At 59.6% G+C, this 71,536-nt stretch overlaps 1 protein-coding gene across 1 annotated transcript; it reads left to right on the forward strand.

Moving 5' to 3' along the window:
- Positions 1 to 9,991: 9,991 nt before the first annotated feature.
- LOC139256755 (WD repeat-containing protein 54-like) lies at positions 9,992 to 31,328 on the forward strand. Its single transcript, XM_070874288.1, has 7 exons — positions 9,992 to 10,058; positions 14,557 to 14,613; positions 17,507 to 17,634; positions 19,288 to 19,388; positions 25,706 to 25,868; positions 26,010 to 26,084; positions 27,636 to 31,328. The coding sequence occupies exons 1-7, from the start codon at positions 9,992 to 9,994 to the stop codon at positions 27,765 to 27,767; spliced, it is 723 nt and encodes a 240-aa protein (XP_070730389.1). The 3' UTR covers positions 27,768 to 31,328.
- The last annotated feature ends 40,208 nt before the right edge of the window (positions 31,329 to 71,536 follow it).

The following is a 71,536-nucleotide window of genomic DNA, read 5'->3' on the forward strand; positions in this document are numbered from 1 at the left end:
GGTTAGAGTGTGTGTTCAATGGGACAGGGTGTGATCGGGGGGAGGGGTTAGAGTGTGTGTTCAATGGGACAGGGTGTGATCGGGGGGAGGGGTTAGAGTGTGTGTTCAATGGGACAGGGTGTGATCGGGGGGAGGGGTTAGAGTGTGTGTTCAATGGGACAGGGTGTGATCGGGGGGAGGGGTTAGAGTGTGTGTTCAATGGGACAGGGTGTGATCGGGGGGAGGGGTTAGAGTGTGTGTTCAATGGGACAGGGTGTGATCGGGGGGAGGGGTTAGAGTGTGTGTTCAATGGGACAGGGTGTGATCGGGGGGAGGGGTTAGAGTGTGTGTTCAATGGGACAGGGTGTGATCGGGGGGAGGGGTTAGAGTGTGTGTTCAATGGGACAGGGTGTGATCGGGGGGAGGGGTTAGAGTGTGTGTTCAATGGGACAGGGTGTGATCGGGGGGAGGGGTTAGAGTGTGTGTTCAATGGGACAGGGTGTGATCGGGGGTTCAATGGGACAGGGTGTGATCGGGGGGAGGGGTTAGAGTGTGTGTTCAATGGGACAGGGTGTGATCGGGGGGAGGGGTTAGAGTGTGTGTTCAATGGGACGGGGTGTGATCGGGGGGAGGGGTTAGAGTGTGTGTTCAATGGGACAGGGTGTGATCGGGGGGAGGGGTTAGAGTGTGTGTTCAATGGGACAGGGTGTGATCGGGGGGAGGGGTTAGAGTGTGTGTTCAATGGGACGGGGTGTGATCGGGGGGAGGGGTTAGAGTGTGTGTTCAATGGGACAGGGTGTGATCGGGGGGAGGGGTTAGAGTGTGTTTTCAATGGGACAGGGTGTGATCGGGGGGAGGGGTTAGAGTGTGTGTTCAATGGGACAGGGTGTGATCGGGGGGAGGGGTTAGAGTGTGTGTTCAATGGGACAGGGTGTGATCGGGGGAGGGGTTGGAGTGTGTGTTCAATGGGACAGGGTGTGATCGGGGGAGGGGTTAGAGTGTGTGTTCAATGGGACAGGGTGTGATCGGGGGAGGGGTTACAGTGTGTGTTCAATGGGACGGTGTGATCGGGGGAGGGGTTAGAGTGTGTGTTCAATGGGACAGGGTGTGATCGGGGGGAGGGGTTAGAGTGTGTGTTCAATGGGACAGGGTGTGATCGGGGGAGGGGTTAGTGTGTGTGTTCAATGGGACAGGGTGTGATCGGGGGGAGGGGTTAGAGTGTGTGTTCAATGGGACAGGGTGTGATCGGGGGGAGGGGTTAGAGTGTGTGTTCAATGGGACAGGGTGTGATCGGGGAAGGGGTCAGAGTGTGTGTTCAATGGGACAGGGTGTGATCGGGGGGAGGGGTTAGAGTGTGTGTTCAATGGGACAGGGTGTGATCGGGGGGAGGGGTTCGAGTGTGTGTTCAATGGGACAGGGTGTGATCGGGGGGAGGGGTTAGAGTGTGTGTTCAATGGGACAGGGTGTGATCGGGGGAGGGGTTAGAGTGTGTGTTCAATGGGACAGGGTGTGATCGGGGGGAGGGGTTAGAGTGTGTGTTCAATGGGACAGCGTGTGATCGGGGGAGGGGTTAGAGTGTGTGTTCAATGGGACAGGGTGTGCTCGGGGGGGGGGGGGGGTTAGAGTGTGTGTTCAATGGGACAGGGTGTGATGGGGGGAGGGGTTAGAGTGTGTGTTCAATGGGACAGGGTGTGATCGGGGGAGGGGTTAGAGTGTGTGTTCAATGGGACAGGGTGTGATCGGGGGGAGGGGTTAGAGTGTGTGTTCAATGGGACACGGTATGATCGGGGGGGAGGGGTTAGAGTGTGTGTTCAATGGGACAGGGTGTGATCGGGGGGAGGGGTTAGAGTATGTGTTCAATGGGACAGGGTGTGATCGGGGGGAGGGGTTAGAGTGTGTGTTCAATGGGACACGGTGTGATCGGGGGGGAGGGGTTAGAGTGTGTGTTCAATGGGACAGGGTGTGATCGGGGGAGGGGTTAGAGTGTGTGTTCAATGGGACAGGTGTGATCGGGGGGAGGGGTTAGAGTGTGTGTTCAATGGGACAGGGTGTGATCGTGGGAGGGGTTAGAGTGTGTGTTCAATGGGACAGGGTGTGATCGGGGGGAGGGGTTAGACTGTGTGTTCAATGGGACAGGGTGTGATCGGGGGAGGGGTTAGAGTGTGTGTTCAATGGGACAGGGTGTGATCGGGGGGAGGGGTTAGAGTGTGTGTTCAATGGGACAGGGTGTGATCGGGGGGAGGGGTTAGAGTGTGTGTTCAATGGGACAGGGTGTGATCGGGGGAGGGGTTAGAGTGTGTTCAATGGGACAGGGTGTGATTGGGGGGAGGGGTTAGAGTGTGTTCAATGGGACAGGGTGTGATTGGGGGGAGGGGTTAGAGTGTGTGTTCAATGGGACAGAGTGTGATCGGGGGGAGGGGTTAGAGTGTGTTCAATGGGACAGGGTGTGATCGGGGGGAGGGGTTAGAGTGTGTGTTCAATGGGACAGGGTGTGATCGGGGGGGGGGTTAGAGTGTGTGTTCAATGGGACAGGGTGTGATCGGGGGAGGGGTTAGAGTGTGTGTTCAATGGGACAGGGTGTGATCGGGGGGGGGGGGTTAGAGTGTGTGTTCAATGGGACAGAGTGTGATCGGGGGAGGGGTTGGAGTGTGTGTTCAATGGGACAGGGTGTGATCGGGGGAGGGGGTTGGAGTGTGCGTTCAATGGGACAGGGTGTGATAAGGGGGGGGGTTAGAGTGTGCGTTCAATGGGACAGGGTGTGATCGGGGGAGGGGTTAGAGTGTGTGTTCAATGGGACAGGGTGTGATCGGGGGGTGGTGGGTTAGAGTGTGTGTTCAATGGGACAGGGTGTGATCGGGGGGAGGGGTTAGAGTGTGTGTTCAATGGGACAGGGTGTGATCGGGGGGAGGGGTTAGAGTGTGTGTTCAATGGGACAGGGTGTGATCGGGGGGGGTGGTTAGAGTGTGTGTTCAATGGGACAGGGTGTGATCGGGGGGAGGGGTTAGAATGTGTTCAATGGGACAGGGTGTGATCGGGGGGGGGGGGGGGGGTTAGAGTGTGTGTTCAATGCGACAGGGTGTGATCGGGGGGAGGGGTTAGAGTGTGTGTTCAAAGGGACAGGATGTGATCGGGGGAGGGGTTAGAGTGTGTGTTCAATGGGACAGGATGTGATCGGGGGGAGGGGTTAGAGTGTGTGTTCAATGGGACAGGGTGTGATCGGGGGGAGGGGTTAGAGTGTGTGTTCAATGGGACAGGATGTGATCGGGGGAGGGGTTAGAGTGTGTGTTCAATGGGACTGGATGTGATCGGGGGGAGGGGTTAGAGTGTGTGTTCAATGGGACAGGGTGTGATCGGGGGGAGGGGTTAGAGTGTGTGTTCAATGGGACAGGGTGTGATCGGGGGAGGGGTTAGAGTGTGTGTTCAATGGGACAGGGTGTGATCGGGGGGAGGGGTTAGAGTGTGTGTTCAATGGGACAGGGTGTGATCGGGGGAGGGGTTAGAGTGTGTGTTCAATGGGACAGGGTGTGATCGGGGGGAGGGGTTAGAGTGTGTGTTCAATGGGACAGCGTGTGATCGGGGGAGGGGTTAGAGTGTGTGTTCAATGGGACAGCGTGTGATCGGGGGAGGGGTTAGAGTGTGTGTTCAATGGGACAGGGTGTGATCGGGGGGAGGGGTTAGAGTGTGTGTTCAATGGGACACGGTGTGATCGGGGGGGAGGGGTTAGAGTGTGTGTTCAATGGGACAGGGTGTGATCGGGGGAGGGGTTAGAGTGTGTGTTCAATGGGACAGGTGGGATCGTGGGGAGGGGTTAGAGTGTGTGTTCAATGGGACAGGGTGTGATCGGGGGGAGGGGGTTAGACTGTGTGTTCAATGGGACAGGGTGTGATCGGGGGAGGGGTTAGAGTGTGTGTTCAATGGGACAGGGTGTGATCGGGGGGAGGGGTTAGAGTGTGTGTTCAATGGGACAGGGTGTGATCGGGGGGAGGGGTTAGAGTGTGTGTTCAATGGGACAGGGTGTGATCGGGGGAGGGGTTAGAGTGTGTGTTCAATGGGACAGGGTGTGATCGGGGGGAGGGGTTAGAGTGTGTGTTCAATGGGACAGGGTATGATCGGGGGGGGGGGGGTTAGAGTGTGTGTTCAATCGGACAGGGTGTGATCGGGGGGGGGGGGGTGTTAGAGTGTGTGTTCAATGGGACAGGGTGTGATCGGGGGGAGGGGTTAGAGTGTGTGTTCAATGGGACAGGGTGTGATCGGGGGAGGGGTTAGAGTGTGTGTTCAATGGGACAGGGTGTGATCGGGGGGAGGGGTTAGAGTGTGTGTTCAATGGGACAGGGTGTGATCGGGGGAGGGGTTAGAGTGTGTGTTCAATGGGACAGGGTGTGATCGGGGGAGGGGTTAGAGTGTGTGTTCAGTGGGACAGGGTGTGATCGGGGGGAGGGGTTAGAGTGTGTTCAATGGGACAGGGTGTGATTGGGGGGAGGGGTTAGAGTGTGTTCAATGGGACAGGGTGTGATTGGGTTGAGGGGTTAGAGTGTGTGTTCAATGGGACAGAGTGTGATCGGGGGGAGGGGTTAGAGTGTGTTCAATGGGACAGGGTGTGATCGGGGGGAGGGGTTAGAGTGTGTGTTCAATGGGACAGGGTGTGATCGGGGGGGGGGTTAGAGTGTGTGTTCAATGGGACAGGGTGTGATCGGGGGAGGGGTTACAGTGTGTGTTCAATGGGACGGTGTGATCGGGGGAGGGGTTAGAGTGTGTGTTCAATGGGACAGGGTGTGATCGGGGGGAGGGGTTAGAGTGTGTGTTCAATGGGACGGGGTGTGATCGGGGGGAGGGGTTAGAGTGTGTGTTCAATGGGACAGGGTGTGATCGGGGGAGGGGTTAGAGTGTGTGTTCAATGGGACGGGGTGTGATCGGGGGGAGGGGTTAGAGTGTGTTTTCAATGGGACAGGGTGTGATCGGGGGGAGGGGTTAGAGTGTGTGTTCAATGGGACAGGGTGTGATCGGGGGGAGGGGTTAGAGTGTGTGTTCAATGGGACAGGGTGTGATCGGGGGAGGGGTTGGAGTGTGTGTTCAATGGGACAGGGTGTGATCGGGGGAGGGGTTAGAGTGTGTGTTCAATGGGACAGGGTGTGATCGGGGGAGGGGTTACAGTGTGTGTTCAATGGGACGGTGTGATCGGGGGAGGGGTTAGAGTGTGTGTTCAATGGGACAGGGTGTGATCGGGGGGAGGGGTTAGAGTGTGTGTTCAATGGGACAGGGTGTGATCGGGGGAGGGGTTAGTGTGTGTGTTCAATGGGACAGGGTGTGATCGGGGGGAGGGGTTAGAGTGTGTGTTCAATGGGACAGGGTGTGATCGGGGGGAGGGGTTAGAGTGTGTGTTCAATGGGACAGGGTGTGATCGGGGAAGGGGTCAGAGTGTGTGTTCAATGGGACAGGGTGTGATCGGGGGGAGGGGTTAGAGTGTGTGTTCAATGGGACAGGGTGTGATCGGGGGGAGGGGTTAGAGTGTGTGTTCAATGGGACAGGGTGTGATCGGGGGGGGGGGGGTTAGAGTGTGTGTTCAATGGGACAGGGTGTGATCGGGGGGGGGGGGGTTAGAGTGTGTGTTCAATGGGACAGGGTGTGATCGGCGAGGGAGGGGTTAGAGTGTGTGTTCAATGGGACAGGGTGTGATCGGGGGAGGGGTTAGAGTGTGTGTTCAATGGGACAGGGTGTGATCGGGGGTGGGGTTAGAGTGTGTGTTCAATGGGACAGGGTGTGATCGGGGGAGGGGTTAGAGTGTGTTCAATGGGACAGGGTGTGATTGGGGGGAGGGGTTAGAGTGTGTGTTCAATGGGACAGGGTGTGATCGGGGGGAGGGGTTAGAGTGTGTGTTCAATGGGACAGGGTGTGATCGGGGGGAGGGGGGTTAGAGTGTGTGTTCAATGGGACAGGGTGTGATCGGGGGGAGGGGTTAGAGTGTGTGTTCAATGGGACAGGGTGTGATCGGGGGGAGGGGTTAGAGTGTGTGTTCAATGGGACAGGGTGTGATCGGGGGGAGGGGTTAGAGTGTGTGTTCAATGGGACAGGGTGTGATCGGGGGGAGGGGTTCGAGTGTGTGTTCAATGGGACAGGGTGTGATCGGGGGGAGGGGTTAGAGTGTGTGTTCAATGGGACAGGGTGTGATCGGGGGAGGGGTTAGAGTGTGTGTTCAATGGGACAGGGTGTGATCGGGGGGAGGGGTTAGAGTGTGTGTTCAATGGGACAGCGTGTGATCGGGGGAGGGGTTAGAGTGTGTGTTCAATGGGACAGGGTGTGCTCGGGGAGGGGGGGGGGGTTAGAGTGTGTGTTCAATGGGACAGGGTGTGATGGGGGGAGGGGTTAGAGTGTGTGTTCAATGGGACAGGGTGTGATCGGGGGAGGGGTTAGAGTGTGTGTTCAATGGGACAGGGTGTGATCGGGGGGAGGGGTTAGAGTGTGTGTTCAATGGGACACGGTGTGATCGGGGGGGAGGGGTTAGAGTGTGTGTTCAATGGGACAGGGTGTGATCGGGGGGAGGGGTTAGAGTGTGTGTTCAATGGGACAGGGTGTGATCGGGGGGAGGGGTTAGAGTGTGTGTTCAATGGGACACGGTGTGATCGGGGGGGAGGGGTTAGAGTGTGTGTTCAATGGGACAGGGTGTGATCGGGGGAGGGGTTAGAGTGTGTGTTCAATGGGACAGGTGTGATCGGGGGGAGGGGTTAGAGTGTGTGTTCAATGGGACAGGGTGTGATCGTGGGAGGGGTTAGAGTGTGTGTTCAATGGGACAGGGTGTGATCGGGGGGAGGGGTTAGACTGTGTGTTCAATGGGACAGGGTGTGATCGGGGGAGGGGTTAGAGTGTGTGTTCAATGGGACAGGGTGTGATCGGGGGGAGGGGTTAGAGTGTGTGTTCAATGGGACAGGGTGTGATCGGGGGGAGGGGTTAGAGTGTGTGTTCAATGGGACAGGGTGTGATCGGGGGAGGGGTTAGAGTGTGTTCAATGGGACAGGGTGTGATCGGGGGGTGGTGGGTTAGAGTGTGTGTTCAATGGGACAGGGTGTGATCGGGGGGAGGGGTTAGAGTGTGTGTTCAATGGGACAGGGTGTGATTGGGGGGAGGGGTTAGAGTGTGTTCAATGGGACAGGGTGTGATTGGGGGGAGGGGTTAGAGTGTGTGTTCAATGGGACAGAGTGTGATCGGGGGGAGGGGTTAGAGTGTGTTCAATGGGACAGGGTGTGATCGGGGGGAGGGGTTAGAGTGTGTGTTCAATGGGACAGGGTGTGATCGGGGGGGGGGTTAGAGTGTGTGTTCAATGGGACAGGGTGTGATCGGGGGAGGGGTTAGAGTGTGTGTTCAATGGGACAGGGTGTGATCGGGGGGGGGGGGGTTAGAGTGTGTGTTCAATGGGACAGAGTGTGATCGGGGGAGGGGTTGGAGTGTGTGTTCAATGGGACAGGGTGTGATCGGGGGAGGGGGTTGGAGTGTGCGTTCAATGGGACAGGGTGTGATAAGGGGGGGGGGTTAGAGTGTGCGTTCAATGGGACAGGGTGTGATCGGGGGAGGGGTTAGAGTGTGTGTTCAATGGGACAGGGTGTGATCGGGGGGTGGTGGGTTAGAGTGTGTGTTCAATGGGACAGGGTGTGATCGGGGGGAGGGGTTAGAGTGTGTGTTCAATGGGACAGGGTGTGATCGGGGGGAGGGGTTAGAGTGTGTGTTCAATGGGACAGGGTGTGATCGGGGGGGGGTGGTTAGAGTGTGTGTTCAATGGGACAGGGTGTGATCGGGGGGAGGGGTTAGAATGTGTTCAATGGGACAGGGTGTGATCGGGGGGGGGGGGGTTTAGAGTGTGTGTTCAATGCGACAGGGTGTGATCGGGGGGAGGGGTTAGAGTGTGTGTTCAAAGGGACAGGATGTGATCGGGGGAGGGGTTAGAGTGTGTGTTCAATGGGACAGGATGTGATCGGGGGGAGGGGTTAGAGTGTGTGTTCAATGGGACAGGGTGTGATCGGGGGGAGGGGTTAGAGTGTGTGTTCAATGGGACAGGATGTGATCGGGGGAGGGGTTAGAGTGTGTGTTCAATGGGACAGGGTGTGATCGGGGGGAGGGGTTAGAGTGTGTGTTCAATGGGACAGGGTGTGATCGGGGGGGAGGGGTTAGAGTGTGTGTTCAATGGGACAGGGTGTGATCGGGGGAGGGGTTAGAGTGTGTGTTCAATGGGACAGGGTGTGATCGGGGGGAGGGGTTAGAGTGTGTGTTCAATGGGACAGGGTGTGATCGGGGGAGGGGTTAGAGTGTGTGTTCAATGGGACAGGGTGTGATCGGGGGGAGGGGTTAGAGTGTGTGTTCAATGGGACAGGATGTGATCGGGGGAGGGGTTAGAGTGTGTGTTCAATGGGACAGGGTGTGATCGGGGGAGGGGTTAGAGTGTGTGTTCAATGGGACAGGGTGTGATCGGGGGGAGGGGTTAGAGTGTGTGTTCAATGGGACAGGGTGTGATCGGGGGAGGGGTTAGAGTGTGTGTTCAATGGGACAGGGTGTGATCGGGGGGAGGGGTTAGAGTGTGTGTTCAATGGGACAGGGTGTGATCGGGGGGAGGGGTTAGAGTGTGTGTTCAATGGGACAGGGTATGATCGGGGGGAGGGGTTAGAGTGTGTGTTCAATGGGAAAGGGTGTGATCGGGGGGAGGGGTTAGAGTGTGTGTTCAATGGGACAGGGTGTGATCGGGGGGAGGGGGTTAGAGTGTGTGTTCAATGGGACAGGGTGTGATCGGGGGGAGGGGTTAGAGTGTGTGTTAAATGGGACAGGGTGTGATCGGGGGGGAGGGGTTAGAGTGTGTGTTCAATGGGACAGGGTGTGATCGGGGGAGGGGTTAGAGTGTGTGTTCAATGGGACAGGGTGTGATCGGGGGGAGGGGTTAGAGCGTGTGTTCAATGGGACAGGGTGTGATCGGGGGAGGGGTTAGAGTGTGTGTTCAATGGGACAGGGTGTGATCGGGGGGAGGGGTTAGAGTGTGTGTTGAATGGGACAGGGTGTGATCGGGGGGAGGGGTTAGAGTGTGTGTTCAATGGGATAGGGTGTGATCGGGGGAGGGGTTAGAGTGTGTGTTCAATGGGACAGGGTGTGATCGGGGGGAGGGGTTAGAGTGTGTGTTCAATGGGACAGGGTGTGATCGGGGGAGGGGTTAGAGTGTGTGTTCAATGGGACAGGGTGTGATCGGGGGGAGGGGTTAGAGTGTGTGTTCAATGGGACAGGGTGTGATCGGGGGAGGGGTTAGAGTGTGTGTTCAATGGGACAGGGTGTGATCGGGGGGAGGGGTTAGAGTGTGTGTTCAATGGGACAGGGTGTGATCGGGGGAGGGGTTAGAGTGTGTGTTCAATGGGACAGGGTGTGATCGGGGAGGGCGGTTAGAGTGTGTGTTCAATGGGACAGATTGTGATCGGGGGGGGGGGGGGTTAGAGTGTGTGTTCAATGGGACAGGGTGTGATCGGGGGGAGGGGTTAGAGTGTGTGTTCAATGGGACAGGGTGTGATCGGGGGGAGGGGTTAGAGTGTGTGTTGAATGGGACAGGGTGTGATCGGGGGGGAGGGGTTAGAGTGTGTGTTCAATGGGACAGGGTGTGATCGGGGGGAGGGGTTAGAGTGTGTGTTCAATGGGACAGGGTGTGATCGGGGGAGGGGTTAGAGTGTGTGTTCAATGGGACAGGGTGTGATCGGGGGAGGGGTTAGAGTGTGTGTTCAATGGGACAGGGTGTGATCGGGGGGAGGGGTTAGAGTGTGTGTTCAATGGGACAGAGTGTGATCGGGGGGAGTGTTTTGGTGAGGAGGGACTGAAGAATTTGATGAGGAGGTGAGCAGGCTTTTCCTCGTTACCATTAAATTGTTGCACCCTAATTTGTTGCTGTTATTTGTTCGCTCTGGGACTGCCACGGCCCATGTGATGATGCAAGTGTTTGATGGTTAACTAAATGGGTGTGTAACTGTCTCCAGCATTCTCACCGTGTGTGTCCTTGCAGATGTATGAATCGGACGGCTCCATCATGGTGTACTGGCACGCTGTACATACCCCAGAAGGAGCGACAGGTACCAGTGGAAAGCTTGATTCTGAGATACTTTGTTGGCACTGTGGCTGCTGCAGGGATACAATTCTCACACATGGGCAGGAGGAGACCCCTCGGTCTCAGCTCTCGTTCTTTTCAAACTCACTAAAAATGTTCGTGTGGCACTTGAAGGGTGCTCGTTAGGACCATGGCAGAACGGTAAACCCCGCCCCCCCGTAAATCCCTCCCCCCCCCCCCCAGCTCCCCGCAAACCCCCCCCCCCACCCCCCTTGAATCCCCCCCTGGGCCCGCCCGCGCTCCTGTCAGTGTCAGCCCTGGCTCAGTGGGTAGCTTTCTCGATTCTGAGTCAGAAGGTTGTGGATTTAAGCTAATTATGGAAACATGAGCACAAATCTAGGATGACATGCCCAGTGCAGTGCAGTGCTGTCGGAGGGGCAGTGCTGAGGGAGCACCGCACTGTCGGAGGGGCAGTGCTGAGGGAGCGCAGTACTGAGGGAGTGCCGCACTGTCGGAGGGGCAGTACTGAGGGAGCACCGCACTGTCGGAGGGGCAGTGCTGAGGGAGCGCCGCACTGTCGGAGGGGCAGTGCTGAGGGAGCACCGCACTGTCGGAGGGGCAGTGCTGAGGGAGCACCGCACTGTCGGAGGGGCAGTGCTGAGGGAGCGCCGCACTGTCGGAGGGGCAGTACTGAGGGAGCGCAGTACTGAGGGAGTGCCGCACTGTCGCAGGGGCAGTACTGAGGGAGCACCGCACTGTCGGAGGGGCAGTGCTGAGGGAGCACCGCACTGTCGGAGGGGCAGTGCTGAGGGAGCACCGCACTGTCGGAGGGGCAGTGCTGAGGGAGCACCGCACTGTCGGAGGGGCAGTGCTGAGGGAGCACCGCACTGTCGGAGGGGCAGTGCTGAGGGAGCGCCGCACTGTCGGAGGGGCAGTACTGAGGGAGCGCAGTACTGAGGGAGTGCCGCACTGTCGGAGGGGCAGTGCTGAGGGAGCACCGCACTGTCGGAGGGGCAGTGCTGAGGGAGCGCCGCACTGTCGGAGGGGGAGTACTGAGGGAGCGCCGCACTGTCGGAGGGGGAGTACTGAGGGAGTGCCGCACTGTCGGAGGGGCGGTACTGAGGGAGCGCCGCACTGTCTGAGGGGCAGTACTGAGGGAGTGCCGCACTGTTGGAGGTGTTGCCTCTCAGCTGGATGTAAAAGATCCCCTGGCACTATTGAAAGAAGAGCAGGAGAGTTCTCCCCGGGGTCCTGGCCAATATTTATCCCTCCACTAACATCAGTGAAACAGAAGATCTGGTTATTATGACATTGCTGTGTGTGGGAGCTTGCTGTGCATACATAGTGTAGCGTTTCCTAAACTGCCACAGTAACCACACTCCAAAAGAACTTCAGTGGCTGTGAAGCGCTTTGGGACGTCCTGAGGTTGTGAAAGGCACTATAGAAATGCAAGTCTTTTGTTTTATGTTCCTTCACTGGCTGTAGTTGTGGTTGTTGCTTGGTGGCATCGTTCAGCAATTGATGGCGTCTTTAAAGTTAGGCTGTAAAAAGTGTCAGCTCGTTTTTCAGTGATGGGGTTTGAGATGTAGTGATCACATGGGGACAGGCTTGTAGGTCTGGGTTTGAGATGTAGTGATCACATGGGGACAGACTTGTGGGGCTGGGTTTGAGATGGAGTGATCACATGGGGACAGACTTGTGGGGCTGGGTTTGAGATGTAGTGATCACATGGGGACAGACTTGTGGGGCTGGGTTTGAGATGTAGTGATCACATGGGGACAGACTTGTGGGGCTGGGTTTGAGATGTAGTGATCACATGGGGACAGACTTGTGGGGCTGGGTTTGAGATGTAGTGATCACATGGGGACAGACTTGTGGGACTGGGTTTGAGATGGAGTGATCACATGGGGACAGACTTGTGGGACTGGGTTTCAGATGTTGTCGTGATCACATGGGGACAGACTTGTGGGACTGGGTTTGAGATGTAGTGATCACATGGGGACAGGCTTGTGGGGCTGGGTTTGAGATGTTGTTGTGATCACATGGGGACAGGCTTGTGGGGCTGGGTTTGAGATGTAGTGATCACATGGGGACAGACTTGTGGGGCTGGGTTTGAGATGTTGTTGTGATCACATGGGGACAGACTTGTGGGGCTGGGTTTGAGATGTAGTGATCACATGGGGACAGGCTTGTGGGGCTGGGTTTGAGATGCAGTGATCACATGGGGACAGACTTGTGGGGCTGGGTTTGAGATGTAGTGATCACATGGGGACAGACTTGTGGGGCTGGGTTTGAGATGTAGTGATCACATGGGGACAGGCTTGTGGGGCTGGGTTTGAGATGTTGTGATCACATGGGGACAGACTTGTGGGGCTGGGTTTGAGATGGAGTGATCACATGGGGACAGGCTTGTGAGGCTGGGTTTGAGATGTTGTGATCACATGGGGACAGACTTGTGGGGCTGGGTTTGAGATGTAGTGATCACATGGGGACAGGCCTGTGGGGCTGGGTTTGAGATGTAGTGATCACATGGGGACAGACTTGTGGGGGTGGGTTTGAGATGTAGTGATCACATGGGGACAGACTTGTGGGGCTGGGTTTGAGATGTTGTAGTGATCACATGGGGACAGACTTGTGGGGGTGGGTTTGAGATGTAGTGATCACATGGGGACAGACTTGTGGGGCTGGGTTTGAGATGTTGTAGTGATCACATGGGGACAGACTTGTGGGGGTGGGTTTGAGATGTAGTGATCACATGGGGACAGACTTGTGGGGCTGGGTTTGAGATGTAGTGATCACATGGGGACAGACTTGTGGGGCTGGGTTTGAGATGTAGTGATCACATGGGGACAGGCTTGTCGGGCTGGGTTTGAGATGTAGTGATCACATGGGGACAGACTTGTGGCGCTGGGTTTGAGATGGAGTGATCACATGGGGACAGACTTGTGGGGCTGGGTTTGAGATGGAGTGATCACATGGGGACAGACTTGTGGGGCTGGGTTTGAGATGTAGTGATCACATGGGGACAGACTTGTGGCGCTGGGTTTGAGATGTAGTGATCACATGGGGACAGACTTGTGGGGCTGGGTTTGAGATGTAGTGATCACATGGGGACAGACTTGTGGGACTGGGTTTGAGATGTAGTGATCACATGGGGACAGACTTGTGGGGCTGGGTTTGAGATGGAGTGATCACATGGGGACAGACTTGTGGGGCTGGGTTTGAGATGGAGTGATCACATGGGGACAGACTTGTGGGGCTGGGTTTGAGATGGAGTGATCACATGGGGACAGACTTGTGGGGCTGGGTTTGAGATGGAGTGATCACATGGGGACAGACTTGTGGGGCTGGGTTTGAGATGGAGTGATCACATGGGGACAGACTTGTGGGGCTGGGTTTGAGATGTTGTAGTGATCACAATAGGACAGGCTTGTGGGGGCGGGTTTGAGATGTTGTGATCACAATAGGACAGACTTGTGGGGCTGGGTTTGAGATGTTGTGATCACATGGGGACAGACTTGTGGGGCTGGGTTTGAGATGTAGTGATCACATGGGGACAGGCTTGTGGGGGTGAGTTTGAGATGTAGTGATCACAATAGGACAGGCTTGTGGGGCTGGGTTTGAGATGTAGTGATCACATGGGGACAGACTTGTGGGGGTGGGTTTGAGATGTAGTGATCACATGGGGACAGACTTGTGGGGCTGGGTTTGAGATGTAGTGATCACATGGGGACAGACTTGTGGCGCTGGGTTTGAGATGTTGTGATCACATGGGGATAGACTTGTGGGGCTGGGTTTGAGATGTAGTGATCACATGGGGACAGACTTGTGGGGGTGAGTTTGAGATGTAGTGATCACATGGGGACAGACTTGTGGGGGTGAGTTTGAGATGTAGTGATCACATGGGGACAGACTTGTGGCGCTGGGTTTGAGATGTTGTGATCACATGGGGACAGACTTGTGGGGCTGGGTTTGAGATGTAGTGATCACATGGGGACAGGCTTGTGGGGGTGAGTTTGAGATGTAGTGATCACAATAGGACAGGCTTGTGGGGCTGGGTTTGAGATGTAGTGATCACATGGGGACAGACTTGTGGGGCTGGGTTTGAGATGTAGTGATCACATGGGGACAGGCTTGTGGGGCTGGGTTTGAGATGTAGTGATCACATGGGGACAGACTTGTGGGGCTGGGTTTGAGATGTAGTGATCACATGGGGACAGGCTTGTGGGGCTGGGTTTGAGATGTAGTGATCACAATAGGACAGGCTTGTGGGGCTGGGTTTGAGATGTAGTGATCACATGGGGACAGACTTGTGGGGCTGGGTTTGAGATGTTGTGATCACATGGGGACAGGCTTGTGGGGCTGGGTTTGAGATGTAGTGATCACATGGGGACAGACTTGTGGGGCTGGGTTTGAGATGTAGTGATCACATGGGGACAGACTTGTGGCGCTGAGTGAGCCATCCCTGTCCCCAGAAATTCTGATGGCGGACAATCCATTTTTCCTTGTTTTCCTTTTCCCAGCAGCTGCTGTGTTTGCCCGAGGGATTGCAGCAACCAAGAGCCACTACATCTGTGTGGGTAAGTACTGTGCCCAGAATTACACAGTCGTTACAACATGGGAAATGGGCGGATGGACCCAAGCAGTCAGTGTTTGTGTTTATCCTCCACACGAGCAGTATCCTAATCCCATGTGCCCATACTCCGTTCCTTCACCAACCTGTCCAACCTAATCTAACAGTTGGCATGGTCTCCGCTGGGTGGGCCACAGTTTGCATGCCCGACACGAGACTCCCAAAGAAGCGCTCTGCTCGGAACTCCTTCATGGCAAACGAGCCAAAGGTGGGTAGAGGAAACGTTACAGGGACCCCCTGAAAGCCTCCCTGATAAAGTGCAACATCCCCACTGACACCTTGGAGTCCCTGGGCAAAGACCGCCCTGAGTGGAGTAAGTGCATCCGGGAGGGCGCTGAGCACCTCGAGTCTCATCGCCGAGAGCGTGCAGAAACCAAGCGCAGGCAGCTGAAGGAGCGTGCGGCAAACCTGTCCCACCCACCCCTTCCCTCAACCACTGTCTGTCCCACCTGTGACAGGGACTGTGGTTCCTTTATTGGACTGTTCAGCCACCTGAGGACTGATTTTTAGAGTGGAAGCAAGTCTTTTCAGAATGGCAGGCAGTGACTAGTGGGGTACCGCAAGGTTCTGTGCTGGGGCCCCAGCTGTTTACACTGTACATTAATGATTTAGACGAGGGGATTAAATGCAGTATCTCCAAATTTGCGGATGACACTAAGTTGGGTGGCAGTGTGAGCTGCGAGGAGGATGCTATGAGGCTGCAGAGTGACTTGGATAGGTTAGATGAGTGGGCAAATGCATGGCAGATGAAGTATAATGTGGATAAATGTGAGGTTATCCACTTTGGTGGTAAAAACAGAGAGACAGACTATTATCTGAATGGTGACAGATTAGGAAAAGGGGAGGTGCAAAGAGACCTGGGTGTCATGGTACATCAGTCATTGAAGGTTGGCATGCAGGTACAGCAGGCGGTTAAGAAAGCAAATGGCATGTTGGCCTTTATAGCGAGGGGATTTGAGTACAAGGGCAGGGAGGTGTTGCTACAATTGTACAGGGCCTTGGTGAGGCCACACCTGGAGTATTGTGTACAGTTTTGGTCTCCTAACCTGAGGAAGGACATTCTTGCTATTGAGGGAGTGCAGCGAAGGTTCACCAGACTGATTCCCGGGATGGCGGGACTGACCTATCAAGAAAGACTGGATCAACTGGGCTTGTATTCACTGGAGTTCAGAAGAATGAGAGGGGACCTCATAGAAATGTTTAAAATTCTGACGGGGTTAGACAGGTTAGATGCAGGAAGAATGTTCCCAATGTTGGGGAAGTCCAGAACCAGGGGACACAGTCTAAGGATAAGGGGGAAGCCATTTAGGACCGAGATGAGGGGGAATTTCTTCACCCAGAGAGTGGTGAACCTGTGGAATTCTCTACCACAGAAAGTTGTTGAGGCCAATTCACTAAATATATTCAAAAAGGAGTTAGATGAAATCCTTACTACTAGGGGGATCAAGGGGTATGGTGAGAAAGCAGGAATGGGGTACTGAAGTTGCATGTTCAGCCATGAACTTATTGAATGGCGGTGCAGGCTAGAAGGGCCGAATGGCCTACTCCTGCACCTATTTTCTATGTTTCTATGTTTCTATGTTTCCTCGATTCCCATGGACTGCCTATGATGATGATTCAGTCACTAACTCCAGTAGTGACATCGCAGCCTCACAACCCTCTGTAAACACAACTTTCTCCTGCTCTCTGTCCTAAATCTCTTCCAGTTAATGGTATTTCTCTCTCCCCTTGTTGTCAAGCCTCAATCAGAAATGGTCTGTTGGCCCTAGTTTGGTTGTTGTGAACACTGGTCTATACACCCTCTCACAGTATCGTCAGGACCAGGCTGCATAGATAAGGCGACTCTCTGCATTTGGTCAATATCTCAGCTCAATCCGCTCTGGTAAACCCTGCAAATGGTGGGCCCCCTCCCCATAACAGCATCTGCACTTTGCCTGCCTGCCTGTGTGAAATGTTTCGAACCCCTCCCCTCCCCTCCCAACAACTGTGTGTGTGTGTGTGGGGGGGAGCTGTTGGAACCCCTCCCCTCCCCTCCCAACAACTGTGTGTGTGTGTGGGGGGGAGCTGTTGGGAGGTATGCCGTACCGTGAATCGGGAGGCCAGCTCGCCAGTACTGCTGTTTGGATCGAGAGTTTCTTTTCCTCCACCTCATCCCGGGTTTCCAGGATAATATCCAGCTGCTTGTTGGGCCCAGTCGGCCCGGTATTCACAGTCACCGCCCGCCATGGAGCTTACTGTCGTCAATGCTAGAGCCCTTTGCCATCTCTCTTTTCCTGTCACACCCGACATGGGAGACGGCGCCTCTCTGTGTCTCCCGAGAAAATGCTGCTTGTGTCCAAACTCCAACTCCAAGGTCCCTGTTTTCGCTAATAGCTCCATTTGGGGGCACCTCTGGCCTCACTCGTCCTACACTGCTCGACCTTTTCAACAGCCTGTGATTGATAAAACTCAGCATGAATTTCTCCCTCCTCCTTGCTTTCTCTCCTTAGTTCCCCTCTCTCTCATACTCCCACCCCTTCCCACCTCAACCCCTCACCTCCTTTTCTTCTGCCCGGTGAAACTGCTGATAGCCAGACCGATGTAGTTGGGTGGGTAAAGAGTTATATCCTGTCGCAGAGCTCCCTAATCTGAAAGTGAGATAATGCTCAGCAGGTCAGTCAGCATTAGCAGAGATCTGACCAGTTCATGCTTTCAGTGTGTGACCCCTGCACCTCCCCTCCCCTCAGCTGCTGGCTGAGCGGCTGGGACATCCCACCTTCCTGTACATTTTATTCACTTTGCGCTCTGTTCCCTAATTCCTGCTTTGCTGAGGATTTCTGAGTGTGTGTCTCTCATTCCAGGCTCCTCGACAGGATCCATCCTCGTCTTCAATATCCCCCCAAAAGGGACAAACATCACTGTGTCTGACGTGTTGGAGGAACACAGAGAGCCCATCACTGACATCGCGTGTGACTGCTCTGAACACAAGGTATGAGTTGTGAGGCCTGTTGGTACGTTCTGCCCCTCCATTTCATTGCACCCTGGGTGATCTGCACCTTCACTCCATTCAGCCACCTTGCTACCCTTCCCTAACTTATATCGAATAATCTCAGTCCTGAAAGCTCCAATTGACCCCCAGGATCCACAGCCTTTTGGGAGGAGAGAGTTCGAGATTTCCCCTCCCCTTTGTGTGGGAAAAGTGCTTCCTGCTTTCACTCCGGGCGGCCGAGAGGTCATTTTAAGATTGTACCGCCTTGTTCTGGATTTCCACCACAGGAAATAGTTCCTCGGTACCCACACCACCGAATCTCTATCATTTTATTACCTCCATTATAACCGACAAGGGAATTATTATAACCGACAAGGGATTAAGAGGATAAGGGGTTATGGGGAGCGGGCGGGGAAGTGGAGCTGAGTCCATGATCGGATCAGCCATGATGGTATTAAATGGCGGAGCAGGCTCGAGGGGCCGTATGGCCTTCTCCTGTTTATGTTCTATTACATCAACCCTCAACCATCTAAACTCCAGGGAATGCCAGCCTAGTTTCTGTAACCTGCCCTCATAATTTAACCCTTTAAGCCTGGGTGTAATTCTGGTGAATCAGCGCTGGCCCTCCAAGTCTGCATGTCTGTCCTGAAGGACCGGGCCCGGAACTGGACGCAGTTACTCCAGGTGGGGTCTGACCCGAGCTCTGTACAACTGAAGCATTACTTACATCCTCACTTTTGTATTCCAGCCCCCCCTTGAGATAAAGGCCACCATTCCATTAGCCTCGGCTAATGGGTTATGGGGAGCGGGCGGGGAAGTGGACCTGAGTCCATGATTGGGTCAGCCATGATCATATTAAATGGCGGAGCAGGCTCGAGGGGCCGAATGGCCGACTCCTGCTCCTATTTCTTATGTTATGTCGAGGAGAAAGCTGAGGATAGATCCTGGGGGTGTTTAGTGAGTGCGCCGGTGCCTGTGTGTGCGGGTGCGCCGGTGCCTGTGTGTGCGGGCGCGCCGGTGCCTGTGTGCGCCGGTGCCTGTGTGTGCGGGCGCGCCGGTGCCTGTGTGCGCCGGTGCCTGTGTGTGCGGGCGCGCCGGTGCCTGTGTGCGCCGGTGCCTGTGTGTGCGGGCGCCGGTGCCTGTGTGCGCCGGTGCCTGTGTGTGCGGGCGCGCCGGTGCCTGTGTGTGCGGGCGCGCCGGTGCCTGTGTGCGCCACCACACGGGTTTGACAGAGCGAGGTCTTGGTCCAGGGGCAAGGGTTAACCAGGACGACTGGAGACCTGCTCTGCTGCACGGACCCAGTGCATACTTATCGCAGTGTGGGCTGGGCCCGTGCTGCCCCTGGGCCCCTGGCCCCGAACTCTTGCCTCCCCGAGGCCCCAATCACATCCCTCCACAGTCTCTCACTGCTCTTTCGCCCCAGGGACATAGGAAAACAGTAATAATGAAATGGTATGTTAATACCTCAAATTTATTACAATTGTTCCAGAGGAACAAATATTACAGACAGGTTTTGGAATTTAAATTGTCTAGTTTTAATAAAGAAATCAAAACTTGCAAATTTCAGAATATGATCTAAAATAATCGATAAAGATAAAACCTATGAAATATCTATGAATATAAGGGTGCATTGATGACGGTTTGATTCTACAGGGATGTATTGCAGATCTGGTGACGGCCGATGATTCCGGAGTCCTGTGTATCTGGAAATCCGGGGAAGATTTTAAATTAATCCACAAGATTTCATCTTATGGGTAAGTGATGTCCGGGTCTGTGTCTCACTCCAGCAATCAATGTATCAACTAACAGAGCAACAGGTAGGTTATTGACAACACAAAAGCAAAAAACCGCGGATGCTTGAATCTGAAATACAAACAGAAAATATGGAAATCTCAGTGGATCAGGCAGGATCTGTGGAGAGAAACAGAGTTAATGTTTCAGCTCATCCGCCTAAAACATTAACTCTCTTTCTCTCTCCACAGATGCTGCCTGACCCGCTGAGATTTGCAGCTTGTTGATAATTACTGACTCTGCTGGCTGTAATGAGAGAGACTGATGTGGGAGCCCGATTACCCAGAGCTTGAGTTCAAATCCCACCATGACCAGGTTAAAAACCCAGCTGCTTCTCTGATACCTTTCTCTGGCCTGGTGTCCTCGTGACTCCAGTCCCACACTATGTGGTTCACTCGTGGTGCCCTTCCAGCCAGTCAGTCTAGCACGGGTGTGACCGGATCGAGGGGTGGGTTCTTGCCTGTGTGGCCCACATCCCCAGAATAAAGTCATGTGGAAAGTAGCACTGCTGCCTGGTTTCCCTGTCCCGGGACACCTGCACAACCATTTGTATTGAGCCTGAACTAACAATGGTCAGAACATTGGTCACCGAGGAGGGCCTGAAGGCCCTTTGGCCAATTTGATCCCACTGTCCCCAAATTCCAATCACTGTCTCCTTGTTTCTCACTCATCTGTTTAATAACTTTGTGACTCTGAACAGTTGCAAGTGTTTTACTTCTCGAATAATCATCTCTTCGGGGAGGCTTTGAGGGTGTCCCTGTAACGTTTCCGCTGCCCAACTTGGGCTCATTTGCCGTGAAGGAGTTCTGAGTAGAGCGCTTGGCTCAAAGCCTCCCTGATAAAGTGCAACATTCCCACTGACACCTGGTAGTCCCTGGCCAAAGACCGCCCTAAGTGGAGGAAGTGCATCCAGGTGGGCGCTGAGCACCTCGAGTTTCATCGCCGAGAGCGTGCAGAAACCAAGCGCAGGCAGCGGAAGGAGCGTGCGGCAAACCAGTCCCACCCTCCCCTTCCCTCAACAACTGTCTGTCCCACCCTCCCCTTCCCTCAACCACTGCCTGTCCCACCCTCCCCTTCCCTCAACCACTATCTGTCCCACCCTCCCCTTCACTCAACCACTATCTGTCCCACCCTCCCCTTCACTCAACCACTGTCTGTCCCACCCTCCCCTTCCCTCAACCACTGCCTGTCCCACCCTCCCCTTCCCTCAACCACTATCTGTCCCACCCTCCCCTTCACTCAACCACTATCTGTCCCACCCTCCCCTTCACTCAACCACTGTCTGTCCCACCCTCCCCTTCCCTCAACCACTGTCTGTCCCACCCTCCCGTTCACTCAACCACTGTCTGTCCCACCCTCCCCTTCCCTCAACCACTATCTGTCCGACCCTCCCCTTCCCTCAACCACTATCTGTCCCACCCTCCCCTTCCCTCAACCACTGTCTGTCCCACCCTCCCCTTCCCTCAACCACTGTCTGTCCCACCCTCTCCTTCCCTCAACCACTGCCTGTCCCACCCTCCCCTTCCCTCAACCACTATCTGTCCCACCCTCCCCTTCCCTCAACCACTGTCTGTCCCACCCTCCACTTCCCTCAACCACTATCTGTCCCACCCTCCCCTTCCCTCAACCACTGTCTGTCCCACCCTCCACTTCCCTCAACCACTGTCTGTCCCACCCTCCCTTTCACTCAACCACTGTCTGTCCCACCCTCCCCTTCCCTCAACCACTGTCTGTCCCACCCTCCCCTTCCCTCAACCACTATCTGCACACCCCCCGCACACCCCCCGCACACCCCCCGCACACCCCCCGCACACCCCCCGCACACCCCCCGCACACCCCCCGCACACCCCCCCGCACACCCCCCGCACACCCCCCGCACACCCCCCGCACACCCCCCGCACACCCCCCGCACACCCCCCGCACACCCCCCGCACACCCCCCGCACACCCCCCGCACACCCCCCGCACACCCCCCGCACACCCCCCGCACACCCCCCGCACACCCCCCGCACACCCCCCGCACACCCCCCGCACACCCCCCGCACACCCGCCGCACACCCGCCGCACACCCCCCGCACACCCCCCGCACACCCCCCGCACACCCCCCGCACACCCCCCGCACACCCCCCGCACACCCGCCGCACACCCCCCCCCGCACACCCCCCCCCCGCACACCCTCCCCCCGCACACCCCCCCGCACACCCCCCCACCGCACGCCCCTCCCCCCCGCACGCCCCACAACCCCACCCGCACACACATACACACACCCCCCCACACACACAAACCCCCCCCCCCCCCCACAAACACCATCATCATAGGCAGTCCCTTGAAGTGAGGATGACTTGCTTCCACACGAAAAAGGGCTGAGTTCACAGATGTTTCAATGAAGGACCTAATATTCCAGTCCTGAACTCCAATTGAAGGGTGGAAGATGCCTGTGCGTGGATTGTTTTAACGTGGGGTGACCGTTACACACCAGCCACCACACAGGTTTGACAGAGCGAGGTCTTGGTCCAGGGGCAAGGGTTAACCAAGACGACTGGAGACCTGCTCTGCTGCACGGACATAGTGTGCCCACATATCGCAGTGTGGGCTGCTCCGTATGTCCCTGGGCCCTCGCCTCTCCTGGGCCCCGAACTCGCGCCTCTCCTGGGCCCCAACCACGTTCCTCCATGAACTCTTGCCACACACACAGGAACAGGAGGAGGCCATTCAGCCCCTTGAGCATGTTGCGCCATTCACTGAGATCTGTGACCTAACTCCAGAGAGCCACCTTTGGCCCACATCCCTTGGTACCTTTGGTTAACAGAAAGCTATCAATCTCCAATTTAAAATTAAAAGTGGATCTCACATCAATTGCCATTTGTGGAAGGGAGTCCCAAAGCTCTCCCACCCTGTGTGTGTAGAGTGTTTCCTAATTTCACTCATGTTTCAATCATGTCCCCCAGTCCGAGACTCCCCAACCTACCTATCTGTTCCAGTTAATACATCAACAGCGTGTATTTATATAGCGCCTTTTACGTAGTAAAATGTCCCCAGGCACTTCACAGGAGGGTTATAAGACCAACAAATACATCTGTCACCGAGCTGGATAAGAAATCAGGCCAAGTCACAAAAGCCTGGTCAGAGAGGGAACTTTTAAGGAGCGTCTTAAAGGAGGAGAGAGAGGTGGAGAGGTTTAGGGAGGGAGTTCCAGAGCTTGGGGCCCAGGCAGCTGAAGGCACGGCCACCGATGGTGGAGCGATTATAATCAGGGATGGTCAAGAGGGCAGAGTTAGAGGAGTGCAGATACATCGGGGGTGGGGGGGGGGATTGTGAGGCTGGAGGAGATTACAGAGATAGGGAGGGGCAAGGCCATGGAGAGCCTCTTGAAATAGCTTGAAAACTTTGATCAAATCATCCCTTAAACCTTCTGAACTCCAGGGAATACAGCCCTAATTTGTGTAATCTCTCCAGGTAACTTAACTATAGGAATGGGATACTGAAGTTACATGATCAGCCATGATATTGAATGGTGGTGCAGGCTCGAAGGGTCGAATGGCCTACTCCTGCACCTATTTTCTATGTTTCTAACCCTTGGAGAAGAGGTATCATCCTGGTAAATCCACCCTGCCCTCCCTCCGAGGTCCATATAATCTTCCCTAAGGTGTGGGGCCCAGAACTGCTCCCAGTACTCCAGGTGTGGGCCCAGAACTGCTCACAGTGCTCCAGGTGTGGGCCCAGAACTGCTCATAGTGCCCCAGGTGTGGGCCCAGAACTGATCACAGTGCTCCAGGTGTGGGCCCAGAACTGCTCACAGTGCTCCAGGTGTGGGCCCAGAACTGCTCACAGTGCTCCAGGTGTGGGCCCAGAACTGCTCACAGTGCTCCAGGTGTGGGCCCAGAACTGCTCACAGTGCTCCAGGTGTGGGCCCAGAACTGCTCATAGTGCCCCAGGTGTGGGCCCAGAACTGCTCACAGTACTCCAGGTGTGGGCCCAGAACTGCTCACAGTACTCCAGGTGTGGGCCCAGAACTGCTCACAGTGCTCCAGGTGTGGGCCCAGAACTGCTCACAGTGCTCCAGGTGTGGGCCCAGAACTGCTCACAGTGCTCCAGGTGTGGGCCCAGAACTGCTCCCAGCGCTCCAGGTGTGGGCCCAGAACTGCTCCCAGCGCTCCAGGTGTGGGCCCAGAACTGCTCCCAGTGCTCCAGGTGTGGGGCCCAGAACTGCCTCCAGTGCTCCAGGTGTGGGGCCCAGAACTGCTCACAGTGCTCCAGGTGTGGGGCCCAGAACTGCTCACAGTGCTCCAGGTGTAGGCCCAGAACTGCTCACAGTGCGCCAGGTGTAGGCCCAGAACTGCTCCCAGTGCTCCAGGTGTGGGGCCCAGAACTGCTCACAGTGCTCCAGGTGTGGGGCCCAGAACTGCTCACAGTGCTCCAAGTGTGGGCCCAGAACTGCTCACAGTGCTCCAGGTGTGGGACCCAGAACTGCTCAGTGCTCCAGGTGTGGGGCCCAGAACTGCTCACAGTACTCCAGGTGTGGGGCCAGAACTGCTCACAGTGCTCCAGGTGTGGGGCCCAGAACTGCTCCCAGTGCTCCAGGACTTTGTACAGCTGCAGCATAACCTCGACCCCTGTATTCTAGTCCTCTAGTCGTGTACAGATACACATTATTATGAATGATGCTAAATATCACGGAGTGATTTTGAGGCAGAGATATAATCGGAGGTGGTGAATGATATCTATAGAGATCAGACACTGACCCTTACTCGGGGTAAATGCGAACTGTACACTGTGGCAGTGCAGAGGGCTGCCCTGACCCCACACGGTACAGTTATAATGAGAACCTGCATTTCATACAACCATTGTAATTTACAGCACAGGAGGCCATTCGGCCCATCGTGTCCACACCGGCAGACCAAGAGCTACCCAGCCTAATTCCACTTTCCAGCTCTGGGTCCGTAGCCCTGTGGGTTACGGCACTTCAGGTGCACATCCAAGTATGTTTTAAATGTGGTGAGGGTTTCTGCCTCTACCACCCTTTCAGGCCGTGAGTTCCAGACCCCCACCACCCTCTGGGTACAAACATTTCCACCCAAATCCCCTCTAAACCTCACCCCAATTACTTTAAATCTATGCACCCTGGTTGTTGACCCCTCTGCCAAGGGAAACAGATCCTTCCTGTCCACTGTACCCAGGCCCCTCATTTATACAGTCCCTTATCGCAGCACCTTATTGCACGGAACTCTCTCAAAGCAACCGCAGAGTGATTTACTTTGCAGTGCATTGGCTATTGGTGTGCAGGCAAACGGCAACCATTCTACACAAAGCACAGGTCCAGAGACCAAGCTGACTGCAAAGCTCTGCTGCTGGTGGTGGTTAGTGGTGGTGGTGGTTAGTGGTGGTGGTGGTTAGTGGTGGTGGTGGTTAGTGGTGGTGGTGGTGGTGGTTAGAGGTGGTGGTGGTTAGTGGTGGTGGTGGTTAGAGGTGGTGGTGAAACAGAAAAGGTTAGTATGCAGGTACAGCAAGTGATCAGGAAGGGCCAATGGTATCTTGGCCTTTATTGCAAAGGGGTTGGAGTATAAAAGCAGGGAAGTCTTGCTACAGTTATACAGGGTATTGGTGAGGCTACACCTGGAATACTGCGTGCAGTTTTGGTTTCCATATTTACGAAAGGATATACTTGCTTTGGAGGCAGTTCAGAGAAGGTTCACTCGGTTGATTCCGGGGATGAGAGGGTTGACTTGAGGAAAGGTTGAGTAGATTGGGCCTCTACACATTGGAATTCAGAAGAATGAGGTGATCTTATCGAAACGTATAAGTTTATGAGGGGGCTTGACAAGCTGGATGCAAAGAGGATGTTTCCACTGATGGGGGAGACTAGAACTAGAGGGCATGGTCTTAGAATAAGGGGCCACCCATTTAAAACTGAGATGAGGAGGAATTTCTTCTCTCAGAGGGTTGTAAATCTGTGGAATTCACTGCCTCAGAGAGCTGTGGAGGCTGGGACATTGAATACATTTAAGACACAGATAGACAGTTTCTTAACTGATAAGGGAATAAGGGGTTATGGGGAGCGGGCAGGGAAATGGAGCTGAGTCCATGATCAGATCAGTCATGATGGTATTAAGTGGCAGAGCAGACTCGAGGGGCCGAATGGCCGACTCCTGCTCCGACTATGTCCCTATCAATATTGGGCAAGACACTGGCAGTGCTCCCTGATTCTCCTGCAGTAGTGCCACGGGATGGTGGCCATCCGCTGAATCCCAGGTACTAACCTGCCGATCGTTGCCTGTTCCCAGGAGCACTTGCTCGTCTGTAAGGATGTGGAGTGGGATGATCGCAGCCGGATATGGGAACGGCCAGATCCAGATGTACGACGCTGAGACTGGTGCAATGCAGGTGGAGGTGAATGCTCACGGCCGCTGGGTCTGTGCACTGGACATCGCGTCTGACAGCGGCAAGGTACGGTCAGCTGCTTTCTGTCTCGGTGTGTTGGCTTCTCGCGGCCTGATGCTGGCAGGCTGTGTTCCCTCTCACTGCTTACAGGCACTTTACCGAGTCGGCATTGCTTCACCACACATCATAAACTCTGTCTCCACACAGCTGCTGTCGGGGGCTGAGGACTCCTTTGTCAGGGTCTGGAGACTCTCTCGAAACCCAGAGTCCAACGCCATCGAGGTAAGGAGGGGGCAGTGTTAGTCAGTGGAGCAAAGGGTAGATTTAACCAGCTTTACACCAACTTTACATTCAGCAGCTCATCTCTCGCTCACAAACTCCACGTTACAGACAGCCGACCGGCCTGGGCCCAGTCACTTGCCTAATTCCAATACGTACCAGTATTAAGGCACGGCCTCGACTTCCATCACTGCATTTACCATTGCAGGCACCCGACAGTAGTTATATCCACAGGCTCACTGGCCGCACTGTCACAATATTCATTCCCCCTCTGTTCGTCTGTTCTCTCACTGCTGCTTCTCCCCCCCTCCCCCCGACCCCCGCTCCCCGACCCCCGCTCCCCGACCCCTCCCCCTGCTCCCCGACACCTGCTCCCCGACCCCCGCTCCCCGACCCCCGCTCCCCGACCCCCGCTCCCCGACCCCCGCTCCCCGACCCCCGCTCCCCGACCCCCCCCGCTCCCCTCCCCCCGACCCCTCCCCCTGCTCCCCGACACCTGCTCCCCGACCCCCGCTCCCCGACCCCCGCTCCCCGACCCCCGCTCCCCGACCCCCGCTCCCCGACCCCCGCTCCCCGAGCCCCGCTCCCCTCCCCCGACCCCTCCCCCTGCTCCCCGACCCCCGCTCCCCTCCCCCCGACCCCTCCCCCTGCTCCCCTCCCCCCAGAACCCCGTTCCCCTCTCCCCTCCCCCTGCTCCCCGACCCCTGCTCCCCTCCCCCTGCTCCCTGACCCCCCCCGCTCCCCGACCCCTGCTCCCCTCCCCCTGCTCCCCGACCCCCCCCCCCCGCTCCCCGACCCCTGCTCCCCTCCCCCCGCTCCCCTCTCCCCGACCCCTGCTCCCCTCCCCCCGCTCCCCAACCCCCGACCCCTCCCCCTGCTCCCCTCCCCCCAGAACCCCGTTCCCCTCTCCCCTCCCCCTGCTCCCCGACCCCCCCCGCTCCCCGACCCCTGCTCCCCTCCCCCTGCTCCCCGACCCCCCCCCCGCTCCCCGACCCCTGCTCCCCTCCCCCCGCTCCCCTCCCCCCCCAACCCCCGACCCCTCCCCCTGCTCCCCTCCCCCCAGACCCCCGTTCCCCTCTCCCCGGCCCCTGCTCCCCGACACCTGCTCCCCGACCCCCGCTCCCTGACCCCCGTTCCCCTCCCCGACCCCTGCTCCCCGACCCCTGCTCCCCGACCCCTGCTCCCCGACCCCTGCTCCCCGACCCCCCGCTCCCCTCCCCCCCGACCCCTGCTCCCCGACCCCTGCTCCCCGACCCCCGCTCCCCTCCCCCCCGACCCCCCTGCTCCCTGACCCCCCACTCCCTGACCCGCCCGACCCCTGTTTGTTCCCCCCCGCAGTCGCCCGCTGATCATTTCCATTAGAAACACTGAGCCCAAACTTGGAGCTGAGCAGAGATGGGTGGGACAGGCCTGGGCTGTGCTTGAGGCCTTGCTGTAATAGGGAGGCTGTAAATGCCAAACTATTTACAGCATCCAGCAAACATGAAGTGGGCAGAAAAGCCCCAGCAAGTGACGTTAACCTGGAGGATATAAAGGGACATCTTTCCTTCGCAGGTGGAGCACAGCCACACGGAGTGCGTGACAGACGTTCAGGTCTGCGGAGCCAAGTTCTGTGACCCGCGAGGAAACGCCTTCGCCGTGACAGGATATGACCTGAGTGAGATTATTCGTTATATCCAGGTGTAAGTGCAGAGTGAGGAGAGCCCAGGCGCTGGGAGACACTGCCTGCTTGTAATTTCATCCACACGGATCCCGGAGAATTAACCCCACATCCCGGAGCGTTTCCTCCTGGTCCCGGAGAATTATCCCCAGCTCCCGGCGCATTCCCCCGGATCCCGGAGTGTGTAGATCCGGAGCGTGTCCCCCGATCTCTGAGCGTGCAGATCCCGGAGCGTGTAGATCCCGGAGCGTGTCCCCAGATCCTGGAGCGTTCCCCCAGGATCCCGGAGCGTGTAGATCTTGGAGCGTTCCCCCCGGATCCCGGAGCGTGTAGATCCTGGAGCGTTTCCCCCCGGATCCTGGAGCGTGTAGATCCCGGAGCGTTTCCCCCCGGATCCCGGAGCGTGTCCCCCGATCTCGGAGCGTGTAGATCCCGGAGCGTTTTCCACCGATCGCGGAGCGTTTCCCCCGGATCCCAGAGAGTGTAGATCCCGGAGCGTGTCCCCCGGATCCCGAAACGTTTCCCCCAGATCTCGGAGCGTGTAGATCCAGGAGCGTTTCCCCCCGGATCCCGGAGCGTGTAGATCCCGGGGCGTTTCTCCCAGATCCCGGAGTGTGTCCCCCGGATCCTGGAGCATGTAGATCCTGCAGTGTGTCCCCCGGATCCCGGAGCATGTAGATCCCGGAGCGTGTCCCCCGGATCCCGGAGCGTGTAGATCCCGGAGCATGTAGATCCCGGAGCGTGTCCCCCGGATCCCGGAGCATGTAGATCCCGCAGCGTGTCCCCCGGATCCCGGAGCATGTAGATCCCGGAGCGTGTCCCCCGGATCCCGGAGCATGTAGATCCCGGAGCGTTTCCCCCGGATCCCGGAGCGTTTCCCCCAGATCCCGGAGCGTGTCCCCCGGATCCCGGAGCGTGTAGATCCCGCAGCATGTCCCCCGGATCCCGGAGCATGTGGATCCGGAGCATTTCCCCCAGATCCCGGAGCGTGTAGATCCCGGAGCGTGTAGATCCCGCAGCGTGTCCCCCGGATCCCGGAGCATGTGGATCCGGAGCATTTCCCCCAGATCCCGGAGCGTGTAGATCCCGGAGCATATAGATCCCGGAGCGTTTCCCCCAGATCCCGGAGCGTGTCCCCCGGATCCCGGAGCATGTGGATCCGGAGCATTTCCCCCAGATCCCGGAGCATGTAGATCCCGGCGCGTGTCCCCCGGATCCCGGAGCATGTAGATCCCGGAGCGTGTCCCCCGGATCCCGGAGCGTGTCCCCCGAATCCCGGAGCGTGTAGATCCCGGAGCGTGTCCCCCGGATCCCGGAGCGTGTCCCCCGGATCCCTGAGCATGTAGATCCCGGAGCGTGTCCCCCGGATCCCGGAGCGTGTCTCCCGGATCCCTGAGCATGTAGATCCCGGAGCGTGTCCCCTGGATCCCGGAGCGTGTCCCCCGAATCTCGGAGCGTGTAGATCCCGGAGCGTGTCCCCCGGATCCCGGAGCGTGTCCCCCGGATCCCGGAGCGTTTCCCCCGGATCCCGGAGCGCGTCCCCCGGATCCCGGAGCGTGTCCCCCGGATCCCGGAGCGTGTAGATCCCGCAGCGTGTCCCCCGGATCCCGGAGCATGTGGATCCGGAGCATTTCCCCCAGATCCCGGAGCGTGTAGATCCCGGAGCATGTAGATCCCGGAGCGTGTCCCCTGGATCCCGGAGCGTGTTATCCCGGAGCATGTCCCAGGGTTGTAGCCTGTGTGATTTGCAGTTGCAGTCTGTGAGGGGCTGTTTTTTTCCTTGTTGCTACTGCACAGAGGGGAAGCAGTGTACCTTTCCCCCGGTAGAAGCAGACTGTCATTGCGTGTTATCACAGACCTTGATGGAGCAAGTGGATATGATCGTATAGTGGTTGTGGTACTGGTCAAGCAATCCAGAGAAAGTCAGTTTAAATCCCACCAAGACCGTTTGAGAATTGAATTCAGTTTAAAAATGAAAAGCAGTAAAAGTAACCATGAATCAGTCAGATTGTTGTAAAAAACCAACTGGTTCAGTACTGCCCTTCAGATACGGGAACCCCTGCCGTCCTAACCCGGTCTGGCCGATATATGACCCTTGACCCACACTAACCCGGTCTGGGGGATATCTGACCCCTGACCCACACTAACCCGGCCCGGCCGATATCTGACCCCTGACCCACAGTGACCTGGTCTGGCCGATATCTGACCCCTGACCCACACTAACCCGGCCTGGCCGATATCTGACCCCTGACCCACATTAACCCGGTCTGGCCGATATCTGACCCCTGACCCACATTAACCCGGTCTGGCCGATATCTGACCCCTGACCCACACTAACCCGGTCTGGCCGATATCTGACCCCTGACCCACACTTACCCGGTCTGGGGGATATCTGACCCCTGACCCACACTAACCCAGTCTGGGGGATATCTGACCCCTGACCCCCCCCCCCCCCCCAACCCGGTCTGGCCGATATCTGACCCCAGACCGACACTAACCCGGCCTGGGGGATATCTGACCCCTGACCCACACTAACCCGGTCTGGCCGATATCTGACCCCTGACCCACACTAACCCGGTCTGGGGGATATCTGACCCCTGACCCACACTAACCCGGTCTGGCCGATATCTGACCCCTGACCCACACTAACCCGGTCTGGGGGATATCTGACCCCTGACCCACACTATCCCGGTCTGGCCGATATCTGACCCCTGACCCACACTAACCCGGTCTGGCCGATATCTGACCCCTGACCCACATTAACCCGGTCTGGCCGATATCTGACTCCTGACCCACACTAACCCGGTCTGGCCGATATCTGACCCCTGACCCACACTAACCCGGTCTGGGGGATATCTGACCCCTGACCCACACTAACCCAGTCTGGGGGATATCTGACCCCTGATCCCCCCCCCAACCCGGTCTGGCCGATATCTGACCCCAGACCGACACTAACCCGGCCTGGGGGATATCTGACCCCTGACCCACATTAACCTGGTCTGGCCGATATCTGACCCCTGACCCACACTAACCCGGTCTGGCCGATATCTGACCCCTGACCCACACTAACCTGGCCTGGCTGATATCTGACCCCTGACCCACACTAACCCGGTCTGGCCGATATCTGACCCCTGACCTACACTAAAGCGGTTGACTCTTTACGCCATTTCACAGGGCAGTTAAGTATATCTAATGCATCGTCAGTGGTTGAAAAGGGGGCCGACCGTCACCTTGTCGGGTAGCCAGGGTTGGGCAGTAAAAGCTGGCCTTGACAACAATGGCCCCATCCTGAGAATAAAGTACAGGAAGCTTCTGTCAAAAGCGCTCTCTGTTTATGAAAACAAAATAACATTTCACAGTTTATTGAGTTTGAGATATTCTCTGTTAGACTTGGATTATTACATATCTTTCGTGTCTGTTTAAAGAAAATGATTGATAATTTTTTGAATGCTGTTGTGGATAAGAATTATTCCAGGCAATCTTGTATTCGGACTGTTCAACTGGCCATGTGACATCAGCAATACAAGTTACCTGCTTTTAATAAAAGTAAGTTGTATTGCCACATAAGTATAAATTACTGACCGTAAGGCACTTGTCGGCTTGTTCTGTGATATGAAACATAAACTGTGCACTGTGACCGTGAGGGGGATTTTGTTCGATCCTTGTAGCATGAGCCATCTCTACAGCATAGGATTAAATCAAGTCTTTCTGATCACCACAGTCAAATAAAATTGGTTTTAGGCTGCAGATTCTCAGCAGCTCTCGATACCCTGCCAATCTGACAGGGTTTCACCAGTCTGTCATTGCCCTGATTGTTAAGCCTGTCACACTGGCCAGTATTCCCTGTGACCAGACTGGAGTCACACAGCACCATTGCACTCAGGAACAGAACAACGAGCACATTTGGTAACACAAGTGACTGTAGCAACACCGGGGCCTTGTCGTCCTGCTCGATTGCGCTGCAGGTTTCGGTGCAATTCGACCACATTGACGCAATAGATCGCAGGACTGCAACGGCAAATACGTTCAAGGCAAATAGAGTTCCCACAATCTACTGCACTAGTTTTAAAAAGGTCGTGTTTATTTGCAACACCAGAGTTCTGATCGCTGGGTGTGTCTTGTCCTTCAGGTGGACCAGTTTGTCTGGAACTTCATGGTGGGGCGGGCAATAATCAAGGGAATAATGGAGGCATGTGAAAAAGGAACGGCATGTGAAAAAAGAACGGCAGTAATCATGGGGGACTTTAACCTACATATCGATTGGTCAAATCAAATCGCACGGGGTAGCCTTGAGGAGGAATTCATAGAATGCATACGGGATTGTTTCTTAGAACAGTATGTTACAGAACCTAGCAAGCTATCTTAGATCTGGTCCTGTGTAATGAGACAGGAATAATAAACGATCTCCTAGTAAAAGATCCTCTCGGAATGAGTGATCACAGTATGGTTGAATTTGTAATACAGATTGAGGGTGAGGAAGTAGTGTCTCAAACGAGCGTACTGTGCTTAAACAAAGGGGACTACAGTGGGATGAGGGCAGAGTTGGCTAAAGTAGACTGGAAACACAGACTAAACGGTGGCACAATTGAGGAACAGTGGAGGACTTTTAAGGAGCTCTTTCATAGTGCTCAACAAAAATATATTCCAGTGAAAAAGAAGGGCGATAAGAGAAGGGATAACCAGCTGTGGATAACCAAGGAAATAAAGGAGAGTATCAAATTAAAAACCAATGCGTATAAGGTGGCCAAGGTTAGTGGGAAAATAGAAGATTGGGAAAATTTTAAACAACAGCAAAGAATGACTAAGAAAGCAATAAAGAAAGGAAAGATAGATTACGAAGGTAAACTTGCGCAAAACATAAAACCAGATAGTAAAAGCTTTTACCGATATATAAAATGGAAAAGAGTGACTAAAGTAAATGTTGGTCCCTCAGAAGATGAGAAGGGGGATTTAATAATGGGAAATGGCTGAGACCTTAAACAATTATTTTGCCTCGGTCTTCACAGTGGAAGACACAGAAACCATGCCAGAAATTGCTGGTCACAGGAATGTGGGAAGGGAGGACCTTGAGACAGTCACTATCACTAGGGGGGTAGTGCTGGACAGGCTAATGGGACTCAAGGTAGACAAGTCCCCTGGTCCTGATGAAATGCATCCCAGGGTATTAAAAGAGATGGCGGAAGTTATAGCAGATGCATTCGTTAGAATCTACCAAAATTCTCTGGACTCTGGGGAGGTACCAGCGGATTGGAAAGCAGCTAATGTAACGCCTCTGTTTAAAAAAGGGGGCAGACAAAAGGCAGGTAACTATAGGCCGGTTAGTTTAACATCTGTAGTGGGGAAAATACTTGAAACTATCATTAAGGAAGAAATAGTGGGACATCTAGATAGGAATAGTGCAATCAAGCAGACGCAGTATGGATTCATGAAGGGGAAATCATGTTTAACTAATTGACTGGAATTCTTTGAGGATATAGCGAGCATGGTGGATAGAGGTGTACCGATGGACGTGGTGTATTTAGATTTCCAAAAGGCATTCGTTAAGGTGCCACCCAAAAGGTTCAAAAAGGAGTTAGATGAAGTCCTTACTACTAGGGGGATCAAGGGGTATGGCGAGAAAGCAGGAATGGGGTACTGAAGTTGCATGTTCAGCCATGAACTCATTGAATGGCCGTGCAGGCTAGAAGGGCTGAATGGCCTACTCCTGCACCTATTTTCTATGTTATTGCAGAAGATAAAGGTATGCGGAGTCTGAGGAAATATATTAGCATGGATAGATATACTGGCTTTGGAGGGGATACAGAGGCGATTCACTGGGATGATTCCGGAGTGGGCGGGTAAGTGGAGCTGAGTCCACGGCCAGATCAGCCATGATCTTGTTGAATTGCGGAGCAGCCTCGAGGGGCTAGATGGCCTCCTCCTGTTCCTAACTCTTATGTTCTTATGTTATGAATGTTTAATACGATGCTGCCTGCCTGAGTGATCAAGTACTTTGTAATGTATCATTTGATCCATTCATTCTGACTGAAGTTCCAGACCACAGCTCACAGTACAGCTTTCAGAGAACCGACAGGCCCGGGCTAGGACCTCTTCCCCATGAACCCCCAACACTTCCCCCCCCATCCCAACACGTTCCTCACCCCCCATCCCAACACGTTCCTGACCCCCCATCCCAACACGTTCCTCACCCCCCCCAACACGTTCCTCACCCCCCGTCCCAACACGTTCCTCACCCCCCCCCAACACGTTCCTCACCCCCCCCAACACGTTCCTCACCCCCCCCAACACGTTCCTCACCCCCCCCAACACGTTCCTCACCCCCCCATCCCAACACGTTCCTCACCCCCCCCAACACGTTCCTCACCCCCCCCAACACGTTCCTCACCCCCCCCAACACGTTCCTCACCCCCCCATCCCAACACGTTCCTCACCCCCCGTCCCAACACGTTCCCCACCCCCCCCAACACGTTCCTCACCCCCCATCCCAACACGTTCCTCACCCCCCCCCCAACACGTTCCTCACCCCCCCCAACACGTTCCTCACCCCCCCATCCCAACACGTTCCTCACCCCCCCCCAACACGTTCCTCACCCCCCCAACACGTTCCTCACCCCCCCCAACACGTTCCTCACCCCCCCATCCCAACACGTTCCTCACCCCCCGTCCCAACACGTTCCCCACCCCCCCCAACACGTTCCTCACCCCCCATCCCAACACGTTCCTCACCCCCCCCAACACGTTCCTCACCCCCCCCAACACGTTCCTCACCCCCCCCCAACACGTTCCTGACCCCCCGTCCCAACACGTTCCTCACCCCCCCCCCCAACACGTTCCTCACCCCCCCCCAACACGTTCCTGACCCCCCATCCCAACACGTTCCTCACCCCCCCCAACACGTTCCTCACCCCCCGTCCCAACACGTTCCTCACCCCCCGTCCCAACACGTTCCTCACCCCCCCCCCCCAACACGTTCCTCACCCCCCCCCCCCAACACGTTCCTCACCCCCCCCAACACGTTCCTCACCCCCCCCAACACGTTCCTCACCCCCCGTCCCAACACGTTCCCCACCCCCCGTCCCAACACGTTCCTCACCCCCCCCCCAACACGTTCCTCACCCCCCCCAACACGTTCCTCACCCCCCGTCCCAACACGTTCCTCACCCCCCCCAACACGTTCCTCACCCCCCGTCCCAACACGTTCCTCACCCCCCCCAACACGTTCCTCACCCCCCCCCCCCAACACGTTCCTCACCCCCCCCAACACGTTCCTCACCCCCCCCAACACGTTCCTCACCCCCGTCCCAACACGTTCCTCACCCCCCCCCTCAACACGTTCCCCACCCCCCGTCCCAACACGTTCCTCACCCCCCCCCCCCAACACGTTCCTCACCCCCCCCAACACGTTCCTCACCCCCCCCCTCAACACGTTCCCCACCCCCCGTCCCAACACGTTCCTCACCCCCCCCCCCCAACACGTTCCTCACCCCCCGTCCCAACACGTTCCTCACCCCCCGTCCCAACACGTTCCTCACCCCCCGTCCCAACACGTTCCCCACCCCCCGTCCCAACACGTTCCCCACCCCCCCGTCCCAACACGTTCCTCACCCCCCCCCCAACACGTTCCTCACCCCCCCCAACACGTTCCTCACCCCCCGTCCCAACACGTTCCCCACCCCCCCCAACACGTTCCCCACCCCCCCCCCAACACGTTCCCCACCCCCCGTCCCAACACGTTCCCCACCCCCCCCAACACGTTCCCCACCCCCCCCAACACGTTCCCCACCCCCCCCCCAACACGTTCCCCACCCCCCGTCCCAACACGTTCCCCACCCCCCGTCCCAACACGTTCCCCACCCCCCCCAACACGTTCCCCACCCCCCGTCCCAACACGTTCCCCACCCCCCCCAACACGTTCCCCACCCCCCGTCCCAACACGTTCCTCACCCCCCGTCCCAACACGTTCCTCACCCCCCGTCCCAACACGTTCCTCACCCCCCCCCCCCCAACACGTTCCTCACCCCCCGTCCCAACACGTTCCTCACCCCCCCCCCCCCAACACGTTCCTCACCCCCCCCCCAACACGTTCCTCACCCCCCGTCCCAACACGTTCCCCACCCCCCCCCCAACACGTTCCTCACCCCCCCCCCAACACGTTCCCCACCCCCCGTCCCAACACGTTCCCCACCCCCCGTCCCAACACGTTCCCCACCCCCCGTCCCAACACGTTCCTCACCCCCCCCCCCAACACGTTCCTCACCCCCCCCCCCCCAACACGTTCCTCACCCCCCCCCCAACACGTTCCTCACCCCCCCCCCCCAACACGTTCCTCACCCCCCCCCCAACACGTTCCTCACCCCCCCCCCCCCAACACGTTCCTCACCCCCCCCCCCAACACGTTCCTCACCCCCCCCCCCCCAACACGTTCCTCACCCCCCCCCCAACACGTTCCTCACCCCCCCCCCCCCAACACGTTCCTCACCCCCCCCCCCCCAACACGTTCCTCACCCCCCCCCCCAACACGTTCCTCACCCCCCCAACACGTTCCCCACCCCCCGTCCCAACACGTTCCCCACCCCCCCCAACACGTTCCTCACCCCCCGTCCCAACACGTTCCCCACCCCCCCCCCAACACGTTCCTCACCCCCCGTCCCAACACGTTCCTCACCCCCCGTCCCAACACGTTCCCCACCCCCCCCAACACGTTCCCCACCCCCCGTCCCAACACGTTCCTCACCCCCCGTCCCAACACGTTCCCCACCCCCCGTCCCAACACGTTCCCCACCCCCCCCAACACGTTCCTCACCCCCCCCCAACACGTTCCTCACCCCCCCCCAACACGTTCCTCACCCCCCCCCCCCAACACGTTCCTCACCCCCCCCCCAACACGTTCCTCACCCCCCCCCCCCCAACACGTTCCTCACCCCCCCCCCCCCAACACGTTCCTCACCCCCCCCCCAACACGTTCCTCACCCCCCCAACACGTTCCCCACCCCCCGTCCCAACACGTTCCCCACCCCCCCCAACACGTTCCTCACCCCCCGTCCCAACACGTTCCCCACCCCCCCCCCAACACGTTCCTCACCCCCCGTCCCAACACGTTCCTCACCCCCCGTCCCAACACGTTCCCCACCCCCCCCAACACGTTCCCCACCCCCCGTCCCAACACGTTCCCCACCCCCCGTCCCAACACGTTCCCCACCCCCCCCAACACGTTCCTCACCCCCCCCCAACACGTTCCTCACCCCCCCCCAACACGTTCCTCACCCCCCCCAACACGTTCCCCACCCCCCCCCAACACGTTCCTCACCCCCCGTCCCAACACGTTCCTCACCCCCCGTCCCAACACGTTCCCCACCCCCCCCCAACACGTTCCCCACCCCCCGTCCCAACACGTTCCCCACCCCCCGTCCCAACACGTTCCCCACCCCCCGTCCCAACACGTTCCTCACCCCCCGTCCCAACACGTTCCTCACCCCCCCCCCAACACGTTCCTCACCCCCCCCCCAACACGTTCCCCACCCCCCCCCCAACACGTTCCCCACCCCCCGTCCCAACACGTTCCTCACCCCCCGTCCCAACACGTTCCTCACCCCCCCCAACACGTTCCTCACCCCCCGTCCCAACACGTTCCTCACCCCCCCCCCCAACACGTTCCCCACCCCCCCCAACACGTTCCCCACCCCCCGTCCCAACACGTTCCCCACCCCCCCCCCAACACGTTCCTCACCCCCCGTCCCAACACGTTCCCCACCCCCCCCAACACGTTCCTCACCCCCCGTCCCAACACGTTCCCCACCCCCCGTCCCAACACGTTCCCCACCCCCCGTCCCAACACGTTCCCCACCCCCCGTCCCAACACGTTCCTCACCCCCCCCAACACGTTCCCCACCCCCCGTCCCAACACGTTCCTCACCCCCCCCAACACGTTCCTGACCCCCCCCAACACGTTCCTCACCCCCCGTCCCAACACGTTCCTCACCCCCCCCCCCAACACGTTCCTGACCCCCCCCAACACGTTCCTGACCCCCCCCCAACACGTTCCCCACCCCCCGTCCCAACACGTTCCCCACCCCCCGTCCCAACACGTTCCTCACCCCCCGTCCCAACACGTTCCTCACCCCCCCCAACACGTTCCTCACCCCCCCCCCCCCCAACACGTTCCTCACCCCCCGTCCCAACACGTTCCTGACCCCCCGTCCCAACACGTTCCCCACCCCCCCCAACACGTTCCTCACCCCCCGTCCCAACACGTTCCCCACCCCCCGTCCCAACACGTTCCTCACCCCCCGTCCCAACACGTTCCCCACCCCCCCCAACACGTTCCTCACCCCCCGTCCCAACACGTTCCTCACCCCCCCCCCCCAACACGTTCCTCACCCCCCCCCTCAACACGTTCCCCACCCCCCGTCCCAACACGTTCCTCACCCCCCCCAACACGTTCCTCACCCCCCGTCCCAACACGTTCCCCACCCCCCGTCCCAACACGTTCCTCACCCCCCGTCCCAACACGTTCCCCACCCCCCGTCCCAACACGTTCCCCACCCCCCGTCCCAACACGTTCCCCACCCCCCGTCCCAACACGTTCCCCACCCCCCGTCCCAACACGTTCCTCACCCCCCCAACACGTTCCTCACCCCCCGTCCCAACACGTTCCCCACCCCCCCCAACACGTTCCCCACCCCCCGTCCCAACACGTTCCTCACCCCCCCAACACGTTCCTCACCCCCCGTCCCAACACGTTCCCCACCCCCCCCAACACGTTCCTCACCCCCCCCAACACGTTCCTGACCCCCCCCCAACACGTTCCTCACCCCCCCCAACACGTTCCTGACCCCCCCCAACACGTTCCTGACCCCCCCCAACACGTTCCTCACCCCCCCCAACACGTTCCTGACCCCCCCCCAACACGTTCCTCACCCCCCCCCCCAACACGTTCCTCACCCCCCCCCCCAACACGTTCCTCACCCCCCGTCCCAACACGTTCCCCACCCCCCCCCCAACACGTTCCCCACCCCCCCCCCCCCAACACGTTCCTCACCCCCCCCCCCCAACACGTTCCCCACCCCCCCCCCCAACACGTTCCTCACCCCCCCCCCCCAACACGTTCCTCACCCCCCGTCCCAACACGTTCCTCACCCCCCCCAACACGTTCCTGACCCCCCCAACACGTTCCTCACCCCCCGTCCCAACACGTTCCTCACCCCCCCCCAACACGTTCCTGACCCCCCCCAACACGTTCCTGACCCCCCCCCAACACGTTCCTGACCCCCCCCAACACGTTCCTGACCCCCCCCCCAACACGTTCCTCACCCCCCCCAACACGTTCCTCACCCCCTCCAACACGTTCCTCACCCCCTCCAACACGTTTCTGACCCCCCCCCAACACGTTCCTGACCCCCCCCCCCAACACGTTCCTGACCCCCCCCCCCAACACGTTCCTGACCCCCCCCCCAACACGTTCCTGACCCCCCCCCAACAAGTTCCTGACCCCCCCCCCCCAACTCGTTTCTGACCCCTCCCCAACACGTTCCTGACCCCCCCAACAAGTTCCTGACCCCCCCCAACACGTTCCTGACCCCCACCCCAACACGTTCCTGACCCCCCCCAACACGTTCCTGACCCCCCCCAACAAGTTCCTGACCCCCCCCCAACACGTTTCTGACCCCTCCCCAGCACGTTTCTGACCCCTCCCCAACAAGTTCCTGACCCCCTCCCCAACACGTTTCTGACCCCTCCCCAACACGTTCCTGACCCCCCCCAACACGTTCCTGACCCCCCCCCCCCAACACGTTTCTGACCCCTCCCCAACACGTTTCTGACCCCTCCCCAACACGTTTCTGACCCCTCCCCAACACGTTCCTGACCCCCACCCCAACACGTTCCTGACCCCCCCCCAACACGTTCCTGACCCCCCCCCCCCAACACGTTCCTCCCCCCCCCCCCACTCTCTCGGGCTCCTGACCTCCCCCCCCCCCCCCCCTCGGGCTCCTGACCTTTCCCCTGCCCCCAGAGATGGGGCATTTTGTGGGGGTCACAGATTGTGAACAGGTTTATTGGGTGTGAAGTGAATAGTGACTGTGCCGGTACTTCCTCACCGTCCAGTGTAATGTCACTGGCCACACACACAGCAAGCTGCCTGAGAAATGGTCCAGGGTTAGGAGGGGGCGGGCGGATGTGGTGGGGCTGGGGCTGGAAGAACATGATCTGTCAAGCCATCTGGATCAAGTTCTCGCTCTCATCCATCCCTCCCTTTAGACCTGCATCCCATTCTTCCCTCATCGCATCCAATGGTGCTCCCCAACCGAGTTCCTGACCACCTCTCCCCTCCCAACAAGTTCCTGACCCCCACCCCACCCCTGGCTCCTCTCCCCTGCTTCAATCCTTTAGAATGTATTCGGAACCATTTTGTACAACAATGTCCCAGAAATGTGGTGGTTCCAGCCTCCCTAGAGGAGCACAGCCCCCTTTCGCACTGGTCTGGGAAGTGTGGCTCTGTCGCTCGGTGGGTCGGTGAGGATATCTGCCTGACGTTCCGGCTCCACATGGTCCTTCCGCCTCTTGTTGTCACTCCTCATTCTTTGGCCAGAATGACATGGCCAATTACATTCCCATTTTGAGGAGAAGTACCTCCTTCAGCTTCCTGAAGATTATTCAGCCACTACAAGCAAAACAGTGTTTCTGCAACCAAGCACAACCGAGAACTACAAGCAAGACGTCTGCCAAACATTTACAGCGATTTAATTTAGAGCAGGTGAAGGCCCTTTTCAATATGACTGGAACCTGCCGATTCCCTGTCAGATCCTGGAGGGACCCTGCTTCCAGTGATTCGAGGTCGACCCGTATTGGGGACCGTGATTGAACTTTATTCAGCACAAGTGAGGATTGATGCATTACTGTGTTGGAGCAGCAGTTTGCAGAGTATACATAAGACTTGTATTACCCCGTTACCCTCTGAGCGGCTGCACTCTGTGTCTCCCGGGTGTCTCCTTGATTTCTACCTGATTCTTTATACCCTTTCTCTCTCTCCTCCTGAACCAATCACTGGCTGACACCCAAAACTCCAAAACCCAATGATAAAGATGCCATGCCCTCACAGGTTTACCTTTATGACCCATTATATTCTTTGGGTTTGACCAACACTCCTATCTGGGGTAGTTCTGGTAACACAAAAGGAGCATTTCTCCATAGTGTCGAGATTGTGGGCTGGATATTCGGTTGTATAGCGCTTGTGTTAGTGCACCGGAGGGGTGGTGATGCATCTCGAGTTGCTCAGCCCTACCAGGAAATCTGGTGCCGGTTTTGCCGCAGTGCCGAACACTACCACCTCACTCAGTAGTTTCATTCACATCATGACCTCAGTCATCGCGCAATCTCCCGCTAATGGCTTGAGCACAGAATTAGCTTGATTTGCCTCATTCAGTGCCCACCCCGAATCACACCAGACAAACCAGGCGGTTCTACCTTCAGTTAGCGCCATCTGCAGCGTATTTAAAGTGAGGCATGATCAGAACTCGGAGCACACAGTGAGCGCAATGTTTTGTACAGGTCGGGATCTGAACCTCTGACGTGAAATCTGAGGAATTATCTGCCTAAAGGGATCCTTACAGCTTGAGTGAAATCATTTAATGGGGGCATTACTCGTTCGCCTGCTCCATGCTCCAGTTAGGCAGTGTGAAGACAGAACGGCTGTTGGCCATCCTGGGCCAATGATGAGGAGAGGCCACAGATGTTTGGATCGGAGGCCTGACCCCCGCGAGTTTACAAGCAGCAACGCTCATACCTCCAGCTCTCTGAGGAGCAGTGTGTGAGAAGGATGTCCTTCTGAGAGGAAGTGTTGAGATAATGCCATCTCCCTCAGGCAGACCTGCAACCTCACATCAGGAGGAGGAACAGGAGCTGGTCGAGGCTCCGAATAGCCAGCCACACCAGGAGGAGCACCACCCACGGTGGAGGGACCATGGCAAAGCTGCCAGTGCCAGAGCCACACCTCAGGAGCTCTCAGTGCATCGGGTCTCCTGCCTGGGGGAAGCTGGGGGATGTAACTAATACTGACCATGCTATGTGCCACCGTAACGGCACATCTCTGTTAAAGCCCACAACCAGACTCGACGCCATTGCAAAACGGTCAAAGTAAAATGTTATTGACAACACCAATGTGGTCGCCTCAAAACCCCAACCAAAGCCCTCCCCAGCAATGAACAAAACAACACAATGTGCCGTTGAAAGACCAGTAACCACAATGAACTTAAACAATGTCTGCACAGAGGGCCTTTCCATTGGTCATCCCACAGCAGTGTCCATGTTGCATATTCAACACAAACTCACAGCAATAGATTGTGTAAATCAGGACATATTTACTGTAATTATTTACATGATGAGTACATGATGGTGGGTAAAGTCCTCAGAGTTTGACATTTCCCACCCCTCATCTTTCCACGCGCAATGCTCCTCCTCAGTGTGGCCTCAGTGCCTACAGTAAGGCTGCTTGAGGGCTGCTGTGTGAGTGGGGGAGTCAGTACAGGGGGCCTAGCAGGACGCCCTGGACCAGCTCTGGGCCTCGAAGGCCCGGCTGCGGAGACTACTGCCTCAGCATCGGCAGCAGCAGTCCGGGATGGCCCGGGTGTAGACCGAGGCAGGTGCAAAGGCGGAGTGGCAGTGGTAGGAGCCAGAATGTTGTCTTGAGCAAGGACAGCACCTTCCATTTGCAGTGGCCCAGTGTCACTCACATGGGGTGGAGCCTCAGCATCTGGAGCACGATGTGTGAGGACAACTTGCTGGCTTGCTTCGGCACAGTCATTTCCCCGTCACACTGTGGGGAACACAGAGAGGATGGCAGTAGTCAGTGATCGCATGGCATCACTGTGCAAGTGTGCACACTGAGCCTGAAACGCATCCGTCTGCCAGCAACATCACAAAGTCTTTGCGTGGCTTGGGCCTGTGATGTGATTGTTGTGCCACGTCAACCATGGCATGCGCCTTCCTCTCTGGGACTCCACTCTCGCTTGTTGGGCCCATCTCTCGAAGTGGGCAAGGATGGACTCGCTGGACTTCTGAGAGGCACGGGCAATGCTTGAAGCGGCCTCCCCCAAACTCGGAGCAAGTGTGTCCATGCTCTGTGGGACCTTCTCCAAATCACTCATGAGGTGCATTTGCATGGAACCCTGGTCATAGCCACCAAGTCCAGGTTCATGTCTGATTGTGTCTCAGCGAGACTCCTGGGCCCACTCACCCTCTGGGGTGCTGGCCTCCAAGCTTCCCCTCGCGCTGTCCGTTGCTGTAGGCCACTGGTATCAGGAGCCTCAGACTCTTATGCAAAGACTTTACATTGTGTGAAACAGTGAGTTTGAAACCATGGCAGTGGTGGATTAATGTAAAGGGTACTCACCCTGACGACCCTCGTGAGGTCATCGAACATAAGAATTAGGAACAGGAGTAGGCCATCTAGCCCCTCGAGCCTGCTCCGCCATTCAACAAGATCATGGCTGATCTGGCCGTGGACTCAGCTCCACTTACCCGCCCGCTCCCCGTAACCCTTAATTCCCTTATTGGTTAAAAATCTATCTATCTGTGACTTGAATACATTCAATGAGCTAGCCTCAACTGCTTCCTTGGGCAGAGAATTCCACAGATTCACAACCCTCTGGGAGAAGAAATTCCTTCTCAACTCGGTTTCAAATTGGCTCCCCCGTATTTTGAGGCTGTGCCCCCTAGTTCTAGTCTCCCCGACTAGTGGAAACAACCTCTCTGCCTCTATCTTGTCTATCCCTTTCATTATTTTAAATGTTTGTATAAGATCACCCCTCATCCTTCTGAACTCCAACGAGTAAAGACCCAGTCTACTCAATCTATCATCATAAGGTAACCCCTTCATCTCCGGAATCAGCCTAGTGAATCGTCTCTGTACCCCCTCCAAAGCTAGTATATCCTTCTTTAAGTAAGGTGACCAAAACTGCACGCAGTACTCCAGGTGCGGCCTCACCAATACCCTGTACAGTTGCAGCAGGACCTCCCTGCTTTTGTACTCCATCACTCTCGCAATGAAGGCCAACATTCCATTCGCCTTCCTGATTACCTGCTGCACCTGCAAACTAACTTTTTGGGATTGATGCACAAGGACCCCCAGGTCCCTCTGCACCGCAGCATGTTGTAATTTCTCCCCATTCGTTAAACTTCTTGCGACATTGTGTCGCAGTTTGCCCCTCCGTGTCTCTAGCTGAAACATCCTGGGCCACCTCCCTCCAAAGCTTTCTAAAAACTCCAGGAAGATTCAGGCCATGCCAGCTACCCTATGTAGCCTCTATCGATGCTTCAGCGGCCATGGATGAGAAGGACATGCACGATGCCTACCTCCGGGGAGGCCTACAATAGGCCCATCACTCGAGGAGCACAGGGAGTCGAGGCCCAGCCCGTGCAGCTGCAGCAGGGGCAGAAGGCAAAAAAGAAGTAGAAAGAAATCGAAGGATGACGTCACAGCCAAGCGGGTAAGTGATTGGCTGGTGATTGGTAAGTAGTTTTTCTTTTTTTTGATCAGTAGGTAACCTTAAGCATTGTTGTTGCCAATTAAGTTAATCTAAGGGTTAAGTCATGGCAGGAGAGCTCGGACACATGTCATGCTCCTTCTGTACTATGTGGGAACTTGGGGATGCTTCCAGTGTCCCTGACGACTACATGTGCGGGAAGTGCATCCTGCTGCAGCTCCTGACAGACCACATTGCCGCACTGGAGCTGTGGGTGGATTCACTCTGGAGCATGCATGATGCTGAGAATAACATGAATAGCACGTTTAGTGAGTTGGTCAGACAGCAGGTAAAGGTTACTCAGGCAGTTAGTAAATGGGTGACCATCAGGCAGAGCAGTGGAAGGAAGGTAGTGTAGGGGTCCCCTGCGGTCATCCCCCTGCAAAACAGATACACCGCTTTGGGTACTGTTGAGGAGGATGACTCATCAGGGGAGGGCAGCAGCAGCCAAGTTCATGGCACCATGGGTGGCTCTGCTGCACAGGAGGGCAGGAAAAAGAGTGGGAGAGCTATAGTGATCAGGGATTCAATTGTAAAGTGAATAGATAGGCGTTTCTGCGGCCACAATCGAGACTCCAGGATGGTATGTTGCCTCCCTGGTGCAAGGGTCAAGGATGTCTTGGAGCAGCTGCAGGACATTCTGGAGGGGAAGGGTGAACAGCCAGTTGTCGTGGTGCATATAGGTACCAACGATATCGGTAAAAAAATAGGGATAAGGTCTTACAAGAAGAATTTAGGGAGCTAGGAGCTAAATTAAAAAGTAGGACCTCAAAAGCAGTAATCTCAGGGTTGCTACCAGTGCCACGTGCTAGTCAGAGTAGGAATCGCAGGATAGCTCAGATGAATACGTAGCTTGAGCAGTGGTGCAGCAGGGAGGGATTCAAATTCCTGCGGCATTGGAACCGGTTCTGGGGGAGGTGGGACCAGTACAAACCGGACGGTCTGCACCTGGGCAGGACCGGAACCAATGTCCTAGGGGGAGTTTTTGCTAGTGCTGTTGGGGAGGACTTAAACTAATATGGCAGGGAGATGGGAACCTATGCAGGGAGACAGAGGGAAGTAGAATGGGGGCAGAAGCAAAAGATAGAAAGAAGAAAAGTAAAAGTGAAGGGCAGGGAATCCCAAGGCAAAAAGCAAAAAGGGCCACATTACAACTAAATTCCAAAGGGGCAAAGTGTATTAAAAAGACAAGCCTGAAGGCTCTGTGCCTCAATGCGAGGAGTATTCGGAATAAGGTGGACGAATTAACTGCGCAGGCAGCAGTTAACGGATATGATGTAATTGGCATCACAGAGACATGGCTCCAGGGTGACCAAGGCTGGGAACTCAACATCCAGGGGTATTCAACATTCAGGAAAGATAGACAGAAAGGAAAAGGAGGCGGGGTGGCATTGCTGGTTAAAGAGGAGATTAATGCAATAGTAAGGAAGGACATTAGCTTGGATGATGTGGAATCTGTATGGGTGGAGCTATGGGATACCAAAGGGCAGAAAACGCTAGTGGGAGTTATGTACAGACCACCAAACAGTAGTAGTGAGGTTGGGGACAGCATCAAACAGTAAATTAGGGATGTGTGCAATAAAGGTGCAGCAGTTATCATGGGCAACTTTAATCTACATATTGATTGAGCTGAGCAAACTGGTCGCAATGCGGTGGAGGAGGATTTCCTGGAGTGTATGGTTTTCTAGACCAATATGTCGAGGAACCAACTAGAGGGCTGGCCATCCTAGACTGGGTGATGTGTAACGAGAGAGCATTAATTAGCAATCTTGTTGTGCGAGGCCCCTTGCGGAAGAGTGAATTATTTATTAAGATGGAGAGTGACACAGTTAATTCAGAGACTAGGGTCCTGAACTTAAGGAAAGGTAACTTCGATGGTGTGAGACGTGAATTGGCTAGAATAGACTGGCGAGTGATATTTAAAGGGTTGACGGTGGATCGGCAATGGCAAACATTTAAAGATCACATGGATGAACTTCAACAATTGTACATCCCTGTCTGGAGTAAAAATAAAATGGGGAAGGTGGCTCAACCGTGATTAACAAGGGAAATTAGGGATAGTGTTAAATCCAAGGCATATAAATTGGCCAGAAAAAGCAGCAAACCTGAGGACTGGGAGAATTTTATAATTCAGCAGAGGAGAACAAAGGGTTTAATTAGGAGGGGGAAAATAGAGTATGAGAGGAAGCTTGCTGGGAACATAAAAACTAACTGCAAAAGCTTCTATAGATATGTGAAGAGAAAAATATTAGTGAAGACAAACGTAGGTCCCTTGCAGTAAGATTCAGGTGAATTTATAATGGGGAACAAAGAAATGGCAGAACAGTTAAACAAATACTTTGGTTCTGTCTTCACGAAGGCAGACACAAATAAACTTCCGGAAATACTAGGGGACCGAGGGTCTAGTGAGAAGGAGGAACTGAAGGAAATCCTTATTAGGCGGGAAATTGTGTTAGGGAAATTGATGCAATTGAAGGCCAATAAATCCCCGGGGCCTGATAGTCTGCATCCCAGAGTACTTAAGGAAGAGGCCCTCGAAATAGTGGATGCATTGGTGATCATTTTCCAACAGTCTATCCTATGGACTGGAGGGTAGCTAATGTAACACCACTTTTTAAGAAAGGAGGGAGAGAGAAAACAGGGAATTATAGACCGGTTAGGCTGACATCAGTAGTGGGGAAAATGTTGGAGTCAATTATTAAGGATGAAATAGCAGCGCATTTGGAAAGCAGTGACAGGATCGGTCCAAGTCAGCATGGATTTATGAAAGGGAAATCATGCTTGACAAATCTTCTTGAATTTTTTGAGGATGTAACTAGTAGAGTGGACAAGGGAGAACCAGTGGATGTGGTGTATTTGGACCTTCAAAAGGCTTTTGACAAGGTCCCACACAATAGATTGATGTACAAAATCAAAGCGCATGGTATTGGGGGTAATGTACTGACGTGGATAGAGAACTGGTTGGCAGACAGGAAGCAGAGAGTCGGGATAAACAGGTCCTTTTCAGAATGGCAGGCAGTGACTAGTGGGGTGCCGCAGGGCTCAGTGCTGGGACCCCAGCTATTTATAATATATATTAATGATTTAGATGAAGGAATTGAGTGTAATATCTGCAAGTTTGCAGATGACAATAAACTGGGTGGCGGTGTGAGCTGTGAGGAGGATGCTAAGAGGCTGCAGGTTAGGTGAGTGGGCAAATACATGGCAGATGCAGTATCATGTGGATAAATGTGAGGTTATCCACTTTGGTGGTAAAAACACGAAGGCAGAATATTGTCTGAATGGCGGCAGATTAGGAAAAGGGGAGGTGCAGCGAGACCTGGGTGTCATGGTTCATCAGTCATTGAAGGTTGGCATGCAGGTACAGCAGGCGGTTAAGAAGGCAAATGGTATGTTGGCCTTCATAGCGAGGGGATTTGAGTATAGGAGCAGGGAGGTCTTACTGCAGTTGTACAGGGCCTTGGTGAGGCCTCACCTGGAATATTGTGTTCAGTTTTGGACTCCTAATCTGAGGAAGGACATTCTTGCTATTGAGGGAGTGCAGCGAAGGTTCACCAGACTGATTCCCGGGATGCTGGACTGACATATGAGGAGAGACTGGATCAATTGGGCCTTTATACATTGGAGTTTAGAAGGATGAGAGGGGATCTCACAGAAACGTATAAGATTCTGACGGGACTGGACAGGTTAGATGCAGGAAGAATGTTCCCGATGTTGGGGAATCCAGAACCAGGGGACACAGTCTTAGGATAAGGGACAGGCCATTTAGGACTGAAATGAGGAGAAACTTCTTCACTCAGAGAGTTGTTAACCTGTAGAATTCCCTGCCGCAGAGAGTTGTTGATGCTAGTTCATTGGATATATTCATGAGGGAGTTAGATATGGCCCTTAGGGCTAAAGGGATCAAGGGGTATGGAGAGAAAGCAGGAAAGGGGTACTGAGGGAATGATCAGCCATGATCTTATTGAATGGTGGTGCAGGCTCGAAGGGCCGAATGGCCTACTCCTGCACCTATTTTCTATGATTCTATGTTTTCCTGCTCCTCCATTCTCCCGCTCTGCTCAAAGGATGCCAAGGTTCAGCCACTGGTGGTGGGCTGCGAGGGGGTGCAGTCGCTGTCTCGGGAACTGAGTTTGTGGCTTTAGTTTTCACAAATAATTAGTTGGAGGATTTCTTAAAGTAATTCCTATCAATAAAGAAAATATAATTAAGGAACTAATGTGACTAAAAGCCGACAAATCCCCTGGACCTGACGGCCGACATCCTAGGGTTTTACAAGAGGTGGCTGTAGAAGTTTGCAGACAAGACTAAAATTGTCTGTGTGGTTGATAATGACGAGGAAAGTCATGGGCTGCAGGAGGATATCAATCTACTGGTCAGGTGGGCAGAGCAGTGGCAAATGGAATTTAATTCAGGGAAGTGTGAGGTGATGCACTTTGGGAGGGCTAATAAGGAAATGGTATACACATTAAGCGGTAGGGCACTTAATAGTGTAGATGAACAAAGGGACCTTGGAGTGCTTGTCCACAGATCCCTGAAAGTAGCAGGCCAGGTGGATAAGGTGGTTAAGAAGGCATACGGAATGCTTGCCTTTATTGGCCGAGGTATAGAATATAACAGCAGGGAGGTTATGCTTAAATTGTGTAATACTTTGGTTAGGCCACAGCTGGAGTACTGCGTGCAGTTCTGGTCGCCGTATTATAGGAAGGATGTGATTGCACTAGAGAGGGTGCAGAGGAGATTTACTGGGATGCTGCCTGGAATGGAGAATCTTAGTTATGAGGACAGATTGGATAGGCTGGGTTTGTTCTCATTGGAACAGAGGAGGTTGAGAGGAGACCTCATCGAGGTGTACAATATATTGAGGGACCTGGACATAGTGGATAGTAAGGGTCTATTTCCATTGGTGGAGGGGTCTATATTACAAGGGGGCATAGTTTTAAGGTGGTTGGTGGAAGGTTTAGAGGGGATTTGAGGGGGGCTTCTTTACGCAGAGGGTTGTGGGGATCTGGAACTCGCTGCCTGGAAGAGTGGTGGATGCAGAAACCCTCACCACTTTTAAGAGATGGTTAGATGGTCACTTAAAGTGCAGTAACCTGCAGGGTTACAGACCTAGAGCTGGTAATTGGGATTAGACTGGATGACCTTTTGTTGGACGGAGCAGATATAATGGTAAGTACTGCAGGGAATAGAATACGGCCAGGGTGATCTCCTGGACTAGTGTCGATCACCTGGATGGGTCGGACAGGAATTCTCCCAGATTTTTTCTCCCTAAATTGGCCTGGTTTTTATCTGGTTTTTGCCTCTCCCAGGCGATCACACGGCTCCGGTTGGGGTGGAGTGTAGAATGTTTCAGTATAAGGGGTGTCGCAGTTGTGTGAGGCGGACTGGTTGGGCTGGGTGCTCTTTGCCTTTCCGTCATTGTTCATAGGTTTATATGTAACCTTCAGGGCTGCTGACCGAGGGCCATGTGGCTCTTTGTCGGCCGGTGAGGACACGATGGGATGGAATGGCCTCCTTCTGTGCTGTAAATTTCTGTGTTTGTATAATGTGGGAAATGTGAGGTTATTCACTTTAGCAGGAAGGAAAAAAAACAGAACATTTTTGTAAATGGTGAGAATCTAGCAGCACCAACAACACCAACACAGGGCATCAGTGCAGGAGATACCCCCAACACAGGGCATCAGTGCAGGAGATATCCCCAACACAGGGCATCAGTGCAGGAGATACCCCCAACACAGGGCATCAGTGCAGGAGATACCCCCAACACATGGCATCAGTGCAGGAGATACCCCCAACACAGGGCATCAGTGCAGGAGATACCCCCAACACAGGGCATCAGTGCAGGAGATACCCCTAACACAGGGCATCAGTGCAGGAGATACCCCCAACACATGGCATCAGTGCAGGAGATACCCCCAACACAGGGCATCAGTGCAGGAGATACCCCCAACACAGGGCATCAGTGCAGGAGATACCCCCAACACGGGGCATCAGTGCAAGAGATACCCCCAACACAGGGCATCAGTGCAGGAGATACCCCCAACACAGGGTGTACAGGCAGGGGAGGGGGCATGGGGGGTATCGGCACTGGGTCTACAGGCAGGGGATGGGGGGGATATAGGGGGATATCGGGGGATGGGGGGATATCGGGGGATATTGGGGGATGGGGGGTAATCGGGGGATGGGGGTATCGGGCGATGGGGGTATCGGGCGATTGGGGGGGATGGGGGGTATCGGGCGATGGGGGTATCGGGTGATGGGGGGTATCGGGCGATTGGGGGGGATGGGGGGTATCGGGCGATGGGGGGTATCGGGCGATTGGGGGGGATGGGGGGTATCGGGCGATGGGTGGAGGGGGATCGGGGGATGGATGGGTGGGTATCGGGGGATGGGGGTATCGGGGGAATCGGGCAATGGGTGGAGGGGTATCGGGGGATGGGGGTATCGGGGGAATCGGGCAATGGGTGGAGGGGTATCGGGGGATGGGGGTATCGGGGGATGGGGGTATCAGGGGACGGGGGGTATCGGGCGATGGGGGTATTGGTGATGGGGGGTATCGGGGGATGGGGGTTATCGGAGATGGGGGGTATCGGGCGATGGGGGTATCGGTGATGGGTATCGGGGGACGGGGGGTATCGGGCGATGGGGGGTATCGGGGGGTGGGGGTATCGGGCGATGGGTGGAGTGGGGAGGGGGGTATCGGGGGATGGGGGTATCGGGGATGGGGGGTTATCGGGGGACGGGGGGGTATCGGGCGATGGGGGGTTATCGGGGGACGGGGGGTTATCGGGGATGGGGGGTTATCGGGGGACGGGGGGGGTATCGGGCGATGGGGGGTATCGGGCGATGGGGGTATCGGGGGACGGGGGGTATCGTGCGATGGGGGGTTATCGGGGGATGGGGGGTATCGTGCGATTGGGGGGGTATCGGGGGATGGGTGGGGGTATCGGGCGATGGGTGGGGGTATCGGGCGATGGGTGGGGGTATCGGGCGATGGGTGGGGGTATCGGGCGATGGGGGGTATCGGGGGATGGGGGTATCGGGGATGGGGGTTATCGGGGAATGGGGGTATCGGGGATGGGGGTATCGGGCGATGGGTTTATCGGGGGATGGGGGGTATCGGGGGATGGGGGTATCGGTGATGGGGGGTATCGGGGGATGGGGGTATCGGGGATGGGGGTATCGGGCGATGGGTTTATCGGGGGATGGGGGGTATCGGGGGATGGGGGGTATCGGGGGATGGGGGTATCGGGCGATGGGGGTATCGGGGGATGGGGGGTATCGGGCGATGGGGGGTATCGGGCGATGGGGGTATCGGGGGATGGGGGGAATCGGGCGATGGGGGTATCGGGGGATGGGGGTATCGGGGGATGGGTGGAGTGGGGATCGGGGGTATCGGGCGATGGGGGGTATCGGGGGACGGGGGGTTATCGGGGGACGGGGGGTATCGGGCGATGGGTGGAGTGGGGATGAGGGGTATCGGGCGATGGGGGGTTATCGGGGGACGGGGGGTTATCGGGGGACGGAGGGGTATCGGGCGATGGGGGGTATCGGGCGATGGGGGTGTCGGGCGATGGGTGGGGGGGTATCAGGCGATGGGGGGTTATCGGGGGATGAGGGGTATCGGGGGATGGGGGGTATCGGGCAATGGGTGGGGGGTATCAGGTGATGGGGGGTTATCGGGGGACGGGGGGTTATCGGGGGAATGGGGGTATCGGGCGATGGGGGTATCGGGGGATGGGGGGTTATCAGGGATGGGGGGTATCGTGCGATGGGGGTATCGGTGGATGGGGGTATCGGGGATGGGGGGTATCGGGCGATGGGGGTATCGGGCGATGGGGGTATCGGGCGATGGGTGGGGGGTATCGGGCGATGGGTGGGGGGTATCGGGCGATGGGGGTATCGGGGGATGGGGGTATCGGGCGATGGGGGGTATCGGGGGATGGGGGTATCGGGGGACGGGGGGTATCGTGCGATGGGGGGTTATCGGGGGATGGGGGTATCGGGGGATGGGGGTATCGGGGGATGGGGGGTATCGGGGATGGGGGGTATCGGGCGATGGGGGTATCAGGGGATGGGTGGTATCGGGGGATGGGTGGGGGTATCGGGGGTTGGGGGGTTATCGGGGATGGGGGGTTATCGGGCTGTGGGGTATCGGGGGATGGGGGGTATCGGGCGATGGGGGGTATCGGGGGACGGGGGATATCGGGCGATGGGGGGTATCGGGCGATGGGGGTATCGGGGGACGGGGGGTATCGTGCGATGGGGGGTTATCGGGGGATGGGGGGTATCGTGCGATGGGGGGGTATCGGGGGATGGGTGGGGGTATCGGGCGATGGGTGGGGGTATCGGGCGATGGGTGGGGGTATCGGGCGATGGGGGGTTATCGGGGATGGGGGATATCGGGGGATGGGGGTATCGGGCGATGGGGGGTATCGGGGGATGGGGGTATCGGGCGATGGGGGGTATCGGGGGATGGGGGGTATCGGGCGATGGGGGGTATCGGGGGATGGGGGTATCGGGCGATGGGGGGTATCGGGCGATGGGGGGTATCGGGCGATGGGGGTATCGGGGGACGGGGGTATCGTGCGATGGGGGGTTATCGGGGGATGGGGGTATCGTGCGATGGGGGGTATCGGGGGATGGGTGGGGGTATCGGGCGATGGGTGGGGGTATCGGGCGATGGGGGGTTATCGGGGATGGGGGATATCGGGGGATGGGAGTATCGGGCGATGGGGGGTATCGGGGGATGGGGGTATCGGGCGATGGGGGTTATCGGGGGATGGGGGTATCGGGCGATGGGGGGTATCGGGCGATGGGGGGTATCGGGCGATGGGGGGTATCGGGGGATGGGGGTATCGGGCGATGGGGGTTATCGGGCGATGGGGGTTATCGGGGGATGGGGGTATCGGGCGATGGGGGGTTATCGGGCGATGGGGGTATCGGTGGATGGGGGTATCGGGCGATGGGGGTATCGGGGGATGGGGGTATCGGGCGATGGGGGTATCGGGGGATGGGGGTATCGGGCGATGGGGGTATCGGGGGATGAGGATATCGGGCGAAGGGGGGTTATCAGGGATGGGGGGTATCGGAGGATGGGGGTATCGGGGGACGGGTTTATCGGGGATGGGGGTATCGGGCGATGGGTGGGCGTATCGGGCGATGGGGGTATCGGGTGATGGGGGGTATCGGGCGATGGGTGGGGGTATCGGGCGATGGGTGGAGTGGGGATGGGGGGTATCGGACGATGGGTGGGGGTATCGGGCGATGGGTGGGGGTATCGGGCGATGGGGGTATCGGGCGATGGGTGGAGTGGGGATGGGGGGTATCGGACGATGGGTGGGGGTATCGGGCGATGGGTGGGGGTATCGGGCGATGGGGGGTATCGGGCGATGGGGGGTATCGGGCGATGGGGGTATCGGGCGATGGGTGGGGGTATCGGGGATGGGGGTATCGGGCGATGGGGGTATCGGGTGATGGGTGGGGGTATCGGGCGATGGGGGGTATCGGGGGACGGGGGTATCGGGCGATGGGTGGGGCGTATCGGGGTATGGGGGTATCGGGCGATGGGGGTATCGGGCGATGGGTGGGGGTATCGGGCGATGGGGGGTATCGGGGGATGGGGGTATCGGTGATGTGGGGTATTGGGCGATGGGGGTATCGGGCGATGGGGGGTATCGGGGGATGGGTGGGGGTATCGGGCGATGGGGGGTATCGGGCGATGGGGGGTATCGGGCGATGGGTGGGGGTATCGGGCGATGGGTGGAGTGGGGATGGGGGGTATCGGGCGATGGGTGGAGTGGGGATGGGGGGTATCGGACGATGGGTGGGGGTATCGGGCGATGGGGGGTATCGGGCGATGGGGGTATCGGGCGATGGGGGTATCGGGCGATGGGTGGAGTGGGGATGGGGGGTATCGGACGATGGGTGGGGGTATCGGGCGATGGGTGGGGGTATCGGGCGATGGGTGGGGGTATCGGGCGATGGGGGGTATCGGGCGATGGGGGGTATCGGGCGATGGGGGGTATCGGGCGATGGGGGGTATCGGGCGATGGGGGGTATCGGGCGATGGGGGGTATCGGGCGATGGGGGGTATCGGGCGATGGGGGGTATCGGGCGATGGGGGGTATCGGGCGATGGGGGTATCGGGGGATGGGTGGTATCGGGGGATGGGTGGGGGTATCGGGGGTTGGGGGGTTATCGGGGATGGGGGGTTATCGGGCTGTGGGGTATCGGGGGATGGGGGGTATCGGGCGATGGGGGGTATCGGGGGACGGGGGATATCGGGCGATAGGGGGGTATCGGGCGATGGGGGTATCGGGGGACGGGGGGTATCGTGCGATGGGGGGTTATCGGGGGATGGGGGGTATCGTGCGATGGGGGGGTATCGGGCGATGGGTGGGGGTATCGGGCGATGGGTGGGGGTATCGGGCGATGGGGGGTTATCGGGGATGGGGGATATCGGGGGATGGGGGTATCGGGCGATGGGGGGTATCGGGGGATGGGGGTATCGGGCGATGGGGGGTATCGGGGGATGGGGGTATCGGGCGATGGGGGTTATCGGGGGATGGGGGTATCGGGTGATGGGGGGTATCGGGCGATGGGGGGTATCGGGCGATGGGGGGTATCGGGCGATGGGGGGTATCGGGGGACGGGGGGTATCGTGCGATGGGGGGTTATCGTGCGATGGGGGGGTATCGTGCGATGGGGGGGTATCGGGGGATGGGTGGGGGTATCGGGCGATGGGTGGGGGTATCGGGCGATGGGGGGTTATCGGGGATGGGGGATATCGGGGGATGGGGGTATCGGGCGATGGGGGGTATCGGGGGATGGGGGTATCGGGCGATGGGGGTTATCGGGGGATGGGGGTATCGGGTGATGGGGGGTATCGGGCGATGGGGGGTATCGGGGGATGGGGGTATCGGGCGATGGGGGGTATCGGGGGATGGGGGTATCGGGCGATGGGGGTTATCGGGGGATGGGGGTATCGGGCGATGGGGGTTATCGGGCGATTGGGGGTTATCGGGCGATGGGGGGTTATCGGGCGATGGGGGGTTATCGGGCGATGGGGGTATCGGGCGATGGGGGTATCGGGCGATGGGGGTATCGGGGGATGGGGGTATCGGGCGATGGGGGTATCGGGGGATGGGGGTATCGGGCGATGGGGGTATCGGGGGATGAGGATATCGGGCGAAGGGGGGTTATCAGGGATGGGGGGTATCGGAGGATGGGGGTATCGGGGGACGGGTTTATCGGGGATGGGGGTATCGGGCGATGGGTGGGGGTATCGGGCGATGGGGGTATCGGGCGATGGGTGGGGGTATCGGGCGATGGGTGGAGTGGGGATGGGGGGTATCGGACGATGGGTGGGGGTATCGGGCGATGGGTGGGGGTATCGGCGATGGGGGGTATCGGGCGATGGGGGTATCGGGCGATGGGGGTATCGGGCGATGGGTGGAGTGGGGATGGGGGGTATCGGACGATGGGTGGGGGTATCGGGCGATGGGTGGGGGTATCGGGCGATGGGGGGTATCGGGCGATGGGGGTATCGGGCGATGGGTGGGGGTATCGGGGATGGGGGTATCGGGCGATGGGGGTATCGGGTGATGGGTGGGGGTATCGGGCGATGGGGGGTATCGGGGGACGGGGGTATCGGGCGATGGGTGGGGCGTATCGGGGGATGGGGGTATCGGGCGATGGGGGTATCGGGCGATGGGTGGGGGTATCGGGCGATGGGGGGTATCGGGGGATGGGGGTATCGGTGATGGGGGGTATCGGGCGATGGGGGGTATCGGGCGATGGGGGGTATCGGGGGATGGGTGGGGGTATCGGGCGATGGGGGTATCGGGTGATGGGGGGTATCGGGCGATGGGTGGGGGTATCGGGCGATGGGTGGAGTGGGGATGGGGGGTATCGGGCGATGGGTGGAGTGGGGATGGGGGGTATCGGACGATGGGTGGGGGTATCGGGCGATGGGGGGTATCGGGGGACGGGGGGTATCGGGCGACGGGGGGTATCGGGGGACGGGGGGTATCGGGGGACGGGGGGTATCGGGCGATGGGGGTATCGGGGGATGGGGGATATCGGGGGATGGGGGATATCGGGGGATGGGGGGTATCGGGGGATGGGGGTATCGGGCGATGGGGGGTATCGGGGGATGGGGGTATCGGGGGATGGGGGTATCGGGGGATGGGGGTATCGGGGGACGGGGGGTATCGGGGGACGGGGGGTATCGGGGGACGGGGGGTATCGGGGGACGGGGGGTATCGGGGGACGGGGGGTATCGGGGGACGGGGGGTATCGGGGGACGGGGGGTATCGGGGGACGGGGGGTATCGGGGGACGGGGGGTATCGGGGGACGGGGGGTATCGGGCGACGGGGGGTATCGGGCGACGGGGGGTATCGGGGGACGGGGGGTATCGGGGGACGGGGGGTATCGGGGGACGGGGGATATCGGGGGACGGGGGGTATCGGAGATGGGTGTATCGGGGGATGTGGGTATCGGGGGATGGGTGGTATCGGGGGATGGGGGTATCGGGGGACGGGGGGTATCGGGGGACGGGGGGTATCGGGGGACGGGGGGTATCGTGCGATGGGGGGTATCGGGGGATGGGTGGGGGTATCGGGCGATGGGGGGTTATCGGGGATGGGGGGTATCGGGCGATGGGTGGGGGCTATCGGGGGATGGGGGTATCGAGCGATGGGCTGGGGGGTATCGGGCGATGGAGGGTTATCGGGGATGGGGGGTTATCGGGGATGGGGGGTTATCGGGGATGGGGGGTTATCGGGGATGGGGGGTTATCGGGCTGTGGGGTATCGGGGGATGGGGGGTTATCGGGGATGGGGGGTTATCGGGCTGTGGGGGTATCGGGGGATGGGGGGTATCGGGCGATGGGGGTATCGGGCGATGGGTGGGGGTATCGGGGATGGGGGTGTCGGGCGATGGGGGTATCGGGTGATGGGTGGGGGTATCGGGCGATGGGGGGTATCGGGGGACGGGGGTATCGGGCGATGGGTGGGGCGTATCGGGGGATGGGGGTATCGGGCGATGGGGGTATCGGGCGATGGGTGGGGGTATCGGGCGATGGGGGGTATCGGGGGATGGGGGTATCGGTGATGGGGGGTATCGGGCGATGGGGGGTATCGGGCGATGGGGGGTATCGGGGGATGGGGGTATCGGGCGATGGGGGTATCGGGGGATGGGGGTATCGGGCGATGGGGGTATCGGGCGATGGGTGGGGGTATCGGGCGATGGGGGATATCGGGGGATGGGGGTATCGGTGATGGGGGGTATAGGGCGATGGGGGGTATCGGGCGATGGGTGGGTTTATCGGGCGATTGGTTTATCGGGGGATGGGGGGTATCGGGGGATGGGGGGTATTGGGGGATGGGGTATCGGGGGAATGGGGTATCGGGCGATGGGGGGTATCGGGGGACGGGGGGTATCGGGGGACGGGTGGGGGTATCGGGGGATGGGGGGTATAGGGCGATGGGGGTATCGGGCGATGGGGTTATCGGGCGATGGGGGTTATCGGGGGATGGGGGTATCGGGGGATGGGGGTTATCGGGGGATGGGGGTTATCGGGGGAACGGGGGGTTATCGGGGGATGGGGGTATCGGGGGATGGGGGTATCGGGGGACGGGGGGTATCGGGGGACGGGGGTATCGGGGGACGGGGGGTTATCGGGGGACGGGGGTATCGGGCGATGGGTGGGGGTATCGGGCGATGGGGGGTTATCGGGCGATGGGGGGTTATCGGGCGATGGGGGGTATCGGGGGATGGGGGGTATCGGGGGATGGGGGTATCGGGGGATGGGGTATCGGGGGATGGGGGTATCGGGGGATGGGGGTATCGGGCGATGGGTCGGGCTGTGGGGTATCGGGGGATGGGGGGTATCGGGGGATGGGGGTATCAGGGGATGGGGGTATCGGGCTGTGGGTTATCGGGGGATGGGGGGTATCGGGGGATGGGGGTATCGGGGGATGGGGGTATCGGGCGATGGGGGGTATCGGGCGATGGGGGGTATCGGGGGATGGGGGTATCGGGGGATGGGGGTATCGGGGGACGGGGGGTATCGGGGGACGGGGGGTATCGGGGGACGGGGGTATCGGGGGACGGGGGGTATCGGGCGATGGGGGTATCGGGGGATGGGTAATATCGGGGGATGGGTAATATCGGGGGATGGGGGGTATCGGGCGATGGGGGTATCGGGGGATGGGGGGTATCGGGGGATGGGGGGTATCGGGCGATGGGGGGTATCGGGGGATGGGTGGGGGTATCGGGCGATGGGGGGTTATCGGGGATGGGGGGTATCGGGCGATGGGTGGGGGCTATCGGGGGATGGGGGTATCGAGCGATGGGTTGGGGGGTATCGTGCGATGGGGGGTTATCGGGGATGGGGGGTTATCGGGGATGGGGGGTTATCGGGCTGTGGGGTATCGGGGGATGGGGGGTTATCGGGGATGGGGGGTTATCGGGCTGTGGGGGTATCGGGCGATGGGGGGTATCGGGCGATGGGGGTATCGGGGGACGGGGGGTATCGTGCGATGGGGGGTTATCGGGGGATGGGGGTATCGTGCGATGGGGGGGTATCGGGGGATGGGTGGGGGTATCGGGCGATGGGGGTATCAGGCGATGGGGGGTTATCGGGGATGGGGGATATCGGGGGATGGGGGTATCGGGCGACGGGGGGTATCGGGGGACGGGGGGTATCGGGCGATGGGGTGTATCGGGGGATGGGGGTATTGGGCGATGGGGGTATCGGGCGATGGGGGTATCGGGCGATGGGGGTATCGGGCGATGGGGGTATCGGGCGATGGGGGTATCGGGGGATGGGGGTATCGGGGGATGGGGGTATCGGGGGATGGGGGTATCGGGCGATGGGGATATCGGGGGATGAGGATATCGGGCGATGGGGGGTTATCAGGGATGGGGGGTATCGGAGGATGGGGGTGTCGGGGGACGGGTTTATCGGGGATGGGGGTATCGGGCGATGGGTGGGGGTATCGGGCGATGGGGGTATCGGGGGATGGGGGTATCGGGCGATGGGGGTATCGGGATGGGGGTATCGGGCGATGGGGGTATCGGGGGATGAGGATATCGGGCGATGGGGGGTTATCAGGGATGGGGGGTATCGGAGGATGGGGGTATCGGGGGACGGGTTTATCGGGGATGGGGGTATCGGGCGATGGGTGGGGGTATCGGGCGATGGGTGGGGGTATCGGGGATGGGGGGTATCGGGCGATGGGTGGGGGTATCGGGGATGGGGGTATCGGGCGATGGGTGGGGGTATCGGGCGATGGGTGGGGGTATCGGGCGATGGGTGGGGGTGTCGGGCGATGGGGGGTATCGGGCGATGGGTGGGGGTTTCGGGGGATGGGGGTATCGGGGGATGGGGGTATCGGGGGATGGGGGGTATCGGGGGATGGGGGTATCGGGCGATGGGGGGGACGGGGGTATCGGGCGATGGGGGTATCGGGGGACGGGGGGGGTATCGGGGGATGGGGGTATCGGGGGATGGGGGTATCGGGCGATGGGGGGTATCGGGCGATGGGTGGGGGTATCGGGCGATGGGTGGGGGTGTCGGGCGATGGGGGGTATCGGGCGATGGGTGGGGGTTTCGGGGGATGGGGGTATCGGGGGATGGGGGTATCGGGGGATGGGGGGTATCGGGGGATGGGGGTATCGGGGGATGGGGGTATCGGGGGATGGGGGTATCGGGGGATGGGGGTATCGGGGGATGGGGGTATCGGGCGATGGGGGGTATCGGGGGACGGGGGGGACGGGGGTATCGGGCGATGGGGGTATCGGGGGACGGGGGGGGTATCGGGGGATGGGGGTATCGGGGGATGGGGGTATCGGGGGATGGGGGTATCGGGGGATGGGGGTATCGGGGGATGGGGGGTATCGTGCAACGGGGGGTTATCGGGGGATGGGGGGTATCGGGCGATGGGTGGGGGGTATCGGGGGATGGGGGGTATCAGGGGATGGGTGCGGGTATCGGGCGATGGGGGGTTATCGGGCTGTGGGGTATCGGGGGATGGGGGGTATCGGGGGATGGGGGGTATCGGGGGACGGGGGGTATCGGGGGACGGGGGGTATCGGGGGACGGGGGGTATCGGGGGACGGGGGGTATCGGGGGACGGGGGGTATCGGGGGACGGGGGGTATCGGGCGATGGGGGTATCGGGGGACGGGGGTATCGGGGGACGGGGGGTATCGGGCGATGGGGGTATCGGGGGATGGGGGTATCGGGCGATGGGGGTATCGGGGGATGGGGGGTTATCAGGGATGAGGGGTATCGGGCGATGGGGGTATCGGGCGATGGGGGGTATCGGGGGATGGGGGTATCGTGCGATGGGTGTATCGGGGGACGGGGGTATCGGGATGGGGGGTATCGGGCGATGGGGGGGGTATCGGGGGATGGGGGTATCAGGGGATAGGGGTATCGGGGGATGGGGGTATCGGGGGACGGGGGGTATCGTGCGATGGGTGGTATCGGGGGATGGGTGGGGGTATCGGGGGATGGGTGGGGGTATCGGGCGATGGGTGGGGAGGTATCGGGCGATGGGTGGTATCGGGGGATGGGTGGGGGTATCGGGCGATGGGGGTATCGGGCGATGGGGGGTTATCGGGCTGTGGGGTATCGGGGGATGGGGGGTATCGGGGGATGGGGGTATCGGGCGATGGGGGGTATCGGGGGATGGGGGTATCGGGGGATGGGGGTATCGGGGGATGGGGGATATCGGGCGATGGGGGGTATCGGGGGACGGGGGTATCGGGGAGGGGGGTATCGGGCGATGGGGGGTATCGGGGGATGGGGGTATCGGGGGACGGGGGGTATCGGGCGATGGGGGTATCAGGGGATGGGTGATATCGGGGGATGGGGGGATTATCGGGGGACGGGGGTATCGGGGGATGGGTGGGGGTATCGGGGGATGGGTGGGGGTATCGGGCGATGGGGGGTTATCGGGGATGGGGGGTATCGGGCGATGGGTGGGGGCTATCGGGGGATGGGGGTTATCGGGGATGGGGGGTTATCGGGCTGTGGGGTATCGGGCGATGGGGGGTTATCGGGGGACGGGGGTATCGCGGACGATGGGGGGTTATCGGGGGACGGGGGTATCGGGGGACGGGGGGTATCGGGGGACGGGGGTATCGGGGGACGGGGGGTATCGCGGGCGATGGGGGGTTATCGGGGGACGGGGGGTATCGGGGGACGGGGGGTATCGGGCGACGGGGGGTATCGGGCGACGGGGGTATCGGGGGACGGGGGGTATCGTGCGACGGGGGGTATCGGGCGACGGGTGGGGGTATCGGGCGACGGGGGGTTATCGGGGATGGGGGATATCGGGGGATGGGGGTATCGGGCGATGGGTGGGGGTATCGGGCGATGGGGGGTTATCGGGCGATGGGTGGGGGTATCGGGCGATGGGGGGTTATCGGGGATGGGGGATATCGGGCGATGGGGGGTATCGGGGGATGGGGGTATCGGGCGATGGGGGTTATCGGGGGATGGGGTATCGGGCGATGGGGGGTTATCGGGGGATGGGGGTTATCGGGGGATGGGGGGTATCGGGGGATGGGGGTATCGGGCGATGGGGGTATCAGGGGATGGGGGTATCGGGCGATGGGGGTATCGGGGGATGAGGATATCGGGCGAAGGGGGGTTATCAGGGATGGGGGGGTATCGGAGGATGGGGGTATCGGGGGACGGGTTTATCGGGGATGGGGGTATCGGGCGATGGGTGGGGGTATCGGGCGATGGGGGTATCGGGCGATGGGGGTATCGGGCTATGGGGGTATCGGGCGATGAGTGGGGATGGGGGGTATCGGACAATGGGTGGGGGTATCGGGGATGGGGGGTATCGGGCGATGGGGGGTATCGGGCGATGGGTGGGGGTATCGGGGATGGGGGTATCGGGCGATGGGGGTATCGGGTGATGGGTGGGGGTATCGGGCGATGGGGGGTATCGGGGGACGGGGGTATCGGGCGATGGGGGTATCGGGCGATGGGTGGGGGTATCGGGCGATGGGGGGTATCGGGGGATGGGGGTATCGGGGATGGGGGGTTATCGGGTGATGGGGGTATCGGGCGATGGGTGGGGGTATCGGGCGATGGGGGTATTGGTGATGGGGGGTATCGGGGGATGGGGGGTATCGGGGGATGGGGGATATCGGGCGATGGGGGGCTATCGGGGGACGGGGGGGTATCGGGCGATGGGGGGTATCGGGCGATGGGGGGTTATCGGGCGATGGGGGGTTATCGGGGGACGGGGGGTTATCGGGGGACGGGGGGTTATCGGGGGACAGGGGGGTATCGGGCGATGGGGGGTATCGGGCGATGGGGGGTATCGGGGGATGGGGGGTATCGTGCGATGGGGGGGTATCGGGGGATGGGTGGGGGTATCGGGCGATGGGTGGGGGTATCGGGCGATGGGGGGTATCGGGGGATGGGGGTATCGGGGGACGGGGGGTATTGTGCGATGGGGGGTTATCGGGGGATGGGGGGTATCGTGCGATGGGGGGGTATCGGGGGATGGGTGGGGGTATCGGGCGATGGGTGGGGGTATCGGGCGATGGGGGGTATCGGGGGATGGGGGTATCGGGGATGGGGGGTTATCTTTCTGTGGGGTATCGGGCGATGGGGGGTATCGGGCGATGGGGGGTTATCGGGGGACGGGTGTATCGCGGGCGATGGGGGGTTATCGGGGGACGGGGGTTATCGGGGGACGGGGGGTATCGGGGGACGGGGGTATCGGGGGACGGGGGGATATCGGGCGACGGGGGGTATCGGGGGACGGGGGTATCGGGCGATGGGGGTATCGGGGGACGGGGGGTATCGTGCGATGGGGGGTATCGGGCGATGGGTGGGGGTATCGGGCGATGGGGGGTTATCGGGGATGGGGGATATCGGGGGATGGGGGTATCGAGCGATGGGTGGGGGTATCGGGCGATGGGGGTATCGTGCGATGGGGGGTATCGGGCGATGGGTGGGGGTATCGGGCGATGGGGGGTTATCGGGGATGGGGGATATCGGGGGATGGGGGTATCGGGCGATGGGGGGTTATCGGGCGATGGGTGGGGGTATCGGGCGATGGGGGGTTATCGGGGATGGGGGATATCGGGGGATGGGGGTATCGGGGGATGGGGGTATCGGGCGATGGGGGTTATCGGGGGATGGGGGTATCGGGCGATGGGGGGTTATCGGGTAATGGGGGGTATCGGGGGATGGGGGTATTGGGCGATGGGGGTATCAGGGGATGGGGGTATCGGGCGATGGGGGTATCGGGGGATGAGGATATCGGGCGAAGGGGGGTTATCAGGGATGGGGGGGTATCGGAGGATGGGGGTATCGGGGGACGGGTTTATCGGGGATGGGGGTATCGGGCGATGGGTGGGGGTATCGGGCGATGGGTGGGGGTATCGGGCGATGGGTGGGGGTATCGGGCGATGGGTGGGGGTATCGGGCGATGGGGGTATCGGGCGATGGGGGTATCGGGCGATGGGGGTATCGGGCGATGGGGGTATCGGGCGATGAGTGGGGATGGGGGGTATCGGACGATGGGTGGGGGTATCGGGCGATGGGTGGGGGTATCGGGCGATGGGTGGGGGTATCGGGCGATGGGGGGTTATCGGGGATGGGGGATATCGGGGGATGGGGGTATCGGGCGATGGGTGGGGGTATCGGGCGATGGGGGGTATCGTGCGATGGGGGGTATCGGGCGATGGGTGGGGGTATCGGGCGATGGGGGGTTATCGGGGATGGGGGATATCGGGGGATGGGGGTATCGGGCGATGGGGGGTTATCGGGCGATGGGTGGGGGTATCGGGCGATGGGTGGGGGTATCGGGCGATGGGGGGTTATCGGGGATGGGGGATATCGGGGGATGGGGGTATCGGGCGATGGGTGGGGGTATCGGGCGATGGGGGGTATCGTGCGATGGGGGGTATCGTGCGATGGGTGGGGGTATCGGGCGATGGGGGGTTATCGGGGATGGGGGATATCGGGGGATGGGGGTATCGGGCGATGGGGGGTTATCGGGCGATGGGTGGGGGTATCGGGCGATGGGGGGTTATCGGGGATGGGGGATATCGGGGGATGGGGGTATCGGGCGATGGGGGGTATCGGGGGATGGGGGTATCGGGCGATGGGGGTTATCGGGGGATGGGGGTATCGGGCGATGGGGGGTTATCGGGCAATGGGGGGTATCGGGGGATGGGGGTATTGGGCGATGGGGGTATCGGGCGATGGGGGTATCAGGGGATGGGGGTATCGGGCGATGGGGGTATCGGGGGATGAGGATATCGGGCGAAGGGGGGTTATCAGGGATGGGAGGGTATCGGAGGATGGGGGTATCGGGGGATGGGTTTATCGGGCGATGGGTGGGGGTATCGGGCGATGGGTGGGGGTATCGGGCGATGGGGGTATCGGGCGATGGGGGTATCGGGCGATGGGGGTATCGGGCGATGGGGGTATCGGGCGATGGGGGTATCGGGCGATGGGGGTATCGGGCGATGGGGGTATCGGGCGATGGGGGTATCGGGCGATGGGGGTATCGGGCGATGAGTGGGGGTATCGGGCGATGGGTGGGGGTATCGGGCGATGGGTGGGGGTATCGGGCGATGGGTGGGGGTATCGGGCGATGGGTGGGGGTATCGGGCGATGGGTGGGGGTATCGGGCGATGGGGGGTATCGGGGATGGGGGGTTATCGGGGGATGGGGGTATCGGGCGATGGGTGGGGGGTATCGGGCGATGGGGGTATCGGTGATGGGGGGTATCGGGGGATGGGGGTATCGGGGATGGGGGGTTATCGGGGGATGGGGGGTTATCGGGGGACGGGGGGGTATCGGGCGATGGGGGGTATCGGGCGATGGGGGGTTATCGGGGGACGGGGGGTTATCGGGGGACGGGGGGTTATCGGGGGACGGGGGGTTATCGGGGGACGGGGGGGTATCGGGCGATGGGGGTATCAGGCGATGGGGGTATCGGGGGACGGGGGGGTATCGTGCGATGGGGGGTTATCGGGGGATGGGGGGTATCGTGCGATGGGGGGGTATCGGGGGATGGGTGGGGGTATCGGGCGATGGGTGGGGGTATCGGGCGATGGGTGGGGGTATCGGGCGATTGGGGGTATCGGGGATGGGGGGTTATCGGGGAATGGGGGTATCGGGGATGGGGGTATCGGGCGATGGGTTTATCGGGGGATGGGGGGTATCGGGGGATGGGGGGTATCGGGGGATGGGGGTATCGGTGATGGGGGGTATCGGGGGATGGGGGTATCGGGGATGGGGGTATCGGGCGATGGGTTTATCGGGGGATGGGGGGTATCGGGGGATGGGGGTATCGGGCGATGGGGTTATCGGGGGATGGGGGTATCGGGGGACGGGGGGTATCGGGCGATGGGTGGGGGTATCGGGCGATGGGGGTATCGGGCGATGGGGGTATCGGGCGATGGGGGTATCGGGCGATGGGGGTATCGGGCGATGGGGGTATCGGGCGATGGGGGGTATCGGGGGACGGGGGTATCGGGCGATGGGTGGGGCGTATCGGGGGATGGGGGTATCGGGCGATGGGGGTATCGGGCGATGGGTGGGGGTATCGGGCGATGGGGGGTATCGGGCGATGGGTGGGGCGTATCGGGGGATGGGGGTATCGGGCGATGGGGGGTATCGGGCGATTGGGGGTATCGGGGATGGGGGGTTATCGGGGGATGGGGGGTATCGGGCGATGGGTGGGGGGTATCGGGGGATGGGGGGTATCGGGAGATGGGGGGTATCGGGGGATGGGGGATATCGGGGATGGGGGGTATCGGGGGATGGGGGTATCGGGGATGGGGGTATCGGGGGATGGGGGGTTATCGGGGGACGGGGGGTATCGGGGGACGGGGGTATCGGGGGACGGGGGGTATCGGTATCGGGGGACGGGGGGTATCGGGGGACGGGGGGTATCGGGGGCGGGGGGTATCGGGGGACGGGGGGTATCGGGGGACGGGGGGTATCGGGGGACGGGGGTATCGGGGGACGGGGGTATCGGGTGACGGGGGGTATCGGGGATGGGGAGTATCGGGGGATGGGTTTATCGGGGGATGGGGGTATCGGGCGATGGGGGTATCGGGGGACGGGGGGTATCGGGGGACGGGGGGTATCGGGGGACGGGGGTATCGGGCGATGGGGGTATCGGGATGGGGGGTATCGGGGGACGGGGGTATCGGGGGACGGGGAGTATCGTGCAATGGGGGGTTATCGGGGGATGGGGGGTATCGGGCGATGGGTGGGGGATATCGGGGGATGGGGGGTATCGGGGGATGGGTGGGGGTATCGGGCGATGGGGGGTTATCGGGCTGTGGGGTATCGGGGGATGGGGGGTATCGGGGATGGGGGTATCGGGGGATGGGGGGTATTGGGGGATGGGGGGTATCGGGGGATGGGGGGTATCGGGGGATGGGGGTATCGGGGATGGGGGTATCGGGCGATGGGGGTATCGGGGGATGGGGGGTATCGTGGGATGGGGGGTATCGGGCGATGGGGGTATCGGGGGATGGGGGTATCGGGCGATGGGGGTATCGGGGGATGGGGGGTTATCAGGGGATGGGGGTATCGGGCGATGGGTGGGGGGTATCGGGCGATGGGGGTATCGGTGATGGGGGGTATCGGGGGATGGGGGGTATCGGGGGATGGGGGATATCGGGCGATGGGGGTATCGGGGGACGGGGGGTATCGTGCGATGGGGGGTTATCGGGGGATGGGGGGTATCGTGCGATGGGGGGGTATCGGGGGATGGGTGGGGGTATCGGGCGATGGGTGGGGGTATCGGGCGATGGGTGGGGGTATCGGGCGATGGGGGGTTATCGGGGATGGGGGATATCGGGGGATGGGGGTATCGGGCGATGGGGGTTATCGGGGGATGGGGGTATCGGGCGATGGGGGGTTATCGGGCAATGGGGGGTATCGGGGGATGGGGGTATTGGGCGATGGGGGTATCGGGCGATGGGGGTATCAGGGGATGGGGGTATCGGGCGATGGGGGTATCGGGGGATGAGGATATCGGGCGAAGGGGGGTTATCAGGGATGGGGGGGTATCGGAGGATGGGGGTATCGGGGGACGGGTTTATCGGGGATGGGGGTATCGGGCGATGGGTGGGGGTATCGGGCGATGGGTGGGGGTATCGGGCGATGGGTGGGGGTATCGGGCGATGGGTGGGGGTATCGGGCGATGGGGGTATCGGGCTATGGGGGTATCGGGCGATGAGTGGGGATGGGGGGTATCGGACGATGGGTGGGGGTATCGGGCGATGGGTGGGGGTATCGGGCGATGGGTGGGGGTATCGGGCGATGGGTGGGGGTATCGGGCGATGGGTGGGGGTATCGGGCGATGGGTGGGGGTATCGGGCGATGGGTGGGGGTATCGGGCGATGGGTGGGGTATCGGGCGATGGGTGGGGTATCGGGCGATGGGTGGGGGTATCGGGCGATGGGTGGGGGTATCGGGCGATGGGTGGGGGTATCGGGGATGGGGGTATCGGGCGATGGGGGTATCGGTGATGGGGGGTATCGGGGGATGGGGGTATCGGGGATGGGGGGTTATCGGGGGATGGGGGTATCGGGCGATGGGTGGGGGGTATCGGGCGATGGGGGTATCGGTGATGGGGGGTATCGGGGATGGGGGGTTATCGGGGGACGGGGGGGTATCGGGCGACGGGGGGTTATCGGGGGACGGGGGGTTATCGGGGACGGGGGGTATCGGGCGATGGGGGGTATCGGGCGATGGGGGTATCGGGGGACGGGGGGTATCGTGCGATGGGGGGTTATCGGGGGATGGGGGGTATCGTGCGATGGGGGGGTATCGGGGGATGGGTGGGGGTATCGGGCGATGGGTGGGGGTATCGGGCGATGGGGGGTATCGGGGGATGGGGGGTTATCGGGGAATGGGGGTATCGGGGATGGGGGTATCGGGCGATGGGTTTATCGGGGGATGGGGGGTATCGGGGGATGGGGGTATCGGTGATGGGGGGTATCGGGGGATGGGGGTATCGGGGATGGGGGTATCGGGCGATGGGTTTATCGGGGGATGGGGGGTATCGGGCGATGGGGGTATCGGGCGATGGGGGTATCGGGCGATGGGGGGTATCGGGGGACGGGGGTATCGGGGGACGGGGGGTATCGGACGATGGGTGGGGGTATCGGGCGATGGGTGGGGGTATCGGGCGATGGGGGTATCGGGCGATGGGTGGGGGTATCGGGGATGGGGGTATCGGGCGATGGGGGTATCGGGAGATGGGTGGGGGTATCGGGCGATGGGGGGTATCGGGGGACGGGGGTATCGGGCGATGGGTGGGGCGTATCGGGGGATGGGGGTATCGGGCGATGGGGGTATCGGGCGATGGGTGGGGGTATCGGGCGATGGGGGGTATCGGGGGACGGGGGTATCGGGCGATGGGTGGGGCGTATCGGGGGATGGGGGTATCGGGGGACGGGGGTATCGGGCGATGGGTGGGGCGTATCGGGGGATGGGGGTATCGGGTTTGGGGGGTATCGGGCGATGGGGGGTATCGGGCGATGGGGGGTATCGGGCGATGGGGGGTATCGGGCGATGGGGGGTATCGGGGGATGGGGGTATCGGGGATGGGGGGTTATCGGGGGATGGGGGTATCGGGCGATGGGTGGGGGGTATCGGGGGATGGGGGGTTATCGGGGGATGGGGGGTTATCGGGGGACGGGGGGTTATCAGGGGACGGGGGGTATCGGGGGACGGGGGTATCGGGTGACGGGGGGTATCGGGGATGGGGGGTATCGGGCGATGGGTTTATCGGGGGATGGGGGGTATTGGGGGATGGGGGTATCGGGGGATGGGGGTATCGGGGGATGGGGGTATCGGGCGATGGGGGGTATCGGGGGACGGGGGTATCGGGCTATCGGGGGACGGGGAGTATCGGGGGACGGGGGGTATCGGGGGATGGGGAGTATCGTGCAATGGGGGGTTATCGGGCGACGGGGGTATCGGGCTATCGGGTGACGGGGAGTATCGGGGGACGGGGGGTATCGGGGGACGGGGAGTATCGTGCAATGGGGGGTTATCGGGGGATGGGGGGTATCGGGGGATGGGGGGTATCGGGCGATGGGTGGGGGTATCGGGCGATGGGTGGGGGTATCGGGCGGTGGGGTATCGGGGGATGGGGGTATCGGGGATGGGGGTATCGGGGGATGGGGGGTATCGGGCGATGGGGGGATGGGGGGTATCGGGCGATGGGGGGTATCGGGGGATGGGGGTATCGGGGATGGGGGTATCGGGCGATGGGGGTATCGGGGGATGGGGGGTATCGTGGGATGGAGGTATCGGGGGATGGGGGGTATCGGGGGATGGGGGTATCGGGGGATGGGGGTATCGGGGGATGGGGATTTCGGGCGATGGGGGGTATCGGGGGACGGGGGTATCGGGGACGGGGGTATCGGGGAGGGGGGTATCGGGCGATGGGGGGTATCGGGGGACGGGGGGTATCGGGGGACGGGGGGTATCGGGGGACGGGTGATATCGGGGGATGGGTGATATCGGGGGATGGGGGGGTTTATCGGGGGACGGGGGGTATCGGGGGATGGGTGGGGGTATCGGGCGATGGGGGGTTATCGGGGATGGGGGGTATCGGGCGATGGGTGGGGGCTATCGGGGGATGGGGGTATCGAGCGATGGGGGGTTATCGGGGATGGGGGGTTATCGGGCTGTGGGGTATCGGGCGATGGGGGGTATCGGGCGATGGGGGGTTATCGGGGGACGGGGGTATCGCGGGCGATGGGGGGTTATCGGGGGACGGGGGGTATCGGGGGACGGGGGTATCGCGGGCGATGGGGGGTTATCGGGGGACGGGGGGTATCGGGGGACGGGGGGGGACGGGGGTATCGGGGGACGGGGGGTATCGTGCGACGGGGGTATCGGGCGATGGGTGGGGGTATCGGGCGATGGGGGGTTATCGGGGATGGGGGATATCGGGGGATGGGGGTATCGGGCGATGGGTGGGGGTATCGGGCGATGGGGGGTTATCGGGCGATGGGTGGGGGTATCGGGCGATGGGGGGTTATCGGGGATGGGGGATATCGGGCGATGGGGGGTATCGGGCGATGGGGGGTATCGGGGGATGGGGGTATCGGGCGATGGGGGTTATCGGGGGATGGGGGTATCGGGCGATGGGGGGTTATCGGGCAATGGGGGGTATCGGTGGATGGGGGTATTGGGCGATGGGGGTATCGGGCGATGGGGGTATCGGGGGATGAGGATATCGGGCGAAGGGGGGTTATCAGGGATGGGGGGGTATCGGAGGATGGGGGTATCGGGGGACGGGTTTATCGGGGATGGGGTTTTCGGGCGATGGGTGGGGGTATCGGGCGATGGGTGGGGGTATCGGGCGATGGGGGTATCGGGCTATGGGGGTATCGGGCGATGAGTGGGGATGGGGGGTATCGGACGATGGGTGGGGGTATCGGGCGATGGGTGGGGGTATCGGGGATGGGGGGTATCGGGCGATGGGGGGTATCGGGCGATGGGTGGGGGTATCGGGGATGGGGGTATCGGGCGATGGGGGTATCGGGTGATGGGTGGGGGTATCGGGCGATGGGGGGTATCGGGGGACGGGGGTATCGGGCGATGGGGGTATCGGGCGATGGGTGGGGGTATCGGGCGATGGGGGGTATCGGGGGATGGGGGTATCGGGGATGGGGGGTTATCGGGGGATGGGGGTATCGGGCGATGGGTGGGGGGTATCGGGCGATGGGGGTATCGGTGATGGGGGGTATCGGGGGATGGGGGTATCGGGGATGGGGGGTATCGGGGGATGGGGGATATCGGGCGATGGGGGGTTATCGGGGGACGGGGGGTATCGGGCGATGGGGGTTATCGGGGGACGGGGGGTTATCGGGGGACGGGGGGTTATCGGGGGACGGGGGGTTATCGGGGGACGGGGGGTTATCGGGGGACGGGGGGTTATCGGGGGACGGGGGGTTATCGGGGGACGGGGGGTTATCGGGGGACGGGGGGTTATCGGGGGACGGGGGGTATCGGGCGACGGGGGGTATCGGGGGACGGGGGGTATCGTGCGATGGGGGTTATCGGGCGATGGGGGGTATCGTGCGATGGGGGGTATCGGGGGATGGGTGGGGGTATCGGGCGATGGGTGGGGGTATCGGGGGATGGGGGGTATCGGGGGATGGGGGGTTATCGGGGAATGGGGGTATCGGGGATGGGGGTATCGGGCGATGGGTTTATCGGGGGATGGGGGGTATCGGGG

The sequence above is a fragment of the Pristiophorus japonicus genome, unplaced genomic scaffold (assembly GCF_044704955.1).
Source record: "Pristiophorus japonicus isolate sPriJap1 unplaced genomic scaffold, sPriJap1.hap1 HAP1_SCAFFOLD_751, whole genome shotgun sequence".
Classification (NCBI taxonomy): Eukaryota; Metazoa; Chordata; class Chondrichthyes; family Pristiophoridae; genus Pristiophorus; species Pristiophorus japonicus.

What these genes read in the sequence shown, in the direction of transcription:
- LOC139256755 (XM_070874288.1), top strand. Translation starts at nt 9,992, where the DNA reads ATGTATGAATCGGACGGCTCCATCATGGTGTACTGGCACGCTGTACAT. An exon ending in TACCCCAGAAGGAGCGACAG is followed by an intron (nt 10,059 to 14,556) that starts GTACCAGTGGAA and finishes TCCTTTTCCCAG; the next exon opens with CAGCTGCTGTGTTTGCCCGA. An exon ending in CAGAGTCCAACGCCATCGAG is followed by an intron (nt 26,085 to 27,635) that starts GTAAGGAGGGGG and finishes TTTCCTTCGCAG; the next exon opens with GTGGAGCACAGCCACACGGA.